Source organism: Vipera berus (assembly GCF_964194415.1).
Source record: "Vipera berus genome assembly, chromosome: 4".
NCBI lineage: Eukaryota > Metazoa > Chordata > Lepidosauria > Squamata > Viperidae > Vipera > Vipera berus.
This window is the reverse complement of record NC_138206.1, coordinates 18,942,003-19,014,091: the sequence shown is the minus strand read 5'-3', so window position 1 is coordinate 19,014,091 and position 72,089 is coordinate 18,942,003. Positions and strand designations below refer to the sequence as shown.

The window sequence follows — 72,089 nt, the reverse complement described above, 5'->3', positions numbered from 1 at the left end:
TCCTCGTGTTTTCCCTGACATTTAGTATTAGGGGCCTGGAAGTTTTTTTCCCCTGGGCGTAGGTAGGTTCGTACCTGCGGATGTCACCTCCAATTCGTGCAGGTTTTCTCGGCTCAGGCTACGGCATACGGGTTTGAGGTGACCTGTTTTGCCACAGCCGTGGCATTTGGCACTGCGGAAACGGCACGATGCTCTCGGGTGGTTCCCTCCGCAGCTGGCGCATTTTACTCTGCTGGGTTGATAGCTGGGGCTTTAGTTGTTGAAGGAACCCCCTCGGTTGTTGCGCTGGGACTTGAGCTTCTCGAATCTGCGTTGAACGGCATCGATGTCCGTGGAGACGTCGTCCTCCTCTGGGACACTGTAGGCACCATCCTCCTGGTGCACGGACCCGCTGGGTCCGCTATCAGGAGGTCGGGGGTTGTCGCTGTGACTATCTTCGTAGGCCACGACTTCGATGGCAACCTCTGCCAGCGTTAGAGTGGGTTTGGCTATTAGTTTTTTCCGAAGGCGCTCGTCCTTCAGCCCGATGAAAATCTGGTCACGGATCCGGTCCTCCAGGTCAGGGAAACGGCATCGACGTGCAGCATGCCTGACTCGTGTTATGAAGTCGTTGGCAGGTTCGTCGGGGAGTTGTACGCGCCGGGCGAAGTTCACTCGCCAAAACAGCTTGGACTTTGTCGGCATAAAATGTTTGCTCAGTCCCTCGGTGAGTTCCGCGTATGAGATGGTTGCGATGGGTTCCGGGCTGAATAGACCTACGGCTGCATCATATACGGCAGGCCCGCTGAGCCAGAGAAGCGCTGCTGCTTTGGCCCGGTCGTCGGTTATCTTCTTCACCACCAGGTACCCCTCCACCTGGCCTAAGTGTGACTCCCAGCACTCTGGGTGGCGAGTGTTAAATTCGCGGATGTGGCCGTGGTTCGTCATGCTGTCCGGTCGTGGGTTCTGCTCGCATTATAGAGGAAGCTGTGCTTCCAGTCAGTGACTTCAGCTAGTGACTTAGCTCGAGACCAAGGGAAAAAATCTCTTCTTCCCTTGGATGGTGACTTCAGCTACGCGAAGCAGAGAATCCCACCTTCGTCGCCAGTGCTTTAGAAGAAGCAGGCAGGACAGCAGGCTTAACAGAACTAACTTTATTCTGGAACCAGGCAAGGAACAAGTAAACAGAGCTTCTATTTATACTACAGCTGTCAGATAGTTAACCAATCGGGGCGATGCCGGTTTCCCGCTTGTTTAGTTTCAGCCAATCAGTGTCTGGCCGGTTTGACAGCTCGGAGCTGTCAAACTGGTGGCGCTTGCACGGTAGCCGGCAGCTTTGACAGCCGAGAGCTGTCAGCCTGCTCGCGCTTGCGTAGTTGTTCTCCGGCAGCTTTTGACAGCTGTCAAAAGCTGCCGCGGCTTTTACCTCAGCCCCGTTGAACTTATATTCATAACTTGTGTGTACAATAATAACATGTGAATACATAACAATAAATAAATAAGTAATTTGCCTGACATGTTTTAGCTGGATAATGTTCTTTGGCCTACTTAGTAATCCACTCCTAGAACTGCCTTATTGGAAGAGAAGTGGAGTCTTTTCTATGATAACTGCCCACAACTCCAAACACCTTTAAATATATTTGATATCCACATATACAACCCCATAATAACTGTAAAGCAATTCGTGTACAGCTTGGATTCTTTTGGGGCATTTAAATAGCCTTCCTCTCAATTAAAAGTGCAGGCAACATAATTCATTCTTATTTGCAAGGAGATACTACAATCCATGATTGTCAGTAAAGGAGAGAAAGAGGGACACTTATTCCCAGAAAAGTCAAAGTTTACCAATTGCCAATTGTCACTGAAAGATGCTAGTATCTAGTTCTTCCTGAAACTAAGATATCAGTCAAAAGAGGCTATGCCAGTTCAGCCCTGATCCTGTTCCTGTCAGCCAATTACTGAGTTTTCCTAGCAATGACTCATGAAGAGGCCTTGCTTGAAATACTCAGTAGACCAAGGAAATGCTGGACCATTAAAAAAGTGCTCTGAAGTAAGAATGAACAGTGTTTTCTTCCAGAAGTAAGAGATGAAAGTAAAAGCAAAATTTGCATGACTTTTAAATCAGGTCCTCTGTTTCAAAATTGTACCTTTTTCTGAGTTCCCAAGTTCCAATCACTGTAAAGTTCCTCTACTAATGCAAGCAAAATCCATTTGTGCACAGAAGTCAAATGTCGGTGATACGAAGCGATACAAATATGATGGCTAAATTTATTAATTTAAAATCACATAGAATAGCAATTTAAGAATTACATAGTTAAATATGCACCATCCCCAGCTATGTAGGAATGGACCAAAAATATTTTTGTCATGTTCTAGATCAGGTAAAACCTTCTTTGATTTATCCCACACCTTGAGAGCTAATACAGCTTAAAGTCAGAGTCTTGCAGTCACCACACACATTTGAATAGAATAGAATAGAATAGAATAGAATAGAATAGAATAGAATAGAATAGAATAGAATAGAATAGAATAGAATAGAATAGAATAGAATAGAATAGAATAGAATAGAATAGAATAGAATAGAATAGAATAGAGCTGGAGGGGACCTTGGAGGTCTTCTGGTCCATTCCCCTGCTCAAGCAGGAGAACCTATGCCATCTCAGACAGGTGAATGTCTAGTCTCTTCTTGAAAATCTCCAGTGAAGGGGCGCCCACGATTTCTGGAGGCAAGCTGTTCCACTGGTTGATTGTCCTCACTGTCAGAAAGTTTCTCCTTAATTCCAGGTTGCTTCTCTATTTGATCAGTTTCCAACCATTGTTTCTCGTCCTTCCCTCTGGTGCTCTGGAGAACAACCTGGCCCCCTCTTCCTTGTGGCAGCCCCTCAGATATTGAAACACTGCTATCATGTATCCCCTATTTCTTCTTTTCTTTAGACTGGCCAAACCCAAGTTCCGTAGCCGTTCTTTGTATGTTTTAGTCTTCTGGCCTTTGATCATCTTTGTTGCTCTTCTCTGAATTTTTTCCAAACTCTCAACATCTTTTTTGTGACATGGTGACCAAAATTGGCTGCAGTATTCCAGATGTGGACTTACTAGGGTTTTATAAAGCAGTACTAATATTTCGTATGATCTTGATTCTGTGCCTCTTTTTATACAATCCAGGATTGCATTAGCATTTTTGGTTACTGCTGCACACTGCTGGCTCATAGTCAAGTGATCGTCCACTAGGACTCCAAGGTCCCTATCATGGTTACTGTTTTTAAGCCAGGTCTCACCAAATCTGTATTTCTACCTTTGTTTTTTCCTGTCTAAATGTAACACTTTGCTTTTCTCCACATTGAAACTCATTTTGTTGGATAGGGCCCATTGTTCAAGTTTGTCAAGATCTTTTTAGATTCTGAGTTTGTCTTCTGGGGTGTTGGCTATTCCTGTTAGTTTGGTGTCATCTGGAAATTTGATGAGTTCCCCTTCAATTCCCTCATCTAAGTCATTTATGAAGATATTGAAGAGTGCTGGGCCTAAGACGGAACTTTGTGGTACCCCACTGCTTATTTCTCTCCATGTGGATGTAGTGCCATTGAGGACTACTCATTGTGTACAGTTTGTTAGCCAGGTACAGATCCATCTGGTGTTGTTGTTGTCTATTCCACCTTTTCCTAGCTTACCAAGGAGTAGGTTGTGGTCTACCTTGTCAAATGCCTTATTGAAATCTATGAAATCACAGTATGTCCACTGTGTTTCGCTGGTCTACTAGTTTAGTCACTTTATCGAAGAATGAGATGAGATTGGTTTGGCATGATCTGTTTTTAACGAACCCAAGCTGGCTACTAATTATGACTTTGTTTGCTTCTAGTTGTTGCAGATCTGTTTTTTAATCATCTTTTCTAGGATCTTCCCAGGTACTGATGTTAAACTGATTGGTTTATAGTTTCCTGGGTCCGTTTCTTTTCTTTTCTTGAAGATAGGGACCACATCAGCCCTTTTCCAATCCTCAGGTACTTCCCCAGTACTCCAGAATTTATGGAAGATGTGGTGCAATGGTTCTGAGATAACATCTGCCAGCTCTTTCAGAACTCTGGGATGTAGTCTGTCGGGTCCAGGTGATTTATATTTGTCAAGGTTGGATAGGTGTTCCCTTACCATTTTCTTGCTTATTTTAATTTTTGGTTCTAGTATGTCTTTTGCAGTGGTTTTTGGGCTATAGTTTCTTTTTGTGTGAAAACTGACGCAAAGTGTGAATTAAGCAGCTCTGCTTTCTCCCTGTTGCCTGCAATTTCCTTGCCATCTTCTCTCTTTAGTGGGCCTACAGTTTCCTTGATTTTTTTTCTTTTTGTTAATATGTTGGAAGAAACTTTTTAAATTATTCTTGATTTCTATTGCAAGTCTTGGTTCGTTCTGGGCCTTTGCTTTCCCGACTTCATCTTTGCATGTTCTGGCTGTCTGCTGATAATCAGCTTTAGTTATCTGCCCCTCTTTCCATTTTTTTGTATTTGAGTGCAGATAATTCTCTCCCCACCTGCATCTGTATCCCATTTACCTCATTCAAATGGATAGAAGCCCATGGTTTACACAGACCTTTCAGCAAGGCATACCAATATTTTCAAATTCTCTTGAACAAAACCTCCATCTTTGGGTGTTCAACTTCATGGGTGTTGCTTGTAGGAGCTTGGGAGGAATTGGTGCCACAGGACCTGGCAGCAGGGCGAATACTAAATACTAAAAATACTCAATGCAGGCCAATTGATGGTACCCACTTATGGTATTCTCTTGATGGGCCAAGGGCTGACTTGGGTGGTTTTGGCCCATGGGCCAAAGGATGGAGATATGCTTGCTGTGATAGTTTTGGACTCCTCCAAAACTCTCAGCCCAAAATTCCTCCCAAGACTTGCACAAAAATTAAAGGACAGAATGTTATATAAGCCATTAGGAACTCCTGAATGATAGAAGAAAAAAAAAGTAATTTGCATAGCTCCATTTAACTGGGTAAAAGGCAAAAAAAAACTTAGTCTACTTAGCAATCCATTTCTAGAATCTTCCCTATAAGTTACACAAAAGAGAAGTGGAGTCTGTTATGACTACTTACAGTTTCCATTAGATATATTTGATGTCTACTGATATGACCATGTAATAACTGTAAAAGTCATCAGTACACAGCTTGGATTCTCTTTAGGCATCTAACACAGTCTTCCTCTCAATTAAATGTTCAGGCAACAGAATTCATTTTTACTCTGCAAGTAAAGTCCATGATTGTCGGTAAAGGATGGAAAGAGGGATACTTATTCCTGGAAAAATCAAAGTTTCCCAATGGTCATTGAGAAATGCTAGTTTTGTCTCTCTAGTCTTCTTGAAACTAAGATATCAGTCAAAAGAGGTTGTGCCTATTCAGTTTTGCTCTTGCTTTTCAGTGCTGTCAGCCAATAAGTGAATTTTCCTAGCAATAACCCATGAAAAAGGCCTTGCTTAATATACTCAGTAGAGCAGGCTACTGAAATGGGAAGGAACAGCAATATTTTCTTTCAGAAGTCAGAAAAGCAAAAGTAAAAATAAAAGCAAAAATTTGCATGACTTCTAAATCAGATCCTCTTCTTCATAACTGACCATTTTTGAGTTCCAAATTTCCATTCACCTTAAAATTCCTCTATTAATGCTAGCAAAATTTAAAATCACATGGAATAGCAATTTAAGAACAAAGATATTCTCACATTAAAGATCAGGTAAAATATTCTCTGATTTATCCCAGACATTGAAAGCTAATAAGTAAGGATTCGCAGCTTAAAGTCAGAGTCTTGCAACCACCATGCATATTTTAAAAGGATCTGAGTGCAGACAAATCTTTTCTCTCTCTCCATTTGGTAGAGCAATGAATGTACCTGTTTACCTTATTCAAAGGAATAGAAGCCCATGGTTATCACAGAACTTCCAGCAAGGCATACCAGTATTTTTAACTTCTCTTGAACAAAACAGTGAGGACAATTAACTAGTGGAAATCGTGGACACTCCATCACTGCACATTTTTAAGAAGAGACTAGACAGTCACTTGTCTGAGATGGTATAGGTTCTCCTGCTTGAGCAGGGGGCTGGATTAGAAGACCTCCAATGTCCCTTCCAGCTCTATTATATTCTTTAAGCTGGGAGAGTTCAGACTGACAGTGGAAACTACAGGTATGGTCATTTTCCATGTCAAAAACCTCCATCTTTGGGCAGGCTAATTCTCATGGCAGTTGCTATAGCAGAGGTTCCCAACCTTTTGGCAGGTTTTTCCGTGGACCGGAAGGTGCATGGTTGTGGATGGGGCTTTGCATCTTGTGGGTGGGGCTTTGCTTATTTGTGTGGCCCAGTTGCTGGCATGCTACGGCCCAGTACTGGTCCACAGACTGGGGGTTGGGGACCCCTGGTTTTTAGGACTTGGGAGGAGTTGAAGCTAAAGGACCCAGAGTGCAAAACTTGAAATGACCACTACATGGCAGCAGAGAGATACAGCAAATACGAAATGAGGCCCAATTTAGAAGCTCCAATTTTCGGGCCTTGCACAAGTTGTCAAAAGGCCACATTGACTGGATTCTACTGCCTAGCTAACCACAGAGGAATCTCAGGCTGTGAGATGCGACTCCTTCAATGAAGAAATAACTGTACCCCCTTTCCTTCTCTGGACTGGTCAAAGGTGCTCTTTGTAGGTGTAAAATGTCAGCAAGGTTGATTTTGCCATCAGTGGTTCCTCATTCTTGATTTCTTTCTACTTTTCAAATAATTGGGGAAATTGTCTACTTGTGGGAAAAGTCAGCTGTCACTGAATACTAGAATAAACTGTTGATTTAACCAGTCAATAATTAAGTGTTTATTTAAGATAAGGATTATATTATAAATTGACGGGTTTCTCTGTTCTCACTGAGAATGTCACATGCTGGTGCGGTGTTTCTCAACCTTGGCAACTTGGAACTATGTTGAGCACAACTCCCAGAATTCCCCAGCCTTGCACAGACCTGATAAGTGCAATCAAATATTGCCTTTTTGCTGCTTGTATTGTGTTATCTGGTCAGATCTTCCTCCAGTTGTGCTATAAGTACTTCCTTTTCCACCACCTCTTTTGAGAATGAAGGAACTGCAATGCATGTACAGGATAGGACAAGTTGCTCACCTTCCTATTGAAGCAGTGACTAAGGACTGAACATCCTCAGATCTGAAACTGAACTTACAAACTGAGTCCCATCAGATCTATGGAAAACTCCCCAAGTAGTCTCTGAAATCCATCAGGTTCCAGACACATATTCTTCGTGAATGTTGCGCAGTATGCTTTAAGAAGTAGTACATTCAATTTAGATAAGGACTGAACCTTAATTAACCTTCTACGTTTTCCTGTTATTTATTGAGGCTATCCATGGAGAAGGTGAAAATACTAAAAACCTGAAAAGACTTGAACTTCTATCACAGCTTCAAGAACAAGAGTGCCCCGAGGGTTAGAGTTAGACCTGGGAATAGACTGAAGCTTTTGTACTGCAACTTTGCATTATTCTGGGTGAAATTGATTCCAATCATTCTCTGCAGGAATAGTAGTATTATGGATTAAAACTGATGATTGAGGTTCCATGGAACATAGTATAAAGATATTCTGTTGTCTAAAGTCTGAGTTTAGGTCAAGAGACAGATATGTGTTCAGGAATCATCTGAATGCCTGGTCAGTGGTATGGACCATCTCTGTGGTCAAACAATCTGTCATATAGATAATCTGAAAGAGGTTAAACCCTCCATTCCAAACATACATCAGCCCAATCTTTCCTACTATATGATAAAGCTGTCCCCCCCTCCCCCCGCCCTTAGCTCAGTGTCTTAATCTTGGCAACTTTAAGCTGGTAGACTCAACTCCCTGGCTGAGGAATGCTGGGAGTTGAACTCCATACAGCTTAAAGTTGCAAAGGTTGACAAACATTGCACTATCGTGTCATTCTGGGAGACAAAGAGAAATATACCAATTTCCAGCAAATTCTTTATCTTAAATAAATATTCTTAAATGTTGACTGGTTAAATCAACAGTTTATTCAACTACACAGTGAACACTGTACTAGAACAGTATTACACAGTTTATTGTAGTATACGAAATTGGGCCTCATTTAGTATTTGCTGTATCTCTCTGCTGCCACGTAATGGATTTTTGGAGTTCTGAAGTCCAGGTCCTGTAGCTTCAACTCCTCCTGAAGTCCTATATAAGCAACAACCATGAGATTTAGCCCCCACCCCACCCCCCAAGGATGCAGGTTTTGTTCCAGAGAAGTTTAAAACATTGGTATGCCTAGCTGGAAGTTCTGCAATAACCATAGGCTTCTATCCCCCTTTGAAGGGGTAAATGGGGTACATTTGTTGCTCTCTACTGGATGGAGAGGGGAAAAGAATTGTCTGGACTCAAATCCTTTTAAAATGTGTGTGGTGACTGCAAGACACCGATTTTAAGCTGCAAAGCTTTACTTATTATCTATGAATGTGTGGGATAAATCAAAGAAGCTTTTGCCCGATCTTCAACGTGAGAACACTGTCTCTGTTCTGTCCCTAGAGGGCTAGGGATGATGCATATTTAATTATTGAAGTAGCCGAAGGACCACTCGGGACGACAGGCTACTTAACTAAAGGTTTATTTAGAGCAAGACAAAAACAGAATAACTCGTCCGGCTTTTATAGCCGGCAGCTGTCAGTGAGGGCCAATCAGGAACGTTCATTTTGGCGCCGCGTCTATCCGGACCAATCCGCGTCGTCTGCTCTTGACAGCTCAGGCTTCCGCATGGTCCGGTATTTTGACAGCCGCGAGCTGTCAGTGGTTGCGCCTGCGCCGTGCGGGGAACTTTGACAGCTGTCAAAGTTCCCGCGTGTTCTCCTGTCAGATTTGTTTCCCCTCATTGAATAGCCGGAATGATTCGTTAACCTATATATACATGCTGTTACAGATATAATACACCCCTTACCCCTCCCCTGGAGCGTTTCCTCCCCCTTGGTCGTTGGAACCTGCCCATTGGTAGTCCTTTAGGTAGGCGGGGGCTCTTCGGTTCCGGTTGGAGCGACGTGGAAGTGGGGGGATGTCTGGTTCTGCCGGTAGTACGTTTCTTTGCCCCTCTTCCTCTTGGTTTGGTATTGGTAGCATTTCTGGGGGGGGGTTGCAGATCCTGTCCTTCTTGTTGGGGTTCTGGGTTGTGTGGTGGCTGTCTGGGTCTGAGTTGGTCGATATGGCGGCGTAGATTGCCGTGAGTTTGTGTGGATATTAGGTAGGAAATGGGTCCTGTTTGTTTTAGTACTGTCCCTTGGACCCATTTGTTTTTATCAGTGTATGACCGTGCCCATATCATTTGCCCTGGGTTGAGTGTTCGGTTTGGATGGGGTTGCTCTTTTTCTTCCGGGTATGTGTCAGGATGTAGTCTGTCGAGCCGCGTTATCAGCCTCCTCCCCCATCTTAGTTCCGCAGGGGATTTGCCCGTTGTTGTGCATGGAGTTGTGTGTTGTGACATTAGGAACTGGCTGAGTCGCCGCTGCCAGTTCCCCTTGACGAATTTTTTTAACGCCTCTTTTGTGGAACGTACCATAATTTCAGCCATCCCGTTCGTCGATGGGTGGAACGGCGCAGACGTGACCAGCCTAATACAATTCTTCATAGCGAACATCTGAAATTCACGAGAGGTGAATTGAGGTCCATTGTCTGAAACTATGGTGTCTGGAAGGCCGTGTGTGGCGAATATTTTCCTTAGGGCTTGTATAGTGGCTCCTGATGTTGTTTTTCTGAGGGGAGTGACTTCTAACCATTTAGAATAGCTGTCCACTACAATTAGGAAACTCTGTCCCTGGATAGGTCCTGCGACATCTAAATGTATGCGTGACCATGGGTTTTTTTGTAGTTTCCCATTTGTGAATTGGTGCTTGGGGTGGCTCGTTCCGTGTTGCTTGACAGGTGTAGCACCCTCCCACATATCTTTCTATCTCTTTATCTATGCCAGGCCACCAGACATAACTTCTGGCCATAGCTTTCATCTTGACAATGCCTGGATGTCCTTCGTGTAAGATGTCTAACGTTTGATGTATGTTCTTATCAGGTATTATGACTCGATTTCCCCATAGCAGGCATCCCCTATGAGTAGATATTTCATTTTTCCTGTTAAAATATGGCTGGAATAGGGAGTGTGGGTTTTGTGCTGGCCACCCTGTTGTAGCCCATCTGAGAATTCTGCTAAGTATTTTGTCCTTAGCTGAGTTGTTAGCTATAATCTTTGCAGACAGGGGACAGTCTGGAAGTTGAGAGATTGCTAGAATCAGTCCAGCTGGGGCTGGGTCTGAGTCCTTGCTTTGAATTGGCAGTCTGCTGAGGCAGTCAGCGTGTCCTAATTCCTTCCCAGGTTTATGTATTAACTGATAGGAATAGGCAGATAAGAATGTGGACCACCGTAGAATTCTCGGTGAGAGAATCTGTGGTGTTGTTTTGTTCCACGTGAATATTCCCAGTAGGGGTTTGTGATCTGTAAATATGGTAAAGGGTCTCCCATAGAGGTAGTCATGAAATTTTTTAACCCCTGCGACTATTGCTAGGGCTTCTCTGTCTATTTGTGCGTAATTCCTTTCTGCTTTTGACAGAGTGCGTGAATAAAAGGCTATGGGTCTTTGTGTGCCGTCCTTGTATAAATGACTTAACACTGCCCCGATTCCATAGGGAGAGGCATCGCAAGCGATGCATATTGGTGTGTCTTCTCTGAAAAGGGTGATCGTTGAACTGTTACAAATAATCTTTTTTAATGATTTGAAGCTATTTTCATGTATTTTGGTCCAGGACCAGGCAGTTCCCTTGTCCAGGAGCCTATGCAGAGGCTCTGCGATAGTGGCTTTATGGGGAAGGAAGGCATGATAAAAGTTTAATAATCCTAAAAAGGCTTGGAGTTCTTGTTTATTCCTTGGGCTTGGCGCTGTTTGAATAGCCCTTAGTTTTTCTGTGGTGGGGTGGATGCCTTGGTCGTCTATTCTGTACCCTAGGAATTCTGTGGATGTGACTCCAATGGAGCACTTTTCCCGTTTAAGTTTGAGACCGGCTTCTCTGAGCCGGCTCAGCACAGCTGACAGTGTGTCAGCTAAGTTTGTTTCATTTTCTCCGCCGATGAGAACATCGTCGAAATAGGGGCAGACCCCGGGTATTCCCTTCAGGGTTTTCTCCATGATACCCTGGAAGATACCCGGGGCTGCCGATATGCCGAATTGGAGCCTTTTTACTTTAAAGGCACCGCGGTGGGTGACAATTGTCTGGGCTTCCGCGGTGTCATTTGTGACAGGCAGTTGCAAATACGCCTGCGTAAGATCAAGTTTAGCAAAAATGGCGCCGGAGCGGATGGAAGCAAATACGTCCCTTACCGCTGGCACCGGGTAAGCGTGGGGGCTGAGAGCTAAGTTGAGGGTCGCCTTATAGTCCGCGCATAATCTTATTTCCCCGTTAGGTTTAATAGGGGTGACTATTGGGGTCTCCCAGCTTCCCCCCTCCGTAGGTTCGAGCACCCCGAGACCTACGAGGCGTTCAAGTTCATTTTCTATTTTTTCTTTAAGGGCAAAGGGTACTCTCCTAGCTCTTATCTTTATGGGTTGGATTGCAGGGTTTAATTGTAAAGAGATGGGGGGACCGGTGTATTTTCCTAACGTGCCATCGAAGACGTCTGCATACTTGTTGCAAACGGCTTCTAGGCTGGGTGATTGAACTGTATTTACCCCCATTATGGCGATCGCTAGAGGCCCGAACCAGTTCAGCCCTATCAGGTTGGTGCGGTTCCCTGGCGTTACTAGAACTTCTAAGGGACCCTTGAACTTTTTGTACTCCACGGCAACCTTAGCCCTCCCTTCCAGAGGAATAGGGGTTTTTTGGAAATCTGCTAGGTGGACCTGGGTTTGCCTCAGAGGAATTTTTCCCTTGCTTTGTCGGCAGATCTCCTGATACGTTCCAAATGAAATTAAAGAGACTGCTGACCCTGAATCCACCTCCATGAGGCAGGGCACTCCCTGAATTTTTACCCTGATCCTCACCTTTGAGCTTAGGCTGTGTACCCTGTCGATTGTTTCTACTAGGGCCCCTGGCGTCTTCCCTCTGTTGGCCCGGGTAGCTGGCCTACCTGGGGAATTGGTCTCCAGATCATTGATGTTGTCGTGGCCCCGGCTGCGGCACACCAGTTTGATGTGGCCGGTCTTCCCACAATTGTGGCACTTAGCGTTTCTGAACCGGCAGCTTCCTCGGGCATGATTGCCCCCACAGCTGGCGCAGGCGGCCCGCTGCTCGTAACGCGGCGGTGGCGGAGGGGGGTTCTTGGTTCTGCGGTGATCCGATGTGTCGCTTCTCCTCTGTTGTCTGCGTTCCATTTTTCGCTGGAGGGCTTCCCCGTCAGTGAAGTCCACCGACTCGTCGCTGTCGCTGAGCGTTGCGCTCTCTTGGTATACCGTCGCTGGGCTCTCAGGGGTCGTGGTGGTCGGTTTCTTCTTGTGGCTATACTCGTATGCCATGATTTCTCGGGTCAATTCTGCCAGGCTCATGTCGGGTTTGGATGTCAGCTTCTTCTGTAGCCTCTCATCCCTCAACCCGATCACCACCTGGTCTCTGATGCGGTCTTCTAGGTCGGGGAAGCAGCAGTTCCGCGCGGCGTGCCTGACCCCAGCGATGAACTCGTTGGCGGGTTCGTCTGGTCGCTGTTTCTTCTGGGCGAATTGTACCCGCCAGTACAGTTCTGAGCGGGCCGGCATATAATACTTATTCAGCTGGTCTACCAGGTCCGCGTAGGAGACCTCTGTGATGGGCACCGGGCTAAACAGCCCAACGGCAGCGTCGTATACTGGGGGTCCGCTGATGTACAGTAGAGCGGCGGCCTTTGCTCTGTCGTCGGTGATTTTGCTGACGAGGAGAAATCCCTCGACTTGCCGCAGGTGTGATTGCCATCTCTCGGGATGGCGGGTATCGAATTCCCTCACACGCCCGAAGTTTGCCATGTCGTCCGGTCCTGGGTCGCTCCTTGGGAAGTTAAAACTTCCAGTGACAGCTCTTGCCGGGAACTCTCTTCCTCGGCCATGACTTCAGCTCGGGGACTCTTCCTTGGCCGTGACTTCAGCTCAGGAGCGATCCCATGCTCGTCGCCAGTGAAGTAGCCGAAGGACCACTCGGGACGACAGGCTACTTAACTAAAGGTTTATTTAGAGCAAGACAAAAACAGAATAACTCGCCCGGCTTTTATAGCCGGCAGCTGTCAGTGAGGGCCAATCAGGAACGTTCATTTTGGCGCCGCGTCTATCCGGACCAATCCGCGTCGTCTGCTCTTGACAGCTCAGGCTTCCGCATGGTCCGGTATTTTGACAGCCGCGAGCTGTCAGTGGTTGCGCCTGCGCCGTGCGGGGAACTTTGACAGCTGTCAAAGTTCCCGCGTGTTCTCCTGTCAGATTTGTTTCCCCTCATTGAATAGCCGGAATGATTCGTTAACCTATATATACATGCTGTTACAGATATAATACACCCCTTACCCCTCCCCTGGAGCGTTTCCTCCCCCTTGGTCGTTGGAACCTGCCCATTGGTAGTCCTTTAGGTAGGCGGGGGCTCTTCGGTTCTGGTTGGAGCGACGTGGAAGTGGGGGGATGTCTGGTTCTGCCGGTAGTACGTTTCTTTGCTTCAACTCCTCCTGAAGTCCTATATAAGCAACAACCATGAGATTTAGCCCCCACCCCACCCCCCAAGGATGCAGGTTTTGTTCCAGAGAAGTTTAAAACATTGGTATGCCTAGCTGGAAGTTCTGCAATAACCATAGGCTTCTATCCCCCTTTGAAGGGGTAAATGGGGTACATTTGTTGCTCTCTACTGGATGGAGAGGGGAAAAGAATTGTCTGGACTCAAATCCTTTTAAAATGTGTGTGGTGACTGCAAGACACCGATTTTAAGCTGCAAAGCTTTACTTATTATCTATGAATGTGTGGGATAAATCAAAGAAGCTTTTGCCCGATCTTCAACGTGAGAACACTGTCTCTGTTCTGTCCCTAGAGGGCTAGGGATGATGCATATTTAATTATATAATTCTTAAAGTTTCCATTTAAAGTTTAAAGAAATGTTAAAAACCAGCTATCATATCGGCATCGCATCTTATGACTCACATTTGATATCTAGGCATGAATGCACAGGCACACATACAAATTGCATTCATCAAAAAACAAAAAAACAAAAAAACACAACCTTATCACAACCGGATGTGAAACTTTTTAAATAAACTACATATAAATAATTATTAATTAAAACATCACAATGATCCCCACATCAGGGAAGTAAAATGACATCATAGGACTGCTCCACAGGGCCCTGATCCCCCTCCCCTATATAGTCAGATGATTGTGGCATTTTGCATAGCCTCTTAGCTGCCATCCTGCTTCAGTAGCATGTCTGAAACAATGGTGGATTTTGCTTGCATTACCATAATAGAGCCTTGGTGGAGCTGTGGGCTAATGCCTCCTTAAGTAACACCAGCTGTCTGCAATTAGTGCAGGTTCGCATCCCACCAGGCTCAAGGTTGACTCAGCCTTCCATCCTTCCGAGGTAGGTAAAATGAGGACCCAGATTGTTGGGGGCAATTAAGCTGACTTTGTAATAATGCCGCTTGGGGTGTGTGTGAAAGCCCTAATAAGCAGGCATATACATAGAATGAAGGCTACTGCTAAGCTTGTAAGCCGCCCTGAGTCTTCGGAGAAGGGCGGGATATAAATGGAATTAAAATAAAATAAATAAAATAAATAAAAATAATAGAGGAACTTTAAAGAGGTTGGAATTTTGAAAAAAAGAGGTTCTGGTTTAGAAGTCATGCAAAGTCTTTATTTTTCTCTTCCATCTCATCTTTGGAAAAAAATACTGCAGTTCCTTCCTATTTCAGAGCACTTTTTAATGGTCCAGTGTTAGCCTGCTCTGCTGAACGTATTAAGCAAGGCCTTTTTTTCATGGGTTATTGCTAGGAAAACTCACTAATTGGCTGGCAGCTCTGAAAAGCAGGAGCAGAACTGAACAGGCACAGCCACTTTGGACTGATTTCTTAGTTTCAAAAAGACTAGAGACAAAAAAAAAGCCTTAGCATTTCTCAATGACCATTGAGAATTGGGAAACTTTGTTTTTTCTGGTAATAAGGGTCTATCCATCCTTTACTGTGTGGTGTCTCCTTGCAAGTAAGAATGAATTCTGCTGCCTGCACATTTAATTGAAAGGAAAACTATGCCAGATGCCTAAAGAAAATCCAAGCAGTTATAATGCGGCCACATAAGTGGACATCAAAAATATTTAATATATAACAGAAAAGACTCCACTTCTCTTTTGTGTGGCTTATAAGGCAGATCTTAGAAGTGGATTGCTAAGTAGGCCAAAGGGGCATTACCCAGTTAAATGTATCAGGCAAATCACTTATTTATTTCTACTCCTTCCATTCAGAAGCTCTTAATTCCTAATCTCACCTAATGCCCCCTTTCTCATGTTTTTTGCAACAATGTGTGTGTGTGTGTGTGTGTGTGATTTGGGCCTGCGAAGGACTAACTGGCTTAAAAATTACCCAGAGATTATATAATTACAGGTTTTTGGTATTACTTATTATGGTGTATATATCATTAATGTTATATTTTATGATATGTGAAATTCAATTTAAGTGTACTTGCTTTTATCTCTTATTCTAATGTGAGATTCTGCTGGTATCTAAAAGTCAACATCAAATTCTGAGCTGTTCAATCGCACAATTTTTGTTCCCCGTCATGTCTAAAATTGCCACTATATGCAGTGTAAGAAAGATAAACTAAAATGTATTCATTAAGACAAGAATGGAATCCATTTTTGGCTTGCAACAATTTCTTGCAACAAACCTGGGGTGCTGGGACTCTGCAGCTTGGCCCCGCTTGCCTGAGGGGACGATCAGCCATGATTGCCTCCTCCTCCGTGAGGCTGCTGCTGGTGTGCTCGCTCTCCTTGCCTGGTCTGGCTTCCTGGACTGGAGGGGTGCTGAGGGGCAGCAGGGCTCCTGATGGACAGGGTGGCTGCTGGTGCCACTGCTGCAAGGCAAGGCAAGGCAAGGCAAGACAGGTGACAGGGCAGTGTGTCCTGTCTTTGGGGACCTGAGGTGTGCGGGTGCGGGGTATGTGTAGCAGCTCCAGGACTGGGTTTGGGTAGGGCAGAGCAGAGAGGGGAGTCCTGGTTGCCTCTTGATGATGGAGGTTTCCCACCCTTCCCATTCCCTGGGAACGTTGTGGGTGCAGCAGCGGTTGGGTGGCTCATCCTGTGTGTGTGCCCAAGCAGGAGGATGAGGTTGGATGGTGAGGGCCAAGCACACAGGGGCCACGGCTTGGCACCATCCCTGCCCTGCTACCTGCCTTGCCTCACCTCGCCTCAACCCATGGTGGCGACACTGGAAGCAGGCAGAAGCAGAGGTGTGGGTGGGAGGCATGCAATCCAGTCCACTGGATGTGCTGGGCAGCTGCATGGCTGCCTGCCCTATCCTAGCTGCACAGCCACAGGCAAGCAAAGACAGATGGTGGGATGGAGCATTTGGGTGGGTGGCTGCCTGGCACATCTGGCAGGCCAGATCACATGCCTCCCCCTGAGCCTCTGCCTTTGCCTCCTGCTTGGAGAGCCAGCCCAGCAATCTCAGAGCTTGGACCCACTTGTGCTATGTGAGTTGCAGAACCCCGGAGTGTACTGGCTAAGGGTCTGGTGGGCTGTGGCTGCTGCCACACATTGTTGGCCCCACATTTGATAGTGGTTAAGACACCAGGCTGGAGACTGGCTGGTGCTCTACTCATTTCTTAGGTACAAAGCCAAAATGGGTGACCTTGGGCCAGTCCCGCTTTCTCAGCTCTAGGAAGAAGGAAGCTGTTGTGTAGCGGGTTCTTTGGCGCAGGAATGAAGATGAGGCAAGTGAGTATAGGAAAACTCATGGTTTATTGCTTGCAAGATCTTAACTGAGAATTGGGCTGTAACCAGCCACAATATATAGTCTAGCCCCTAGGCGGCAGCCAATAGGTTTGAAGCAACCATTGCCGCCTAGGGACAGCCAATAGCAGCATTGGAGACTTGTAGTCTGGGTTTCTGGAGAGCCGTTGCTGCTCCAGCAACCCACGTGGTATTACCATTGAGCCCAATACATAACAGAAGCAGTGCCAAACCACTTCTGAAATCTTGCCAAGAAAATTACAGGATATAGTCCAGGCAGTTTCCAGAAACTAAGGCTGATTCAAAAGTACACAACAAATGAATTGAAAAGCATGATTTCATGAGGGTGGTACTGCAGACACTTTATAAATGATTCCTGGTTTCTAGGAGGCTGCAAATTCTGAAGACATTTCTGATTCAAGAGGCAGACTGGTTTCCTTTCCCATGGATCTTTCTGCCAGCACCACTCTTCTCCTGACCATCTCCTGCTACCTGTGGAATACGGAAGCCCGAAATTACAGATATGTGCTCACTGTACCAAATGGGGGTCCCTGGGGTGCCTGGGGCTCAAGAGAGTTTTGCCCTTACGGTTATGCTCATGGCTTTGCCCTAAAGGTAAAAACTTACTTTTCAGATGCTCCTTTACTTCTGACTATTCCCTTGAAAATAGTTCTTCAGTTTTTCACTTTGACTTTTAAGAAAGGCAACAAGATGTCTCTTAATGCTTAACACTTCTTGGTTCTATCATCAACGAAAGGCATTGAGTGGCAGATCTAGTTTTGATCCAATTCATTGTCCCATATTGATGGGTAAATGTTGAAAATTCTCAAAATTGAAGACTAAAGCACCCCAAGGGGAGAAGGGGGTGATCTTGAACTTTATCAGTCTTATTTTCTTAGGTAGAATCATTTCAAAGGGAAGGTGACGATACAGCTCTGAATGGAATCCGCTTGTACTGTCCGAATGGCAGAACCATTGAGTCTAAAGTTGGACCGTCTTTCTTGCCATATTTTATTTTCTTGTCATCAAGAATGGGAGAGGAGAGGACTGATCCTTGGTTTACTGTAGAATGGGATATAGTAATGCTGACTTTCAGGCACTGTTGTTCAACAGTCTCTCTGAATCAGCAGCTGAGACGTGGATGGAGATTTATTCCTGAGAGGTCCAAAAATAGCTGCTAATATTTTGTGGGCCACCTTTGCTCTTTCCTGACATTCATTTATGCCCCAAACACCCCTCTGTTGTCTTTAAAAAGGTAAAGGTAAAGGTTCCCCCGCACATGCGTGCTAGTCGTTTCCGACTCTAGGGGCCGGTGCTCATCTCCGTTTCAAAGCTGAAGAGCCAGCGCTTGTCCGAGGACGTCTCCGTGGTCATGTGGCCGGCATGACTAGATGCCAAAGGCGCACGGAACGCTGTTACCTTCCACCGTAGTGGTCCCTATTTTTCTACTTGCATTTTTACGTGCTTTCGAACTGCTAGGTTAGCAGAAGCTGGGATGAGTAACAGGCGCTCACTCTGCTACGCGGCACTCGGGATTCGACCCGCCAAACTGCTGACCTTCTGATAACTTTTCTCATTATGCAATTCATGGATCCATGTGCCATTCTTATAATTCTCTTTGTGAGGAGACAGTCCTGAACTACATGTGCAATTACTGTTTATGAAGGTCAGAAATGTGATTACTTTTAATGTCATATACTTGAATTCTGGAGATAGGTCTTTAAAAATCAAATCCCAGTCAATTTAGTCACATGCTAGGGAGTATTTTTGCTATTGTATTAAAGGCTGAGGGTAAATCTCTATCGTTTATCCTTTTATGTATTTAGCAGATTATTTTAATCAGGTTCATTGCAAATGAAGTCTCAGCAATCAAAATGCCTCAATTCAGGATTAGGGCAGCATTGGGCCCATGAGATGTTGTTCCAATTTTATTTATTGCAAAATCCTCTTTCCCCAAATAAAACCATCGGGAAGGGCCACATGGCAGCCAGAGAGAGCAGTCTATTTTCTTGTGGAACACCATATTTAATGTAAACTGAGATAAAACCTTAGATTTTCAGTAAGAAAATGAGTGACAGAATTTCCACCAGGGACTCCCTAGCTGAATAAAAGTCACTTCTTCACTAGTGGGAAATTCATTCATTCAACTGTTATAGAAGGAAGAGGTCTTTTCAGGGGAAATGGTGCTTATAATAATGCAATTTCTGGAATAAGGAGTCTGTGCTCTAATGGCTTCTGAATGTGACACGGATTGGGCGTTGTCTTGGGAAAGCCGTCAAAGGAAGGTTGGGGATAAAAAGAAAAAAATATTCTTTATCCCATTTTTTCCTAGGAGCTTATGGCAGCAGCCACCAGATCCTCTTTCCTTGGATTTTTTTTTCTTATAACAGCCCAATGAAAGTCAATTATTGGCCCAGAGTTGGTGAATTTTAATAGTCAGACATAGAGTTCAACCGGTTCCTAGTCCAAGGTTTTAGCCATTATGCTTGATTCTAGTGGCCTGATGACAAGGGGTTCAACTAGACACCAAAGAGCTGCCTATCCATCTTTACCTTTTATTTTTTTTGGCAGGTGGGGAACCTGGACGGCACCACAGTACTGCCGCTCAGGCCACCTAGTTTCTTTTTCTCTGAGAGTGGAACGACCTCAAGGAGTTGGTGATGATACATCAGCTAACAACATCCAATTCACTTGCAGTTCAAGTCAAGTCCTGGTGGGCAATGGCCGGAGTTGGGGTGATTTTGGCCCATGGAGCGATCGCTGTTCCTCAGGTGGTGTATGTGGGATTCAAACAAAGGTGGAGGATTCACAGGGCTCTGGTGATGACACAACACTCAATAATGTGCATTTGTACTGCTGTTAATGGCTGATATATGTTTCCTCATCTATCAATATACTTTTGCAATGCATTTTCAAAGACTGTTAATTATAGTTTAATATTAACTTGAAAATAGAGGGTATGTCTGTGTATAATGTGGTAGTATAAGGTAACCACCCCCATGTGTGTCTTCAAATTGGTTCAGATTGGAGAGGGAAAAGGGTTGCAAATGATTGACTGTCTCTTCTCTGTCATTTTGATTCAAGTCACAGCACCAAACTGTAATACTGTATTACTGCTTGCTTGCATGCGTGGAAATAAAATTATGCTTCATCTTCAAAGTCATTGGTTTCTTTCAATGAACCAGGTTTGGGCTACACTAATACATATGTATTTCTTTGGGTTTATTTATTTTTGCACTCTGTATTTCACTTCGAAGAATACATAGACATTAAAGAAAATAAATGATAAGTGGGGCAGCACCGGTTAAGAAACAAAGAAAATTGATGATGTAGGTTTTGAGGGTTTTTTTTTAAAAAAAATGAGATGTAGATAATGAGCTAAAAGAGACTTTTCTTCTAAGACAAAGCCTACAAATAATCACTTATCCAATTAATCACTTTTCTGTTCTTTAAACACTTACAGAAAAAGATCTCTCTTCCAGTCCCATGCCTTCCATTTGCTCTGAATTTATTTGATTGATTTGATTTGTGCGTACAAATCAGTCAGAAATGATCTGTCCTTATCTTCTTCTTGGAGATAGCTGGAAGTTAATATAAGGTCAAGCAGTAGGCCTTTTCCTGAGGTCTAGAACTGAAAAGCAATCTCTCTGAGTGTCAGCTCCCTCGGCCTTTTCAAAACGGGGAAATATCTGCTCTTAACCCAACATGACCACAAGCCTGCTTCCTGTAGGGAAAGGTGTCCTCTTCTTAATTGATAGTAATACCAGACCAACTAAGAAGCGGTAAACAGTATCCCAAACAAGGAACTACCAACTCAGACAAACAATCTAGCCAGTAAGCAAAAGCCTGGTCTATAAACTACCCAGAAGAAAACTACACTCTCACCTTCAAACCAGTGTATATAAACAGAAATCAAACCCTATTCCCTTCTAGCACTGAAGGACTGTCTCTTAGTTGGCAATGAAACATCCGCAAAAGAATTGCAGTTTCTTGGCTTCTGGTGGCGGCGCGGCGCCGTAGACAGCCTTCCCGGGCTGCCCGCGGCTCAGCTGTTTGTTTTTTCGCCCGAAACAGCGCCGATCAGCTGTTCGGGCGAAATTGAAGCCCCCTCCTCGGGAGAAGAGGAGGGGGTGAGGCCCCAGGTAGGGGTAGAGTTCTCCAGGGCCGCCTGAGCTTGGAGCTTGGGCGGCTGAAGGATTGAACTCCCCCGAAGCCTGGGTTGCTCCCAGCTGGCCGGCGTCTCTGCTCTGAACTTCTTGGAGCAGAGCCAGGCGTCTGCGAACCATCCCTGCCTGCAGAAAGGACTATGATTTAAAGGAGCAGGCAGAGCGGTACAAGAGACAAAGGTGAAGAGATTTATTTTAATATACTCTCTAGCTTGTTGGACTTTGTAAACTTTTGAAAGTGCGTCATAATTGAGGACTAAAAGATGGCGGCGAAACCTCCCCCTAAAACTCTTCGGAGTGGTGGATCCTCGCCAGTGCAACAATCATCACTACAGGCATTGCACCCTCCTGAAGCGCTGACACCGAAGGATTTACGAGATGCTTTGGATAAACTTTTGGAATCAATCAATCAATCAATGGCAGATAAATTTGCGCAGATGGAGGAGAAACTGGAGAAACTGGAGGAGAGAATGGAAGAGAGGATGGAACAGAAGCTCAGCGTGATGAAGGTAGACATTTTGTCCTCAGTGCATAAAGTGGCGGAATGTGTGGAAGAATTAGATGAAAAAATGGATGATTTGGCTCAAAGAAATGCTATATTAGAAGTAAAGGCTCGAGAGAATGAAAATATAAGAGACAAAGTGGAAAAGGAGTTAAGCTTGGCCCAATATTACCAGATGCAGTTTGCTATCAGAATTAGAGGTTTAAAAGAGGATATTAAAGAAGATTTAAAGCAACTGATCTCTGAGGCTCTTGAAGGGGTATTAAACCAGCCAGCATCTGAAATAAGAGCAGCTATGGATAAAGTGTTCAGGGTGAATTCATGGATTGCTAGGCAGAGAAAGTTGCCTAGAGATGTGGTGGTTTATTTTGCAAAAAGAGAAATTAGAGACCAAGTTATACAAGCTGCCTATGATGTTAAAGTGGTGATTGCTGGACAAGAAGTTCTGGTTTTAAAAGAAATTCCTCCAAGGATCTTAAGGGGAAGGAAGGACTATGCATTTCTTGTGCAGGAGCTTAAGCAAAGAGATATAAGGTTCAGATGGGAGATCCCTGAGGGGCTGATGGTGATGCATGAAGGTAAAAGGTACCGGCTGATTACTGTGAAGCAAGCGCGTGATTTCTATAACAATGTCTTAAAAGCAGCCCCATTAACACTTCTGGAAGCTGGAAAGGGATCTGGAGAAGGAAAACATCAAGAGGATGGAACAGAGGAAAGTGGTGTTGGAGGAGATCAAGCTACAACTTCTTTGGATGATCCTAGAGAGCAAAGAGTAACGCGTGCTGCTTTAAAACGAGCAAAGAAAATAAAAGAACAAGATCAGCAAAAGTCTTCAGATTCTTCACAACGTACATATAGTCAAGCTGTGGGAGGAGCACGGCCTAAAGAAATTAGTCCTATCAAAGCTGTGGTCCAAGAGCTTTTGGAGGATATGCATGGCAACTAAATTTCTAACCTGGAATGTTAATGGATTAAATTCACCGCAGAAGAGGAAGAAAGTTTTTCAATACTTAAAACAATTTAAGATAGATGTTATATGTTTGCAAGAAACGCATATTAGAGTTTTGGATCAAAAGTATTTATTGAACTCGAGACTGGGTACGCAATTTGTTGCCTCTGCAGAGAATAAGAAAAATGGAGTGGTTGTTTATGTTAAAAGTGCCTTAACAGCAGACTTAATTGAAGCAGATAAGCATGGACGATATGTTATGATTGAGCTGTTGTTAGAAGGTAAAAAGACGCTTTTAGTTGGATTATATGCACCTAACCAACAACAAGCTGATTTTTTTAGCTTACTTCACACAAAGATTACCCAGTTGGATTATAAATCTTTTATTTTTATGGGAGATTGGAATGGTGTTTTGGATGTACAGCTGGATAAGGCTGGAGTTTTTAAGCGCATTCCAAGTCATGCAAGACTGCCTAAATCCTTTTTTGAAATGAAGGATGACTTGGAATTACGAGATATTTGGCGTGAGAGACACTTCCAAGAGAAGGATTATACCTTTTATTCTGACAGACACCAATCTTTTTCAAGGATTGATTTTATTTTGTTGACTAATGACCTTTTTCTGAGATCTAAAAAGGTGAAGATTTGTGCGAGAATTATCTCTGACCACAGCCCAGTTTGGTTGGAGATTGATGAGGAGAAAAGAGACAGACGCTCGTGGCGTGTAAATGAGAATTTGTTTAGAAATCAGAAAAATGTGGAAGAATGTAAACAGCGGATGAAGGATTTTTTTGAGATTAATATGAATAAGGGTACTTCTATGGACATGGTTTGGGATGCTAGCAAGGCCTATATGAGAGGGGTGTTGATATATATGAACAATAGACATAGACGTGCAGTGGAAATTAGAAGGAAACAACTGGAGAATGAAATAAAGGAAAAAGAAAAGGCTTTGATTTTGAATCTAGAGGATGTGAAGATTAAGGAGGCTATTAGATTGCTAAGAGGACAATTTGATAAATTAATGGCAGATCAAGTGGCAACTAATCTGCGGTTTGCTAGGCATAATACTTTTTGCAACGCTAATAAACCAGGCAGATGGTTAGCTTATAGACTGAGAAAAAAGCAAAGGGCCTCTAATATAGATAAGATTGAATATAAAGGAAGGGTTGTGTTTCAACAGAATCTTATTAAGGATGCTTTTCTGGATTTTTATTCGAAATTATATACTAAGGAGGAAATTAATATAAAAGATATTGATATATATTTGGAGAATGCTAGCATCCCGGTTCTTACGCAAGTACAAAAAGAGGGGATTAATCAACTGATTACAGAAGAGGAAATTTTTACAGCTATTAAGGAACTGAAGGTGGATAAAGCACCAGGCACTGATGGCTTGACTGCGGCCTATTATAAAAACTTGCAATTAGAGATGATAAAACCGTTAAAGGAACTGTTCCAGACAATCCAGAGGGGGGGAGAGGTGCCCCCGTCTTGGAGAACAGCTTTTATTTCTTTGATTCCGAAGGAAGACCAGGATGCTACTCAAGTTAAAAATTATAGACCGATATCGCTTTTAAATACAGACTATAAGATATTTGCTAAGGTCTTGGCTAATAGACTGATGAGGGTCCTGCAACAGGTGATTCACGGGGACCAAACGGGGTTTATTAGTGGTAGGCAAATGAAAAATAATGTGAGAAGGGCACAAGGCAAGGGTGTCCGTTATCGCCCTTGTTATTTGTGTTAACATTGGAGATACTATTGACCAAGATTCGGAATTCAGAAAAAATTAAGGGAATTCAAGTTGGAGATCAGGACTATAGATTGAGAGCATTTGCCGATGATCTGGTTGTTACAGTGACCCAGCCAGAGAACTCTGTTGTGGACCTGATGGAGATAATAACACAATATGGTAAAGTTTCTGGATTTAAAGTAAATATACAGAAAACTAAAATTTTGGCTAGAAATATGACAGTTTCACAGAAGGCTCTCTTAGAAGGATTAACTGGATTTGAGATTGTTAAAAGGGTTAAATATCTGGGGGTGATTTTGTCGCCCTCTAATACAAAGCTATATAAAAATAACTATGAAAAATTATGGGGAAAAATTCAAAAAGAATTGGAGAGTTGGCAAAAATTGCAATTGTCTTTGTTGGGACGGATTGCAGCAGTGAAAATGAATGTCCTGCCCAAATTTTTATTTTTATTTCAAATGATACCGATTCTTAAGAAAGATTCTAATTTGGAGGAATGGCAGCGTGGTATCAATAAATTTGTCTGGGCAGGGAAAAAGCCACGAGTTAAACTTAAGATTATGCAGGATACTCGTGAGAGAGGTGGCCTTAAGCTGCCCAATTTGAAATTATATTATGAAGCTGCTGCATTAGTAGGAATAAGCGATTGGATTAATTTGACGCAATTGAGGTTATTAAATCTTGAGGGCCATGATCTGTTGTTTGGCTGGCATGCATATTTGTTGTATGATAAGAAGGTAGATATTGTGTTCAGGATGCATATTTTAAGACAGGCATTGCTGAGAGTTTGGAAGAAGTATAGACATAAGTTAAGCAGCAAGATACCATTGTGGGCAATTCCAAAACACGCAATAGAAAATATACATGCTGGCTTTAAACATGATGTGACTACGTACAAGGAGATTTTAAGTTTGGAAAGGAATATTTGGTGCTTGAAAGCATATAGCCTGTTGCGAGAAGAGAAGGTTGTCCAAACTTGGTTTCAATATATTCAGTTACGGGCCAGGTGGAAAGAAGACCAGAAAAATGGATTTATAATGACTGATGAAAATTTGATAAAGCAAATTAGAAACCAGGGACCAGCACATATTAAACGGATATATCTTGCATTGCTGGAGATTGATTCAGAAACGGAGCTTGTTAAAGATTGCATGATAAAATGGGCCCAAAACATTCAGGAAGTTATTACAATGGACACCTGGGAGAAGATTTGGGTGAGGAATGTAAAATTTACTCAAGCTCAAAATTTAAGAGAGAACTTTTACAAAATGTTTTATAGATGGCATTTAGATCCCAAAAAGCTTGCAAGTATGTATCCGAAATACCAGCCTAAATGTTGGAGATGTGGTGATGAAGATGCAACATATTTTCATATATGGTGGACATGTAAGAAGGTTAAGGCTTTTTGGATAAAAGTCTGGTGGAATATGCAGAAGATTTTTAAACGGAGGATAAAGTTTTGTCCGCAATTTTTTTTGTTGGGAATAATTGTTGACGCTACAGTTGTGGACTCTAAGCTGATGTTGAACTTAGTTACGGCAGCAAGACTTTTGATAGGTCAATATTGGAAGAAAGAGGTACTGCCGACTATAGAAGAATGGACTTTAAAGGTTTCCGACCTGGCAGAGATGGCGAAGATTTCAGCCTATTTGAAAGATCATTCGCAAGAACGTTATATTATGGAATGGAGAAAATGGATTGAGTTTATCCAGAACAAGTATAGGGTTAAGAAGTTTTATGTAGCATTCGAATGAGTCTTCTTTCGTTTCTTTTTCTTTCTTTTATGCTAGTTTTTTTTTTATATACATTTATTATGGTTAAGGTGTGTTTTATCCTATATAAGCTAGAGAGTGATGGATTTTAGAATCTATAGTCTTTAGTATATGGTAGTTTATGATTGCTTTTTTACATACATATACCTTGTATTTAGCTCTGGGAAGTCGGGGGGGGGGAGGGGGGGTGGAGGGAGGAGGGGAGGGAGGGACGTTGGGGGGAGGTAGGGGGGGTAGAGGGAGGGGGAAGGGGTTTTTTTTTTTTTTTTTTTTCCTAATGGAAAACTGTATTTTAAAACTTTTCAATAAAAAAAAAAAAAAAAAAAGAATTGCAGTTTCTTACATCCAACTCAAGAGATTAGATAATTGTTTCCAAAAAGAAAACATGGGTCAGAGCTGTGTCGTCAATAAGGCTCCAGCCCATTGTTTTTAGTTAAGATAAGCAGGCTCTTGCTTGGGAAGGATCCACATTGACATTACTTGTTTTCTCAAACTACCGTGTGGTGTCTGTGTTCAGCTTCGGTATTCCTTGTTTGGTGTTTCCTAAGGCTGACATTCCACTGGTTCAACTGGAGGAGATTTTTCAAACACACAATCATCTGAGCATGGCATTTTGTAGTAGATGAAGCTTCTGTGTGGTTTTTAAAACCAGCTCCACCTAGAGTGGATTGCCGTGGTTATTATGAGGTTGAGTATTATCGACTTTTTCATTAGCCGTCCCAAGCTATCTGTTTTAGATCCAGAGAATAACTTCTTTATAGTAGTGGTTTTTAAAACCATTCCTCTAAAAGCATGATGAACTTTGAATCTAATCCATGGTTTCTGAAACGTTTAACAAAGTTAGATGATATTGTTGAATGTTTACATAGGGAGTATCAACACATCACACTGAGATTACGCTATGAAACAAAGCATTTACACCACAAGCATTTACACCAAGTCGCCACAAGCAAATTCTTCTACCGAATGGGAGGTCAGAACACTGGGTTTTTAATTTTAATTTTCTTTATTGTTCCCTATCTGCAAACAAAAATTCTGGCAAAAATTAAGTAATGTAAACAGCTAGGAAAGAAAAAAAACAGTAGATGAATAATCCTTATCTTAAATAAAGATTCTTCCTAAATATAGGCTGGATAAATAGAACAGTTTACTTTGGATAATATCAATCATTGGCTTTCCCCATAAGAAGACAATTTGTTTGTTAAAAGAGAGTTTATCTTTTCTTTCAGTTTTTAAAATTTGCACTGTAAACAATGATAGGAAGCTAATCAGAAATGTCCAATAATGTAAAAATATAACCATCTATGTTCAATGCAATAAAAATGAAATAATACACACATGGTTTTTAACATAATATATATCCTGGTCCAGTGGTGGGATTCAGCCGGTTTGCACCAGTTCAGCAGAACGGGTAGCTAACTTTTTGTTGCTCAGGCCCAGAATGGACTTCCGGAAGCGGCATCCACACAGAGAACCAGTTGTTCACATATTTGAATCCCACCACTGCCTGGTTGGTTGCATTCAGCAACTCACTGTGACTTTAGAAGAATTATTTTTTCCCCAAGAATGAGAAATGTGTATTTAAGATTGATATTGACATACTGACATTGTCACTCAGAATTATTGAGCATTGGCAGGAACTAATAGGGATATTTAGTCCTCTTCAATCAGCTCCGGATGGCTCCTGACCTTCGCTCTTTTCGCTGTGACCTGAAAACCTGGCTATTTGAACAGGCTGGCCTGGACTAAGGGTTTGGGGTTTACTTTTAACTTAATTTATTGGTTAGGGCTAATTATTTAATTTATTTTTAACTTTTGTATTTTATATTTTAATTGCCCTGTACACCGCCCTGAGTCCTTTGGGAGGAGGGCGGTATATAAATCTAATAATAATAATAATAATAATAATAATAATAATAATAATAATAATAATAATAATAATAATAATAATAATAATAATATGGAATATTAGGAGAGATGGTCATTTATGTACGGCTATGATCATACATTATGCTTAACCAAGTTGTTCATGCACTTGATGGCTGCACTTCAACATGCAAAGATTGGCGGCGATTGTGATGGTAGGTTGTGTGTGTGCAGCTTAATGTAATGTGACCTATTGGGTTATACTTTACACACATGATGTGATCAGAATCAATATTTAATTTTAGACTGACCATATTTTTTACTGAAATGCTGGACAGGTTTGTGATGAATTATAACACACATGATAAATATAAAAATAACTTTAGTGACCAATGAACTTCAATCATAAGTCAATATTTACTTACTGAAACAAATAAACAGAATAAACATAGGTGGGCAAAAAAGCGGTGGAATTGGAGCAACTTCCGATTTTCTGCAAGCTTCCCCATTGATTCTGCTTGTGGGAAGCTGGCAGGGAACATTGGCCATATACTGTAGATCAGACATGTCAAACACAAGGCCCGGGGGCCGGATCCGGCCCGCGAAATGGTTTCATGTGGCCCGCGAAGCCATCCTGGAAACAGTGAGGGAACGGCCCCCACTGCCTTGGCCCTGGCCCAGAGACCCTCCTTCTGCCAGAGACCCTCAGATCTGTCCCACTCCTGCCCAGGCCCCCATAGGCACCCTTGATGCAAACCATATAGAGCTGGCCACGCCCACCCAGTAGGCCATATGCACTCTGGCCACGCCCACCCAGTAGGCCACGCCCACCCTGGCCATACCCACCCGGCCCCCTGAGGGCAACCGCAATGCTGATGCGGCCCTCAATGAAATTGAGTTTGACACCCCTGCTGTAGATGATGCCATGGCCACAACCTTTTGAACAGTTAAATTCTGCATATCAATCAGGTTAACAGTTGTGCTTTCAGTTCAGTGGACCAACATCAGGCTACCTGTTGTGTAGTGAGTTTGTTGCGCAGGAATGAAGACAAGGCGAGTGAGTTCAGCAATGGTCATGTTTATTTGCTTGCAGGACCTGAACTGAGGAACTGAGCTGCAGCCTGCAGCAATTTATAGCTTGGCCCCTAGGCGGCAGCCAATAGGTTTAAAGCAACCCATTGCCGCCTAGGGGCAGCCAATAGCAGCACCGGAGACGGGGTGTCTGAGTTGCTGGGAGCCGTTAGCTAGCTCCAGCTACCACGTGGTGTTACACTTAAGCCTAATACATAACACTACCTTTGTTACATTATAGTGTTTAATCTTTGGGAATTGGTTTTCTTTAAAATATTGGGCTATCTCTTGCAAATTCATTACGTTCTTTATTGTGAAATTGTTTGTGTGTGTTGAAGAGGAATCTATTCTGTCAATCTGAGAGCTAGCTGTTTGACGGTCCTTGATGATATTGTCTGATTACCCAGATGTTGTAATTTTATGTGTTCAGGCCAGTCTTTGCTGCAGTTTTTCTGTATAACTTCTGCTTACCTCTTTTCTTGGACAGAGGGAGACTTATTATTTCTGAAAACTCCTGCCCTTATGACATCAAAGGCTTCTGAATACAAAAAAGTTTTGATGCAGTTTCTTTTTGGAAGATGGCAAGGATCAATCTTTTATGACCAAAGTTTGCATCCTAAAATTGACATAAAGTTTATACATTCTAAAAAAATACAGTTTAACACAGAAGCATTTAATTTTTTTTTAAATTACTCCAGCAATTATAGTTCAGAAAAATGTATTTTACAAAGAAAGCAATTTTTTAGTTTTATCAATTGTTTTCTTTCTGTGATAGGTCACATTTCTAACTAGCATCGATTTTTAATGGCAATGATAGTGTAGCTGAATCTTCATTTAAAGTACTGATAGCATCTTGAATTCTCTTCCATTTTGTTTTTGTTTTTATCAAGGTGAGATCATTCGTGGTTTTGGGGTGGGGTATCATCAGTATGCTGATGATACCCAGCTTTTTCTTTCCACCCCGAACCAACCCAGTGATGCCCTCGACGTGATGTCCCGTTGCCTGGAGGTGGTCCGGGTCTGGATGGGGAGAAACAGGCTTCGACTTAATCCCGCCAAGACTGAGTGGCTGTGCATACCGGCATCTCGGATTAACCAGTCTATTCCATTGTTAACTATGGGGGGTGAGGTGTTATCCCCTGTAGATAGGGCCCGCAACATGGGCATCCTCCTGGACTCACGGCTCAGTTTGGAAGATCATATAGGAGCCGTGGCCAGGGGGGCTTTTGCCCAGGTTCGCCTGGTGCTCCAGTTGCGGCCCTATCTGGACCGAGACACCCTACGTACAGTCACTCATGCGCTTGTGACCTCCCGGATAGACTACTGCAATGCTCTCTACATGGGGCTGCCCTTGAGGACCACTCGGAGGCTTCAGCTGGTGCAGAATGTGGCTGCACAAGTTGTGATGGGGGTTTCCCAATACTCCCATGTTACGCCTCTTCTCCGCGAGCTGCATTGGTTTCCAGTTGCCCTCCGGGTGAGATTCAAGGTGCTGGTGATGACCTATAGAGCCCTAAATGGCATGGGTCCGGACTATCTTCGGGAGCACCTGCTGCCAGCATCAACTTCCCATCTTCCTGTGCGCTCCCACAGGGGGGGGCCTCCTCAGGGTGCTGCCAGTCAGGGAGTGCCGGCTGGCGGCCCCCAAGGAGAGAGCGTTCTCGGTGGGCGCGCCTGCCCTTTGGAATCAGCTGCCTGTGGAACTCCGGATAGCCCCCGACCTTTGCTCGTTTCGCCGGGACCTAAAAACTTGGCTATTCAAGCTTGCCGGCCTGGACTGAGGGTTTTTGGGTTAAGGTTTTAATTTTTAATTATTATGGGGCTACTAGAGGGAAGGATGAGAAACAATGGTTGGAAACTGATCAAAGAGAAAAGCAACCTGGAATTAAGGAGAAACCTCCTGACAGTAAGGACAATCAACCAGTGGAACAGCTTGCCTCCAGAAATCATGGGTTCTCCATCACTGGAGATTTTAAAGAAGAGACTAGACAATCACCTGTCTGAGATGGCATAGGTTCTCCTGCTTGAGTAGGGGGCTAGACTAGAAGACCTCCAAGGTCCCTTCCAGCTCTATTCTATTCTATTCTATTCTATTCTATTCTATTCTATTCTATTCTATTCTATTCTATTCTATTCTATTCTATTCTATTCTATTCTATTCTATTCTATTCTATTCTATTCTATTCTATTCTATTCTATTCTATTATAAATTTATCAGATTGGAAATCAAGGTATTCAAATTGTCACTCCTTTTCTTCTCAGATTGATGTAATTGGATTTGATAATCTGACAAGCTGATCAGAGCCATCATTTTTGAACTTTCAAAGAGAAGACCTGGAAAAGTGAAGTCTGTTTTTGTACATTACATAGATTTAATTTATCCCATTATTTCAGTTCCCCTTTTTCTCCCATTCTGTATTCTGTCTTAAGCCCTAGAGCACAGGTCTGCAACCCGCAGCTCCGGAGCCGCATGGGGCTCTTTCAGCCGTCTCCTGCGGCTCCCAGTCCTCTGCCATGTGCAGTCCAAAAAAAAAAAGTGGGACTAAAAAAGTTCAACCAATCAATTCAAATATGCAGGGTAGGTGCATATCTTGCCTTGGCTCCACTCTTCAGTCAAACCCTGTTCTGCGCATGCACGCATGTACGCGCATGTGCACACATTTTTTTGCGGCTCCCAGTTTTTCCTTTTGTGAGGGAACCAGTTCTGAGTGGCTATTTCACTGTTTCAGGTTGCTGACCCCTGCCCTAGAGCGATATGTGAAGCGGACCACTGTGGTTTAAAAACTATATTTTAAAACTTAATGAATATTAATCTAGATAATTCCACTTATTTGACTAACTGTGGTAAATGAAGCCATGGCTAAATACCATCTGTGAATACTCCCAGTGCTGGTCCAAAGTGAGCTTTGTGACTAAAAGGCTGTAGATCTTGTCCTCACTTTAACCTTCTCTGATATAAGCAGGATTAAATCCCTTCTGACAGGTGTTCTCAGATCATCCTCCTGCCACGGCTATAAAGTTATGTCAGGGGGAGACCACAGCACCATGGGAATTGTCCAATGGGGAGATATTAATCCTGACCACTTCACTTGTCTACTTAAAAGGATCCTTTGCAGTCATAAACTTCCAAACGCCTTTTAATGTGCAATAAATATAAATTTTCTACTCATCTGTACAGAGATGACCTATAGTAAATGTGAAAGCAAGAAAGCATAAGAAAGAAGCTGAAAACTGCCCAGCTTTAATTCTCTTGGTTTAAGGAGAGGGAAAATGCTGCTGAGCTCTCAAAATTCTGTTACTATAAAAAGGTAAAGGTTCCCCCGCACATGCGTGCTAGTTGTTTCCGACTCTAGGGGCCGGTGCTCATCTCCGTTTCAAAGTCGAAGAGCCAGCGCTTCTCTGAGGACGTCTCCGTGGTCATGTGGCCGGCATGACTAGACGCCAAAGGTGCACGGAACGCTGTTACCTTCCCACTGTAGTGGTCCCTATTTTTCTACTTGCATATTTACGTGCTTTCGAACTGCTAGGTTGGCAGAAGCTGGGATGAGTAACAGGCACTCGCTCTGCTACGCGGCACTCGGGATTCAACCCGCCAAACTGCCGACCTTCTGATTGACAAGCTCAGCATCCTAACCCACTATATCGAATTCTGGTGGTGCCTGCTTCCTGATCTGGTTTCCCTTTAAAGGCTGACACCTGTCCAACTAATTTGCAAGGAGAATTTGACAGGAAGTATCCAGACAGCTGCTTCCTGAATCTGGAAAATGATTGTTTTGATAGCTTTTTTCTGAACAACTAGGGCAGTGATGGTGAACCTTTTAGAGACCGAGTGCCCAAACTGCAACCCAAAACCCACTTATGTATTGTTGGGGGCTGGGTGGGTGTGGCCCATTGGGTAGGTGTGGCCCATTGCATAGGCATGGCCCATTGTGTGGGCATGGCTGTGGTTGTAATGGCAGACTGGGTGGGACTAAAATGTTCCATCAATCAATTCCAACTTTGCAAGATTTTTTTCCCCACGAGAAGTTGAAATTGATTGATTGATTGAACTTTTTATTTTATTTGCACATGGCGGCGGAGGTCTAAAGCGAAAAGGTTTTATAAAACCCAGCTGAAGGCCTGGGACTGGGGCGACGGCACGCGTGTCCACAGAGAGGGCTCTGCGTGCCACCTGTTGCACCCGTGCCATAGGTTCGCCACCAAGGAAATAGGGTAAAGTTCAGGTGGATTGGTATTTTCATTCAAGGTATTAAAACTAATGATTAAACTATAAACCCAAAGATTTCCCCACATATACCTAATTGGGCCATTGATTCCAATGGATAAATACAAGGGAGAAAACATTTTGATGGGCTTCCTGATGCCTAAATGTTTTAAACAGATCCAGTCTGGTTCTACCACTTCTACCTCATTAATGTTATTTTCCTCCTTAATTGAAACATCCACTTGATTCCTCTTTCTCTTATGTATGTTTATAGCCTTTTCTAAAACATTTCTTTTTTTTAATCTAAAGTACTCATGGGTAAGATATTCTGTATCAAATAATGATAAATGAATAAGAAGCATCATGTTTAAATTTCATTATAGGAAACACTCTTCTCAGGTGCCATGAAGCAATGGGAAACTGACGTCTGGGGTAGTGACTATATTGTCTATCCATCAGTTAGGTTACTGGCCTTCCTGAGAAATGTGGGGAGAATAATGACACCTTGATTGAATTTGCTGCACAAAGAATTTGACAATAAGAACAGATTTTTGCCACAGAAGTCAATGGTCCTAAAAATAGGCTATAGGATGAACATGAAATAATGAAATATTCCAGCTGGTGTTCTCATTATTCACTGACCAGGTACCTGTCCAGAAACACACATGATCTGGTTATCTTGAATGCCGGAACATTGTGGCCCTTAAATTTTTGTCGAGTTTTAAAAGTCAGTCAAAATGGATTTTTCTTCTCCTCAAAGTAATGGTGTTAGAAAAGTAGTAAGATGCTACCAATTCTTGCTGCTGCAAATGGTGATTCCAATCGTCTGACATGTACTTGAAGATTCTGATTGAATTGTCATAATCTATTCTTTCCATTTCAATTTCCATTTCACCTTATCCTCTTGCATTTTAACTTTATGCAGAAAAAAGCAACCAGAATGGCTGGGGAGTTAAAGAAGCTCCACTACAAGGAAGGCCTAAAACATCTGGTGCTTTTTATCTTAAGCAAAGGGAGTGAGATGCAAGGGAATAAAAGAGAAGTATACGATATCAGCTTTTCTTCCACTTCCATGAGCAAGTAATTTATCGAATCTAAATGCAGTTTTTTATTTAAAAAAACCAATGCATTTAAACAAATAGCATACAATGCAATTAGATGTGGTTATGGATGACAATTTAGATCAGAGGTGTCAAACTGTTCTGTACCAGCCTGCTACCGGCCCTGCAGAAAAGGCAGGGACAACCCCTTTTACAAGAAGGCAAGAGGCTGGAATTAAGCCTGCCAAATTTATGAATACAAAAACAAACAGAACAAGACACGAACCAAGAAACAGGAGCTTTTCAAGCGGTTGCCTTCAGCAAACCAGCCCTCCCACGCATTCCCCTTTTATACAGTTCAGGGCGTGGCTTCTCTCTGCCTCCTTCCGAGGTGCCCCATTGCCTTCCTCTGTTTACTCCTGATTGACTGCCTCCTGCGTCGGGCATCCTTGAACAGGGCCAGCTGTGGGTCATCTTCATCCACGCTGTCAGGCTCACACAGCTGGGTCTCCATCGTGACCAGGTCTGGCTGAGGGCCTGGCTGAGGGCCTGGCTGAGGGCTCTGCGGAGCCTCAAGGCCATCATCAGCAAGCTCTTCAACACCCCCTCCTCCTCCTCTGAGTCATCCATTCCAACTGCTGAACCCACAGGCTGACCCTGAATCACAACACAAACTGTCAGCCCGTGGGCTGGATGCGTCATGCAGAAGCCGCGCCCACCCCATTGCCGGCAATGGCAAAACAGTCCTGATACGCTGCGCAACATCATGTGATGTCACGGTACTGACATGTCTGATTTAGAAGATTACCACTGTTGTATACTAACTCTTGAAGCACAAGAACCCCTCCTTAAATTCTTTCTTGGGGATAGCCACCCATGCTTTGATTACCATTAGCAATAGCAATAGACTTATATAATGCTTCACAGTGCTGTGCAGCCCTAAGCAAAAAAACAAAAAATATAACAAGAGTATTAATCCCCTCATAGTCTGTACATCCTGACTGGGACACCACAATGATGAGCCCTGGGCTGTTTATTATTTTAACAATGACTTGAATGAAAAGCTGAAAGGAAAGCTTAGCATATTTAACATAATGTTGGAAGAAATAGCTTTAGGAGGCTCATAGTGGCCCATAGACTGGGTCTGGCTAGTTGAATTCAAGATTTGTTTTTTCAAATTATGATTTTATTAAGCATTTTTGAAAAAGAGAAGAAAAAGGTAAGCAAACAAAAAAAGAGAAAGAAAATTAAAACATAAAACAAACAATTTACAAGTATCAGGTAAAAGATTAAGTTAAAGGTTTCACTAATTATTTTTTACATAATTTAATGTATTACAGTTTTTCAAACTACAGGTCATTGTTGTTAAAGTTCAGACAATTTATAAATGTCAGTAGGACTATGCTATGTAAATCATAAAAAAGATTAAAATTAACACTAAATTCCAGCCAAACTACCAAATATTTATTCTGATTTAACAGATCCATTAAATCCATTGAACTCAAGCTGATATGTGACCATCAATATTGGAGGAAGAAGAAAATGTGGTACGTAAATAATGTTCTAATAGGCATGTATGCCATATTGTCAGGTTTTTAGTATTTATTAAACAGTGTAAGATGTATGGATTATTCTAGGTTATCATCGTAAAATATATTAATTGTACCATTTAAAATTTAATGACTTTCCTTTTTTATTGGTTTTTATTATCTAATCATCTCATTCTCCACAGAAAGTCATCAGAATTGGAGGTGTCTTATATCAAGGTATGGATATAAAATAAATGTATTAAAGATAGACAAACAAACAAATCCTACCTTAACACTACTTGCAACCCAGTGCCAAAGAGGGAAAACAGTTTATAGTGTAGGAGTCTTCTGATTAAAAGCACAGACTTTGCAGTTGTAATTATTCTTCATTATAAATCAGATCCGGAAAACAATATAATAGAGTCAAGAGAGAGGCAGTTTGTTGTAGTGGTTAAAGCATCAGGCTAGAAACCAGGATTCTGTGAGTTCTCTCCTAGTTAGGAAGCTAGTAGGTGATCTTGAGCCAGTTTTTCTCTTTCAGCCCTAGGAAGGAGGCAATGGCAAGCCACCTCCAAAACCTTGCCAGGAATACTGCAAGGCAGTTGGCAGGAGTCAAAAACTGATTTAAAGACACACACAAAGAAACTTAAAAAAATAGCAATTTGGGTGAAAGCATCTCAAATTAAGTTTCATTTATTGTTCAGCTCCTTCCGGCGTGATCTAAAAACTTATCTATTCGAACAAGCCGGCCTGGCCTGATGGATTTGGGTTTTAATATTATTTTAACTAATGTATTCTTATTTTTATTGCCCTGTACACCGCCCTGAGTCCTTCAGGAGAAGGGCGGTATATAAATCAAATAAATAAATAAATAAATAAACATTTTACTAGAAATGGAAATTGAAATGAAATTGAAATGGGCTGGTGATGGTTTTTTGGATCAAACCATAGCTAATTTCAGCTAAGTTCAGGGAGATGTTTCCATCAATGAATATTTGGGTTTTCTTCTTCTTCTTCTTTCTCTTACATTTTTATTTTTGAAAGGTCCTGACTACTCAACTACTTATAGCATTTGTAAATAGTTTCTAAATGGCCAATATAATTTTTCCACTTTCAATATAGTGTGTTCTGTAAGCATGCTGGTATATCAGGAATAAGAAATGACAGTTCTTATTCCTCCAAAGAATAACTGAAATATCTTTACAATCTGAAATTAGAGTGGCGGAAGCCATTCTCTTTATTGAATTAAGTTGGAATTATTTCCTTTCTGACTGCAACTTCTTAAAGTTTCAGAAAGTTCTTGCACAGAGGCATATGAAATTGTGGAATGTCTAGGTTAGGAAAAAGAATGGATGCATTGTCCTGATTTTTTTGGAGCACAGAATATATTGTTGCAAAATAGCTGTGCTTTTTTGATGTAGATACAAATTCACATTTGTGTCACAATAATGTATATATAGAAGGGACGCGGTGGCTCAGTGGGTTAGGACGCTGAGCTTGTCGATCAGAAGGTCGGCAGTTTGGCGGGTCAAATCCCGAGTGCCGCGTAACAGAGTGAGCGCCTGTTACTCGTCCCAGCTTCTGCCCACCTAGCAGTTCGAAAGCACGTAAAAATACAAGTAGAAAAATAGGGACCACTACGGTGGGAAGGTAACAGCGTTCCGTGCGCCTTTGGCGTCTAGTCATGCCGGCCACATGACCACGGAGACGTCCTCGGACAAACGCTGGCTCTTCGGCTATGAAACGGAGATGAGCACCGGCCCCTAGAGTCGGAAACGACTAGCACGCATGTGCGGGGGAACCTTTACCTTTACCTAATGTATATATGATTCCACAAAAAAAAAGATTCATTCTTGAAATAGCCTGGTTGTAGGACTACCATTAGTATCAGATGTGTCAGAAATTTCCATTGACATTTCCCTTTTTCCAACAGATGCAACCACCCCAAAGAATAAGAGGTAATGATACAGTAGGTCTCAGCAGCAGCATTCGTCCTGACTGTATTGATGGGACAATCGTTGAAACTAAGAGTGGATGGCAGATTGGATTTGCTTCATTTCTTTGTTGATTTTGTTTTCCTGAAAATTGATAGGAAGAGAAGAGAAGGAAATCAGCTTCGCTGATTGAAAAGCAAATAATGCTAGTTCCAAATCTTTCTGATTGCTTTTGAAAGACTGGAGTCGACCTATGGTTATTTTATAGAGTTTAGGTTTTCACTTGCCTTCGGAAGTTGTGGGTGATCTTAAGTTTTTAAGAAGAGACTAGACAGTCACTTATCTGAAATGGTTTAAGTTCTCCTGCTTGAGCAGGGGGCTGGACTAGGAAACCTCCAAGGTCCCTTCCAGCTCTATTGTATTGTATTGTATTGTATTGTATTGTATTGTATTGTATTGTATTGTATTGTATTGTATTGTATTGTATTGTATTGCATTGCATTGCATTGCATTCTATTCTATTCTATTCTATTCTATTCTATTCTATTCTATTCTATTCTATTCTATTCTATTCTATTCTATTCTATTCTATTCTATTCTATTCTATTCTATTCTATTCTATTCTATTCTTTTTGAATTTTGTTATTGTATCTCCTCTCACTCTTCTTTTCTGCAAGGTAAGCGTACAGTATTTTCTGTTCCTGTCATCGGTATTTGACCACTCCTGATTCCAATAATGGTTTCCAGCTACTTTTCTTCTCTTACCACTCATTTGCAAATGACACCACAATATTTTCCTTAAAACCAATCCTCCCTGTATAAATTTCTCTGGCTGAATATGACTGCAATCCCCCCTAGTCAAGCGTTTTGTGCAATCTAGATTGTCGCAAATCTTTCCTATCAATTTAAGGTTAGGATATACAGAGGCAAGACTCAACATGCCTCTTGCTGTCTTCATTATTTTTTTTATTTTTTCTTTTCTTTTTTGTTTTTGCAGATATCTGAAGAACACTAAGAGACTCAGCCAAAGTTCAGAAAGATCAAAAAGGTGCTTATTTATTGCTTGGCATATTCCTTTATTTACTTTCTGTTTTATTTTATTATGTTGGTGAGTACTCCAAGTAGTAATAAAATTTGAAGAGTGCAATAGAGTATGCATTGATTTGTAAATGTAGTAGTAAAATCAATCAACTATTAAAAGCCTAAGAAGCTTTACAGTGAGATGCCTGCATTCCATAAATGTGTCACCAATGCAGGAGATTATCTCCCCTTTATTGCCAAAAACGGAGGTCCTACAGACCTGATTAGCTGGACAAATTGCAAGTCATGTCCCTTCGATAGCCAAAACTCTTTAGGTTAACAATGAACTCTGTATTAAGCCTGGAATCATGCAGTGGCCAATCGGTGCATATTTTCTTGCACTAATGTCTATCTCTTTGAACCACGTGACTATATAGGCTATCTGCTGCATTTAGCAACGAATACAATTTCCAGATACATTTCAATGGTAGTCACACATACAGCACTTTGTAAAAGTCAGTGTGATATTATCTAAATATGGAATTCTCATCAGAAAGACTGGAAGAAATCATCTGGTGTACTAGGCATAACTGCATAGAACTGCCACTTTGTACCAACTGTCTCTTGGGGATTTGGTGATAATAAAGATCAGTGAATGAATCAATGAAGGTTACAGTCTCAGACCCTAAGCCTATTCTTTCAGAGGGAGTCCAAAACCAGTTTAACAGGCTGGACTTTAGTACCAAATGTATTTCCCTATATACCTTTGCCTTTCTAGATTTAATTACAGCTTGCTTTCTCTCATCCAATTCATTATCAGGTTTAAAAAATATTCACCAGTAGCTAGTCAACTGTTAACGCTACATCCTACAGCTCCAGATAACTGTAATATATGTTTGTTTAAAAGTCATTGTAATGGTTACAATAGAAGATCGTATGTTTGACAGTTCTTTGACAGCTGACAGCTCCACACACGGCTACTGCTGACAGCTACCGATAACAGCAGTGAGCTGACAGCTACACACGCGGTCGCCCGGGATTGGCCAAGAACGAAAGCGGCAGGAAAATCTGTGGACTGGGATTGGCCAGGAGCTCGCCAGCGGGACTATATAAGGGGGTTTTAAAACGTGTTTTGCCGTTCCTGCTGAGATGAATAAACAGCTGTTAGTACCCAAGTCTGCTGTCCTCTTTTGATGGGAACCCGCCGTAAGACACTACATCTGGCGACGAAGGTGGTACTGCTTCACGGAGCCAAGATACGGAGTGAAGTCACGAGCTGACCGTCACTGAGCTGGAGTTACTGGGGAAAATAACCCCACAGGACCCGTGAAGCAGTAGTCACCAGGACAGCATGACATCGTTGGGACAGATAAGAGAATTTGACATCAAATACCCCGAGCGATAGGAATCGCTTTCGGGGCAGATAGAAGGGTACCTTCTATTCAACAAAATAACTGAAGACCGTCTAAAGGTCGCAGCGTTACTATGCCTCAGCGGACCTGCTGTCTACGACATCGCCACCAGCCTCTGTAATCCAGACCCAGTCAACACCGTCCCTAATGCGGTCCTGACTGACATGCTAAACACGCATTTCATACCTGCTCGCTCAGAGCTATATTGGCGACTGCAGTTCGCCCAGCGGACTCAATGGCCAGGAGAAGCTGCAACAGACTTCATTGCGGCTGTAAGACACACCGCTCGCTGGTGCCACTTCCTGAACCTGGAAGACAGGATACAGGACCAGATCATCTTGGGACTTCTCGACAAGTGGCTTCAAAGAAAAATAGTCGCCAAACCGACCATGAGCCTCACCGAGGTCATCAGTGAGATCCAGGCGTACGGAATGACTCACGAGGAAACCTAAGACCAACCTACCAATGGACCCAACAGGTCAATCCACCATAATACTTCAGCGGACAACAAAGAAGAAATTGCAAACCCCGACATCGGAGTTGATGTGATCCAACCAAACTACAGGAAACCCTTGGCACAGCGCGTTGCCGCAAAGGGAGCAAACAAACCTCAGACGTCTTCCTATCAAAACCCCCGCATGGCAAACACCAGTCTGAGATGTGCCAGCTGCAGAGCAGCCCACCCACGGGCATCCTGCAAGTTCAGGAATGCCAAATGCCACGAATGCGGCAAGACCGGGCAAATCCGCACCGTCTGTCGCAGCCGGAACCGAGGGAACATCAATGACCTGGATTCAGCCCTACCAGGTACGATGAACCCCTATAACCCATGCACAGAGCCCCCCTGGCCCTTAGTACAGACTACGAACTGGCGGGGAAAACCAGATAGCCATTTAAATGTTCACCAGCTGCTGAGGCCCAAAATAAGAATCAAAGTCCATTTGCAGGGAATCCCCTGCGAAATGGAGGTGGATTCAGGCTCCTCGGTCTCCATAATTTCTACAATACAATCTGCGGCCTCAGCAAACAGAGAATTCCCCTTAAACCCTCTCAAATGAGATTAGCTGACTTCCAACAGGCCCCAATTAAGCTTAAAGGAATAGCTACCTTAAACGTTTGTTTCAGGGATTCCAGGGCCCACTGGAAGTTTTAGTCACCCAGGGGAAGGGGGCCAGCTTAGTGGGACTTAACTGGTTCAAGGCCTTGGGTATTTGGATAGGGGGAGTCCATCTTACCCAGGCCAAAAGCCTTGAATCCGTCTGCAATTTGCAGACGTATTCGATGGCTCCCTGGGAAGGTACACAGGGCCCCCAATCTCCCTAAAATTAAAACCTGATGTCCTCCCGGTAAGAATTAAGGCCAGAAGAGTTCCGTTCACCCTCAAACAAAAAATTGAGGACAAACTGGAATGCTTAGTAAAACTAGGGGTGCTAGAACCCGTGGAGGGAGGAACCTGGGAGACCCCCTATTGTCACCCCCGTGAAACCTAACGGTGAGGTGCGCATTTGCACTGACTATAAGGCCACCCTTAACTGCACCCTGAACCCCCACGCTTACCCTGTTCCTTTGGTGAAGCACGTCCTCTCGGCCATTCAGTCCGGTGCCATCTTCTCCAAGCTAGATCTCACGCATGCTTACTTGCAGCTCCCTGTTACCAGGGAGACGGCTGACGCGCAAACAATAGTTACACACCACACTACAATAACCTCCATAAATGATCTCATGAAGATGTAAAATAGCATGTAGAATAGATTGGAACCCTGTGGTTACTATACAGGTAGTCCTCAACCTATGACCACAAATGGGAGAACATCTGTCACTAAGCAATCGGGTTGCTAAGTGAATCATAACCAATTTTGCTACTCTTCTTGGTTAATACCATTGTTGGGCTGTTCTCTGCAGAAATTGATGCAATCCAAATTTGGAACAAGACATTAGGGTATGTTCTCTTTCAGGCCATAAGTTACACTAAGCACGGCACATTGACTAAAACTGATTTAAAAAATATTCCATGAGTTTATTATTTCACCATGTGATAGTACAGCAATTCGTTCTGACTGTTAATTTTCAGACATCATGTCAGCAATTAGTTTCAGCAATTAGTTTGAAAAACATACTTTGAGCATTTAGCTTCAGCATTTGCTTTAGATCAACCTAAATAATTTCAAACCTTAAAGACAGTAAATGTAGAGTCAGTAGAATTTCTTGGTTAATTCCTCTGGACAAAAAGACCTGTATAGACATATTGTTATGCAAAGATGTATAGGCAAAAATTAACGGGCTAAGGGAATTTGTATTTTTGAAAATATGCAAGTTTTCCAGAGCATTTTGCACACTTTTTTGTTTAAAAAAACCTTTCTGGCAAAAAATTCCCCACAGTCACAGCTTTTGAGTCTGCTGCATCTCTGCAGCAGTCCTTGGAATGACCATGCAATAGTGTGATTAGCATGGACACATGATTAATAATTTTGTCTTCTCTACAACACACGCAAAACTGTGTGTTTTTACTGGGTTTAGTAAAAAGAAGGAAATTTATTCTTTCTAGTGGCTGCATTCATACATGTTGTAATCCATAATATGGTCTGTTTGAGTTAGTGCTATGTGAACCTCTGTTTTGCTGCACAAACTATGGTTTATTGGGGAAGTAGGCCACTTACACAAATTAGTATCTTAACTGCTTGTTACTTCAAGGATGGGAATATGTAAAATCTCTCTGTGCGATTATCTTATGTACAATTTAGTCAGTGAAATTAATAGTCTGAGTTCTCACAATATACCAATCTACAAACATCTAGAATAGACAACCTTTAAAAAAAATACCCCAAGGTCCCCTTTCACAAATAATGTCCTCAATCCTACTCACTTTGCTTCAATATCCTCATCATCACCATCATCATCACCAACACTACTTAATATGGGGCTCGTCTTCCCCCCATCAGCTCAGCATTCAGTGGACTAAAGGAAAATGCAAATAAACTAGACCTTATTTTCAGATAGCAAGCACAATTAGTTTTTATTTCCTGGCTCCATCCAGTGAAGGCAGCAGAAGGTGCTCAGGTTTCATGACCCTGCCCTTACGTCTGTCCTGCCTACACAAAGGTCTCCAGTTAAAGTCTTTCCCATTCTGGCTGTAGGAAAATTAACTGCAGGAAGACGGTAAGTGGAGCTGCAGAGGGCTGCAGAGGGCAGGGAAGGGAGACCAGGGGTTGTGATTGAGTCAGAATTACCCACATCTAGTTGTTTGGGAAAGTATGAGTGGCTCTTGTGGAATGTGGATAACTGTTCTTTGCTCTAAGTATTAGAGCATAAAAGTGAGAGATGCCTTTCTTGTTTCAGAAGGAGGGAGAGACTGAGCAATTAAGGCAAACAAAAAGAAAAAGCTAAAGAGTCTGTGGAAGGTTAAATAGAAAAGCTAGAGAGTAAGAAAGGAGAAAATAAACACACATTCAGGGAGCAACAGATAATCTTTTGTCACATGGGCCAATTTGGAATGCTGAAAACATGTGATGGACACACTTGCAAAATGGCCGGCTTGGCAATCTCCCCTATGTGCAAAGTGATGGCCTTGTGGGCAAGACTAATCCCAATACAACCCATGTGTCAGATGGGGCAGTCCCTCTGTCTCAGCTCTATGCAGAAGGAGGCAGTGACAAGCCAGTTCTGAAATTTTACCAGGAAAACTACAAGGAGATTTCATGGGGATGCTTTGTAAATAATTCCTGGTTTCTAGGATGCTGCAATTTCTGAAGAAATTTCTCTTTCAAGAAGCAGACTGGCTTCCATGGATCTCTCTGCCAGGACCGCTCTTTTCTTGACCATCTTGTGCTGCCTGTGGAATGCCGAAGCCCGAAAGATTGCAGATGTGCTCCGTGTGACAAATGGGGGTACTTGGGGTGACTGGGGCCCAAATGCATTTTGCGATAAAGGCTATGCTCATGGCTTCTCCCTGAAGGTAAAAGTTTACTTTTCAGATGCTCCCTTGCTTCTGAATATTCTTCAGTTTTCCATTGTCTTTCAAGAACGGCAATCAAGAAGTAATTGTGTGGATGCTTAACCCTTTTTGATTCTATAATTAAAGTAAGGCATTGAGTTTGGTCTGGAATATTGTGTGGCAGACCTAATCTTGATCCAAGATTGATCCATCGTCCAATATTTATGGACAAATGTTGATATTTCTGAGAATTCAAGTCTGAAAGACAGCAAGGGGAGAACGGCTGATCTAGAACTTTATCAGGGTCATATTTTCTTAGGTGGAAGAAAAGCAAGGGGCAGGTGATGATACAGCTCTGAATGGAATTCGCTTGTACTGTACCGATGGCACAATAATTGAGTCTAAAGTTGGACCGTGAGTAACTGACTTTCTGATCATATTTCATTTTCTTGTCATGAAGAATGGGAGAGGAGATGACTGGTGCTTAGTTCACTGCTACCCAGCCCTGAATGTCACCTTTGCTGATTTCAGAAGGGGAAGGCACTGAAAGTGTTGCTTAAGATTTTTGTGTTCCTGAGTGGTGCAGTGGTGTGTTCCTGAGTGGTGCAGTTTGTGTTCCTGAGTGGTGTAGTAGCTATGAATGAATGAACCTTTTATTGTCAAAGTACAACCATGTATACATTGAGATTAGCTGAGCCTCCTTTCGTGCCCCCCCCCACAACTCACAGTGACAACAAACCCACCGTCTTGTTACACCATGTGACACACCGGCCTTGCAGGTCAATCCTACATAAAATTATAAAATTATTTCCCGTTCAAGAGTCTGACAGCCCATGGATAAAAGCTGTTCTTCAGCCTGTTGATATGGCTGGCTATACTCCTGTATCTCCTACCCGATGGTAGGAGAGTAAAGAGGTACTGACCAGGGTGTGAGTCATCCCTGAGAATTTTTCTCACTCTTCCAAGGCAGCGAGCCCTGGCGATATCATCCAGTGGTGTCAGCTAATAGTTTGTGGGCCATAGTAAGTGTATCTCTTTTGCCCCCTTCACTTGTTCTTCCTGACATTCACTCCATCAAGAGCCCTTCTGGACTTCAGTCTTCCACACAATTCTCCAATTGTGCAGTTTATGAATCTGTCTGCTGTTCTTATAACTCTCCTTGTGAGGCGATATGGATTGCAGTGCTGAGTTACATCTACAAAGACAGAAATGTGGCTGCTATTAATGTCATACAATGGAATCTTCAAAATCAAATCCCAGGCAATTCAGTCACTGTGCTAGGGAATATTTTAGTTACTGTGTTAAAGAATGATGGTAACCATGTATTATTCGCAATACCTTTTACCTATTTATCAGGGTGTTTAATTAGGTACGTTGTGAATGAGAGTCTTAGCAATCAAAATGCCTCAAATCAGGATTAGGGTATCATTGGGCCTGTGGAATGTTGCTCCAATTTTGTTTACTGCAAAATCCTCTTTCCCCAAATAAATCACGGGGATGGGCCATATGGCAGTTAGAGGGGGCACTCAATCTTCCTGTGGAAGTCTAGGTTTAATGTAAACAGGGAAACTGAGATAGAACTTCAGACTTCCAGTAAGAAAACAAGGCACTGAATTTCCATAGAGGACTTTAGAGGACTTGCTATCTGAATAATGACTCACCTCTTCACTAGTGGGGGAATAAATTCATTCAAGGGTATAAAGTCTATAAAGCAAAAGTCTTCTTTTCAGGGGAAAGGGTGCCTCAATATTGCAAGACAATTTGTAGAATAAGAAGCTCCTGATATAATGGATTCTGAACATGACATGGATTAGGAGAAGTCTTGGGAAAGAGATATAGTATTCTTTATCCCATTTTTCCTAGGGGTTTAAGCCAGCAGCCACAAGACTCCTTGATTCCAATTTCCCCCCCTACAATAGCCTAAAGAGTTAGGTTGAATGTCAACTATTATTGACAGAATTATTTAATGAATGTTGATAGGCAAAAATAGACTTTAAGTTGATTCCTAGCCCCAAATTTTAGCCATTATGTCTGAACTCCTGGACTGATTACAGGTGTTTAATTTAGACAGTAAAGAGATGCTTATCCATCTTTGTCTTTTCCGGCAGGTGGGGAACCTGGACAAAACGCCAGGTGTGCCCCAAAGGCAACCTGGTTTCTTTTTCTCTGAGAGTGGAAGCGCCACAAGCAGAGGGTGATGATACAGCAGCTAACAACATCCAGTTCACCTGCACTGATGGTAATGGCCTGATTGGTCAAAGCCCCACAACATGGGGTGAATTTGGCCCATGGAGCCATCGCTGCATCTCATGTGGCATATGTGGGATGAGAACAAGGGTGGAGGATGCACAGGGCATTGGTGATGACACAGCACTAAATGATGTGAATTTTTACTGCTGTTAATGGTCGATACATGTTTCGTCATCTATAAATATACTTTTGCTATGTATTTTCAAAGACTGTTAATTATAGTTAAATATTAACTTGACAATAAAGGGTGTGTTTGGGCATAATATGGTAGTACAAGGTAACTACCCCCCAGGTGTTACCTCTTCAAACAGTCCCAATTGGGGAGGCCTAAGTGAGGTGGCAGAAACCTCAAGCATTGCAAATGATTGACTGTCTTCCCTCTCATCATTTTGATCCAAGTCAGAGTACCAAACTGCCATATCATGTTATTGCTTGCTTTCATGGAAATAAAATTATGTTGCATCTTCAAAGACTTTGGTTTCCTTCAATGAGCCATGTTTGGTCCACAACAATGCATATCTATTTCTTTGGGTTTATTTATTCTTCTATTCTGCATTTCACTGTAAAGAATACAAAAATATTAGAGAAAATATAACTGGCCCAGGATTGGTTAAGAACCAAAGAAAATTGATGCTAAAATGTTTTTTTAAAGATGTAGATAATGAGCTACAAGAGGGTTTTCTTCTTAGGCAAAGACTACAAATAATCACTTAACCCAAATATCACTTTTCTATTCTTTAATCACATAAAAGAATGTCTCTTCCAATCCCATGTCTTTCATTTGTTTAGAATTTTTTATTTATGTATTTATTGATTTGATTTCTACCTCATCCCAATCTAATCAGGCTCTTGGTCACCTGCAAACAAAAACATCATTTGTGATAAAGAAAAATGTAGCTAAACTTCCTAAACATAAATAACAAAATGATGTGTTGCACTGACCCAAACACGGTCCAGAAATGGTCTGTCCTGAGTTTCTTCTTGAAGATAGCTGGGAGTTGATATCATCTCAAACAGCTGGCCTTTCCAGGGGTCTGGTAGTGAAAGGCAATCAGCCCCCTTGATTTTCTGAAAATGGGGAACCATCAGCTGCTGATCTCAAGATGGCCGCAAGGCTCATTCCAGTAGGGAGATGTGTCATTGGCTAATTGGTATTAATAGCAGGCCAGCAATGAAGAAGTAAGGAACATCACACAATCAATGAACTACCAAGAAGAAAACTACACTCCCACCAAACATCTATGGAGATTCTTAATCATACAGGTTATGGTTGTCCCAAAAGTGCTTTTTGATCTCGTCAACCATGTTGTGAAAAAACAGCTGATGAATTTAGGACAGGTTTAAGAACTATTCAACAGTAGCTAGTCAACTATTAATACTACACCCTACAGCTGTAGAAAAGCTCTGTAAATGATTTCATCAAGACATAAAACAGCATATGGGATTGATTGGAACTTTGTGACATACTATATAAGTAGTCCTTGACTTATGATCACAAATGGGAGGACATCTGTCACTAAGCAATGGGGTTTTTAAGTGAATCCTAAGCGATTTCTTGCTGTGGTTGGAGTTTGCTTGTTAAAAGCCCACTAAGAAGGGTCACAAGTGACCCCAAAGTACTGAAATTTTCTTAAATACTTACCAGTTGGTTATTCACTAAAAGTTGCTAATTAAGGACTATCTGTAAAACTTAGTGCCAAACTGCAAAACATTATGTAACTCTTGCAGTAACATCCTTCCTTCATTCTTACATCATCCACCAAGGCTGTCAAAGTTTCAGCACCATATACCAACTGTTTGAAAGGGATAAAATAATCAACACAATACAGATGTATCAGCATGTTACTCAGTGGTTGAACAGTGTTAATGTGGGAGAACGTTGATTCCTTGAATAATAAATAAATAAATAAATAAATCTACATGTAGAGTTTTGTGTTCCTTTCAAGTTAACAGTTTGTTTTCTTTGTACTGGAATGCCAAAGGATATATGTGAACATGAATTGGGTGAATAAATAAAGTGCTGAAACAAGAAGAGGGAACGATTCTCATCTGGAATATTTGCTCACTCATCTTTCTAAAAAACATTCCCTATATCTATTTTCAACTGAAAAAGATATAAAAATATTAAAAAATAAAATACTTCCTACCTCTGGACCTATAATGGGAAAAACATACACCATACAAAATAGATTGGGAGGAAAAGCATGACAACTAGTTCCTAGTTCTAATATCAATATTTCCACCTTGGTTTGTCTTTCATTTTCATTTATATTTACTTTGGTAACTTAAAATACCACTGAGAATGGCAGTAGATGCATTCCTCCTTCACATATAGGCCTCTTGCCTTCACATGTGCAGTTATACCCAGAAAAGCTTACATACACTCTGATCATTAAATTGAAAATGAAACTATTGGATCCATATTTTCAGCCAAATCTTTGAAGCTGAACTTCAGAACGGTTATGTTGTGCATTGTTAAACCCTAGAGATTAGTAAGAATTGAACTACATGTTACTCATGCTATTTCTGCTTCTTGATGATTTACAGATTCTTGATCTGAACTCACTTTGAAATTAAAAATGTCTTTTTTGAAAAGATGTGAAAACTGGGCAGAATTTCAAGAATGCCCCAGAGGCAACTTCATTTCGTTTGGTCTCAACATAGTAGAACATAAAGAAGAACAACACTTCATGAAAGAGCAGCTAAAATGATACACTTGTAAAACAATTGAAAAGCCTTGGACTGGGTCAAGATCAGAAGTCATAATCCCTCTTTATGGTCTGTTGGTTCTGGCCACTCCAAGAGTATTACATTCAGTTCTGAGCACTTCATTTTTGGAAGCACATTGATGAACTGAATGTACAGAAGAAAGCAATTACCATGTTAACAGACTTCATGGAAATAGATATGAGGAATGGTTGGAGTCTCTGAATATGTTTAGTTTACAAAAGAGAAAATTATGGGACAACATGATAATTGCCCTGAGGTATTTGAACGGCTGAAATACAGAAAAGGGGGAAGGCTTGTGGGTTTCATTAAACCAGGTGATACTAGAAATAATGAATTTAAGCTAAGTTATGAAGAAGATTTTCCTAGTGTCAAATGAAACAGTAATGGGCCACTTTGCTTGAGAGAGTGTAGACTCTTTCACTTAAACAGAGTTTGAATGGCCAACTGCCCTAGGTACTATGTTGACGCAGGCTTGGAACTGAATTAGATGCCCTGCAAGGGCCCTTCTAAGTTTTTAGATAGTCAGGCTACTCTTGAATAAGGCTTAAGTTCCAAGGTCTATTTGTCAATGCTAGGAGAGAACTATTTCCTGAGTTGTTCCTAAGCTATGAATGAAAAGACTCTTCAGCACCTTTCCAGTTTTCAGGAAACGTCTGGGCTATCTATTTAATCAAGGCTTTACTGTGGTAATGAATTCATTTACAAGTAGTAGAAAGGCTCTTAACCAGCTTTTAATTGCTTGTTATAAGAAGCTCAAGCATCCATAAGGTATACAGTATGAGCAATATATAAAAGCAAACCAACGCAGTGGCAGTATTTGATTTTATGTTGTTACCTCTAGGAGACATTGCATATTCCAAGGTCTGCTTTCAAGTGGAACAAACACCATAATGAAGCCACTGAAGTATTTGGCGTTTTTTAGAAGACTTTTACCTATAGTAGATTAAAAATAGACAGATATTTAGAATTTTTGTGTGTGATCGTGGTAGCAGTAATCTTAGAACTTATAATGTCTGTCACTACTAAGGCAACTGATATCTTTATGATTGACACAAAGACAAAACATTGATGTAGCAATTACTTAAATATTTTCTCTGTTCTGCTGTTTGCGAAAAGTGGGGATTCTCAGTTAACATCGGTTATATTTAAAACCTATATTACACTGTTTTTGCTAGTCCTTATAATTAACAGTTCATGGTTGTTTCACTGTTATATATCACAATTCACTTAGGAGCCTCTGGAGAGTGCCTCACCATGTGAACCTAGGCTCTTCATGTGAACACTTGGGTCTCAAGAGGTTCATGTTTAAATGTCAGGAGCAACATTTTAAACTCGGCCTACAAACAAATTATGAAGCAACGGCATAACAAAGACAGATCATCTAAACCCTGTTCCATAGTCTCAGAATTTATTTTGAAACCATTTCTGGGTTCTGGGAGCAACCTTTGAGAATTCCAGTCAGAACTATGGAAAATCAGTAGTTTCTGCCATTTTTGAGGACAAAAATTCATGAAAAGTATAAAATAAAGAAAGAAAAAAGAAGGAAATAAGAAAAAAAGAGGAAGGGAATGAAAACAGGTCACTCCATTTTTTTTAAAAATAATCTGACCAACCCAGAGTTCTGGAGAGACTTTAGATGAGCACCTTTTTAAATTTGGGGGGAATTGTTGGGTATGTCTAATTTAATGAAAAGAAGAAGGAGGGGTGACATGATAGCAGCGTTCCAGTATCTCAGGGGCTGCCACAAAGAAGAGGGAATTAAGCTATTCTCCAAAGTGCCTCAAGGCAGGACAAGAAGCAACGGATGGAATCTAATCAAGAAGAGAAGCAACCTAGATCTAAGGAGAAACTTCCAGACTGTTAGAACAATTAACCACTGCAACAACCTGCCTCCAGAAGCAGTGAATGTTCCAACATGGGAGGTTTTTAAGAAGAGATTGGACAGCCATTTGTCTGAAATGGTATAGGGTTTCCTGCCTGAGCAGGGGTTTGGACAAGATGACCTCCAAGATCCCTTCCAACTTTATTATTATTATTATTATTATTATTATTATTATTATTATTATTATTATTATTATTATTATTATTATTATTATTATTATTATTATTATTATTATTATTATATCATCATCATCATCATCTGATAAAAACAGGTGGATAAAAATTGACATTTGAGTCTTGAGAAGGAGGAGATAATATTGAGAGCATGGCTGAGGAAACTAAAATATGTACTCCAATGACTGACTTTTGATCTAAATAAAGCATGCAGAAAGAAGATTGATTTGCACATTAATTACTCTTGTCGACTCAAATAATTTCCAAACACATAGTAGAAAAAATATAAAATAATGGAAACAGAATGCCTTTGTTTTCCTGCATGATAAATAAAAAATTTCTTAATCCTTTCCGTTCCTTGTTAACAAAATAACAGCAGTCACTCCTGGTCCCACCTGTTTTGCACCCTCCTCACTTGCCATCAGAATGTTTTGGTGATTATCTATTCTTATTGATAAATACCATTGCTAGGCTGTTTCTTGCAGAAGTTGATGTAATCCAAACAAAATATTTCTCAGAAGAAGACGTTAGTGCATGTTCTCTTGAATTTGAATTTTATTGAATTTATATACCGCCCTTTCCCGTAGGACTCAGGGCGGTTTACAAGGTACTTAAAACATCAATACAAAAATTAAAAAAACAATTAAAAAGATTAAATTAAATCCCTGAAAGAATATAAAAACCCCCAATTAAAACTCTCAGCCTGGGCCGGAAAGCTCGAAGAGCCAGGTCTTCAGGTCCCGGCGAAATGAACAAAGGTCGGGGGCAGTCCTAAGCTCCATGGGCAGCTGGTTCCAAAGGGCAGGCGCACCCACAGAGAAGGCCCTCTTCAAATCATAAGTTACACTAAATATGGCAGATTGACTGAAGATTAAAAAAGTTCCATGAGATTACTATTTCACCATGATATAGTTCATCAATTCATTCTGGCAGTTAATTTTTAGACATCATGTCAGCAATTAGTTTCATGTTTAGCTTAAAAAATATACTTTGAGCATTTAGCTTCAGCATTTGTTTTACATCCACCTAAACAATCCATTTCATAACTTTCATAAGATAGTAAATGTAGAGTCAGTAGAATTTCTTGGTTATTTCTTCTGAAGAAAAAGACCTGTATGGACATTATTGTTATGCAAATTGTTGAACTGAATGGCTATGGTGGCAAGACTATATGAGAGAAGTAGAAAACAAAATTAAATAAATAAATGTGTACATTTTCAAAATTAAGAACTTAATGGGATAAAGGAGTCCTTAGTTTTGAAAATATGCCAATTTTCCAGGGCATTTTATAGACTTTTTTTTTCATTTCTAGCAAAAACAATCTGCATAGTCACAGTTGTTGAGTCTGCTGCATCTCTGCAGCAGTCCTTGGAATGACCATGCAATAGTGTGATTAGCATGGACACATGATTAATAATTTTGTCTTCTCTATAACACACACAAAACTGTGTGTTTTTACTGGGTTTAGTAAAAAGAAGGAAATCTATTTTTTCTAATGGCTGCATTCATACATGGTGTAATCCATAATACGATTTATTTGAGTTAGTGCTTTGTGAACCTCTGTTGTGTTGCACAAAGTATGGTTTATTGCAGAAGTAGACAACTTATACAAATTAGTACTTTAACTGCTTGTTATTTCAAGAATGGAATATGTAAAATCTCTCTGTGTGATTATCTTATGCACAATTTAGTCAGTGAAATTAATAGTCTGAGTTCTCACAATATGCCACTCTATAAACATCTAGAATAGACAACCTTAAAAAAAAATACTCCAAGGTCCCCTTTCACAAATAATGGCCTCAATCCTACTCACTTTGCTTCATCATCATCACCATCATCATAAACCAATACTACTTAATACGGAGCTCGTCTTCCCCCCATCAGCTCAGCATTCAGTGGACTAAAGGAAAATGCAAATAAACTAGACCTTATTTTCAGATAGCAAGCACAATTAGTTTTGTTGTTAGCTGTGAAGTCGTGTCTGACCCATCACGACCCTATGGACAACGCTCCTCCAGGCCTTCCTGTCCTCTACCATTGTCCATTTAAGCTCAGGCCTACTGCTTCAGTGACTCCATCCAGCCACCTCATTCTCTGTCGTCCCGTTCTTCTCTTGCCCTCAACCTTTCCCAGCATTAAGCTTTTCTCCAGTGAGTCCTTCCTTCTCATTAGGTGGCCAAAGTATTTGAGTTTCATCTTCAGGATCTGGCCTTCTAAAGAGCAGCCAGGGTTGATCTCCTCTAGGACTGACCGGTTTGATTGCCGTGCAGTCCAAGGGACTCGCAGGAGTCTTCTCCAGCACCATAGTTCAAAGGCCTCAATTCTTTGGCACTCAGCCTTTTTTATGGTCCAACTTTCACTGCCATACCAACTCTCACAATATACCAAGATATAAACATCTAGAATAGACAACATTTAAAAAAAATACCCCAAGGTGCCGTTTCACAAATAATGGCCTCAATCCTACTCACTTTGCTTCATCATCATCACCATCATCATCACCAACACTACTTAATATGGGGCTCATCTTCCCCCCATTAGCTCAGCATTTAGTGGACTAAAGGAAAATGCAAATAAACTAGATCTTATTTTCATATAGCAAGCACAATTAGTTTTTTATTTTGTGTCACAATCCAGTGAAGGCAGCAGAACGTGCTCAGGTTTCATGACCTTACTTCTGTCCTGCCTACACAAAGGTCTTCATTTAAAGTCTTTCCCATTCTGGCTGTAGGAAAATTAACTGCAGGAAGACGGTAAGTGGAGCTGCAGAGGGCTGCAGAGGGCAGGGAAGGGAGACCAGGGGTTGTGATTGAGTCAGAATTACCCACATCTAGTTGTTTGGGAGAGTAGAAAGTATGAGTGGCTCTTGTGGAATATGGATAACTGTTTTTGCTCTAGGTATTAGAGCATAAAAGTGAGATATGCCTTTCTTTTTTCAGAAGGAGGGAGAGATTGAGCAAACAAGGCAAAGAAAAAGAAAAGGCTAAAGAGTATATGGAATGTTAAATAGAAAAGCTAGAGAGTAAGAAAGGAGAAAATAAACACACATTAAGGTAACAAAAGACAATCTTTTGTCACATGGGCCAATTTGGAATGTTGAAAACATGTGATGGACACACTTGCAAAATGGCCGGCTTGGCAATCTCCCCTATGTACAAAGTGATGGCCTTGTGGGCAAGACTAATCCCAATACAACCCATGTGTCAGAAGGCAAAACTGGCCTTCTAGGATTTCTAGGCATTTTCATAGAGTCCAAAAGCAGTATTTACTCAGTTTGATGGGCCTGGCATATTACTTATTTATCTATTTCCACTCTTTCCATTCAGGAACTCCTAATGGCTTAACTAATATCCTCATTTTTTTAACAGTCTGGGCAGGAATCTTGAGGTGAGAGGGGCTAACTGGCTGAAAACCACCCATATTTACTACTTTTTTTAATTATAGTGGTGTTTATTATTAATGCTATATTTTGTTATATGATACATGTTATAAGTTAATATTATATATAGATTCCCTCCTTAAAGACCAGTCTGCTTTCATCTCTCATTCCAAAGTCATATTCTGTTTGTATCTATAAGTCAAATACCAAATTTGAATCTGTTCTGTTACACATTATTGTTACTCTTGGTGTATGAAATTTTCACACACACACACACACACACACACACACACACACACACACACACACACACACACACACACACACATATATATATATATATATATATATATATATATATATATATATATATATATATATATATATATATGACTGACTGATGAGAACATAAAGAGTTCGAAATGATCATATCAGCCTCCCAAAATTCTTTATTAGCAATTTGAATAATTTACACAAATAATGAGCTGTCATAAGTTGACTATATCCTGTGGATAAGCCTTGAGTCAGGCCAAAACAGGAATGAAAGAGTTAATTAGCAAGGTGCATTCAAAAAGCCTTGACAAATACTTAACACACATTTGCCTTGCCTTCTAGCTAATAAAAGAGAGAAAGAACCTGTGGCTCAGGAAGTTAAAACAGCCGCCTAATATATAATCAGCCCAGGTTCGAATCTCAGATAAAGGGTATGACTGACTGATGAGAACATAAAGAGTTCGAAATGATCATATCAGCCTCCCAAAATTCTTTATTAGCAATTTGAATAATTTACATATATTCCATATATATATATATATAAAGAATTGAAATGAGGGTGGTAATGTGGATACTTTATAAATGATTCTTGGTTTCTAGGATGCTGCAATTTCTGAAGACATTTCTGTTTCAAGAATCCAACTGATTTCCATGGATCTCTCTGCCAGGACCACTCTTCTCTTTACCATCTCATGCTGCCTGTGGAATATCGAAGCCCGAGAGTATACACTTGCTCTCAGTGTGCCAAATGGGGGTAACTGGGGTGACTGGGGCCAAAGTAGATTTTGCGAGAAAGGCTATGCTCATGGCTTCTCCCTGAAGGTAAAAGTTTATTTTTCAGATGCTCCCTTGCTTCTGAATATTCCTTTGAAATTAGTCCTTCAGCTTTTTATTATCTTTCAAGAAGAGCAATCAAGAAGTAATTGCATTGATGCTTAGTCCTCTTTGATTCTATAATTAAAAAAAGGCATTGAGTTTGGTCTGGAATATTGTGTGGAAGATCTAATCTTGCCCCAAGATTGATCCATTGTCCAATATTTATGGGTAAATGTTGAGATTTCTGAGAGTTGAAGTCTGAAAGACAGCAAGTAGAGAACAGCTGATCTAGAACTTTATCAGAGTCATATTTTCTTAGGTGGAAGAAAAGCAAGGGGTAGGTGATGATACAGCTCTGAATGGAATTCGCTTGTTCTGTACCGATGGCACAGTAATTGAGTCTAAAGTTGGAACGTGAGTAACTGACTTTGTGATCATATTTTATTTTCTTGTCATGAAGAATGGGAGAGGAGATGACTGGTACTTAGTTCACTGCTACCCAGCCCTGAAAGTCAACTTTGAATAATGACTCACCTCTTCACTTTTGGGGAATTAATTCATTCAAGGGTAATAAAAGAAGAGGTCTTCTTTTCAGGGGGAATAGTGCTTACAATATTGGAAGACAATTTGTGGAATGAGTAGCCCATGTTGTAATGGATTCTGAACATGACATGGATTAGGAGAAGTCTTGGGAAAGAGATAAATTATTCTTTATTCCATTTTTCCTAGGGGTTTATGCCAGCAGCCACAAGACCCCTTTCCTCCAATTACTTTTTCTACAATAGTCTAAAGAGTTTGTTTGAATGTCAAGTATTATTGACAGAATTACTTAATGAACTTTGATAACCAAATGTAAATTTTAACTTGATTCCAAGCCCAGGATTTTACCCATTATGCCTCAATCTCTTGGACTGATGTCAAGTGTTTTAATTTAGACACTTATCCATCTTTTTTGGTAGGTGGGGAACCTGGACCAAACAACAATACTGCTACACAGGCTACCTGATTTCTTTTTCTCTGAGAGTGGAACCACCACAAGGAGACGGTGATGATACAGCAGCTAACAACATCCAGTTCACCTGCAGTGATGGTGCTACCCTGATTGGCCTAGGCACAACATGGGGTGAATATGGCCCATGGAGCCAGCGCTGCGTCAGAGGCATATGTGGGATGAGAACAAGGGTGGAGGATTCACAGGGCATTGGTGATGACACAGCACTAAATGATGTGCATTTTTTCTGCTGTTAACAGTTGATACATGTTTTCTTATCTATCAATATTCTTTTGCTATGTATTGTTAAAGACTGTTAATTATAGTTAAATATTAACTTGAAAATAAAGAGTGTGTTTGGGCAAAACGTGGTCATGCAAGGTAACCACCCCCAGGTGTTACCTCTTCAGACAGTCCAGATTGGAGAGGGCTAAAGAAGGTAGCAGAAACCTCAAACATTGACTGTTTCCCTTCTCATGATACTGTAATATCATGTTTCTGATTGCTTGTATGCAAATAAAATTATGTTGCATCTTCAAAGTCATTGGTTTCCTTCAATGAGCCAGGTATGGACCACAATAATACATATGTATTTCTTTCAGTTTATTTATTCTTGAACTCTGCATTTCATTACAAAGAATACAGAAATATTAGAGAAAATAAACTATAACTAGGCCAGGATTGATTAAGAACCAAAGAGAATTGATGCTAAGAAGGTTTTTGATTTTTTTTATAAGATATTGAAGATGAGCTACAAGAGAGTTTTCTTCTTAGGTGAAGCCTACAAATAATCATTTAAACCAAATATCACAGAATGTGGCTTTTAAATCCGTGATATGCTGGCACTTAGAACAGCCAGGGGCTAATATGAAAAACACCATAAAAAAGCAAAGCAAGCCTGTTGTCAGAAAGTTCAGAACATTTTTCAGGACCCAACAAACACCAGGTGGATGTGGCAAGGAATCCAGGCCATCACAGTGTCTCTATCGAAATGCAAGGGCTGCACAGACTTCTTAAATGAGCTGAACACATTTTTTTGGAAGATTTGAGGTATCAAAGCTGTGCGCCATCCTGATGAGCAAATGCTTAGCTTTGATGTTGCCTCTGTCTGGAAAACATTGTGGAAAATTAACATGGTTGTTTCACTATTATATATCACAATTCACTTAGGAGCCTCTGGAGAGTGCCTCACCATGTGAACCTAGGCTCTTCATGTAAACACTTGGGTCTCAAGAGGTTCATGTTTAAATGTCAGGAGCAACATTTTAAACTCGGCCTACAAACAAATTATGAAGCAACGGCATAACAAAGACAGATCATCTAAACCCTGTTCCATAGTCTCAGAATTTATTTTGAAACTATTTCTGGGTTCTGGGAGCAACCTTTGAGAATTCCAGTCAGAACTATGGAAAATCAGTAGTTTCTGCCATTTTTGAGGGGGAAAAAATCATAAAAGATCTAACATAAAGAAAGAAAAAATAAAAATGAGGAAGGGGAGAAAACCTTGTGTCTTGATTGTTTTAAAGAAAAACTCTGATCATCCCACAGCTCTGGAACAGCTTTTTTAAATTTGGGGGAATTGTTGAGAATCTACTGTTAAAAAAAAAGTTGGATAAAAAGTATTTTTGAGTCTGGAGAAAGAGGAGACAATACTGAGAGTGTCAACGTTGCTAACATTGAATGTTCTTGCTTTGACAAAAGATGAAGAAGCAGCTATTTCATATGTTAAACTTGTGTGTTACTGTTAAAGCTAGAATTAGTTATTGCTGGGAGGGAGGAGGAAGAATGTCTCTCAAGGCCGTTATGAAATAAGAGAAGATAAGAATTTGGCGGGTTGTCTAACAGAAGGGAAAACTGACCCTTCAAATTAATTGGAGAATGTGGTTTATGACAGCAATGAAAAGGAGGAGAATTTTGGTTAACATATTGTGCTAAGGGGAGTGGAATTCAGACTCCAGCTTCTCTTAGTAAGCTTTGTCGCTGTTATAGGGCTAATATAAGACTTTTAAGGTAAACAATGCCTCAGAGTCCTTTGAAAAGCTCATTCCGTTGGAAACTTGACATGTCTGAGGAAACATCTGGTGATGCCTAGAGTTTATGAACTAAGATAGGTACTCCAATGACTGACTTTTGATCTAAAATAAAGGATGCAGAAAGATGAAGAGCTTCAGGAAGATCCAAGAGGATTGGGTTGCACATTAATTACTCTTGTCAATTCAACTAGTTTCCAAACAAATAGAAAAATATAAAGCAATAGAAGCAGAATGCCTTTGTTTTTCTGCATCATAAAGAAAATACTTCTCAATCCTTCCCCTTCCCATTCCTTGTTAACTGAATAACAGCAGTCACTCCTCACTTGCCATCAAAATGTTCTTGATAAATACCATTGCTAGGCTTTTTCAGAGGTCCATACAATCCAAACAAAATGTTTCTTGGAACAAGATCTTAGGGCATGTTCTCTTCAGGTCATAAGTTACACTAAATATGGCAGATTGACTAAAACTGATTTTAAAAAGTTTCCAGAGATTATTATTTCACCATGAGATAGTTCAGCAATTCGTTCTGACAGTTAATTTTCAGACATCATGTCAGCAATTAGTTTCAGCAATTAGTTTAAAAAATATACTTTGAGCAGTTAGCTTCAGCATTTGTTTTAGATCCACCTGAATAATCCATTGTCATGGTTCCGACAGACAGAGATGAGTAAAGCAGAACTCCGAGGCTTGAAAATTCTTCAAAGAACATGTTTATTAGTTACAAAGTATCAGCACGGTCAAAAGTGAAACCAAGTCTGAATACACAAGTAACAATTACCCAATTACAAAATATAATGTCCCATCCCACAAATCTATGCAAGCAACTACATCTGCCAATATTTTCATTTGGCGGGCTTTTTTATGCAACACCCAGTCCCTGGTCGCAGGAGGAGTAGATGACCTTGGTTACCACGGGATGAAAGATTATTTTGACCAACAAAGCACCTGGGCAACCCCCCTCCCTCTGTTCTATGTGGCAGCCTAGAATGAGAAGAAAAAATGGCTGCAGCCATGCTCATTATAGAGTTGATATCCATTTCAAAACTTAAAGACAGTAAATGTACATTCAGTAGAATTTCTTGGTTAATTCTTCTGGAGAAAAAGATCTATATTGTCATGCAAAGAGATATATATGAGATAAATATAAAAAATATTAAATCAATAAAAATGTGTACATTTTCAAAACTAAGAACTTAATGGGCATTTTACACACTTTTAAAAAATCTTTTCTAGCAAAAAACATTCTGCACAGTCACAGTTGTTGAGTCTGCTGCATCTCTGCAACAGTTCTTGGAATTACTATGCAATAATATGATTAGCATGGACACATGATTAATAATTTTGTCTTCCCTCAAATACCACACACAATACTGTGTGTTTTACTGGGTTTAGTAAAAAGAAAGAAATCTATTCTTTCTAATGGCAGAATACATACATGGTGGTAAGCCATGATATGGTTTGTTTGAGTTAGTCCTATGAGGACTACTGTTGTGGTGCTCAAACTATGACTTATTTCAGAATTAAGCAATTTGTGCCCCCTCCCCCCATCATTTATGGGATTCCCGAACCTCTTCTGACTGTAATTATTAAAAATTAGCACTTTGACTTCCTGTTATTTCAAGGGTAGAAATATATAAAATCTCTCTGCACAATTTAGTGAGTGAAATTCTCTAAGTTCTCACAATATACCTAATGTAATATACCAATACTATAAAAAAATACCACTAAGCTTGCCATAAATAATGGTCTCAATCCTACTCTGCATCATCATCATCATCATCATCATCATCATCATCATCACCACCACCACCACCACCACCACCACCACCATACCTAACATGGGACTCTCCCCTCCCCTGCCAGATGTTAAATGTGGTTCACAGCTCATACCTTGTTTGTATGGTTCAGTATCTTTAATAAATGTAATTAATTTAAAATATAATTAAACCAAGCATCAGCTAAGCATTCAGTGGACTAAAGCAAAATGCAAATAAACTAGACCTTATTTTCAGATAGCAAGCACAATTAGTTTTTTATTTCCTGGCTCCATCCAGTGAAGGCAGCAGAAGGTGCTCAGGTTTCATGATCCTGCCCTTACTTCTGTCCTGTCTACACAAAGGTCTCCAGTTAAAGTCTTTCCCATTCTGGCTGTAGGAAAATTAACTGCAGGAAGACGGTAAGTGGAGCTGCAGAGGGCTGCAGAGGGCAGGGAAGGGAGAACAGGAGTTGTGATTGAATCAGAATTACCCACATCTAGTTGCTTGGAACAGTAGAAAGTACAAGTGGCTCTAGTGGAATATGGATAACTGTTCTTATTCTAAGTATTAGAGCATAAAAGTGAGAGATGCCTTTCATGTTTCAGAAGGAGGGAGAGACTGAGCAAATAAGGCAAAGAAAAAGAAAAGGCTAAAGAGTCTATAGCAGGGGCCTTCAAACTTGGCCCTTTTATGACTTGTGGACTTCAATCCCCAGCAATTCCTCAGGTGGATCTAAAACAAAGTCATAAAAGGGCCAGGTTTGAAGACCCCTGGTCTATAGAATGTGAAATAGAAAAGCTGCAAAGTAAGAAAGGAGAAAACAACATAAAGATAGCAAAATACAATCTTTTGTCACACGGGCCAATTTTGAATGCTGAAACATGTGTGGAAAATGAAAATATTGGCTATTGTTTTTCTATGCAAGGTTTAAGCCCAGGTGAACTAAATCAGGCCTCATGAAAAAAGTATTGAACCAAATGTTTGTGCTATGCTCAGTTTTACAATCCGAAAGAGATATTTGTAATCCCAATTGCAACTGTACTTTACTTAATATGATTTTGCTAAGCTTGCTTGTTTTAAATATATTTAGAACATAAGGACGGGAACTGTGAGAAATAGGGAGCTGAAAGTAGCTGATGGATGTGAGTTCCAATGTACGTAATGTGGAAAGTTATGTTCAACAGAGGATCAGCAGAAAGTGTAAGATTGCTGTCTGCAGTTTTAGGATGGGGAAGGGTATAAGAGATTGAGACCAGAGCTATTGCCATTGCCATTGGCCAATAGCTGTCCTTGCTAATGTAAGTGATGTTGTGATGTTTGTCTATGTTCCAAATTATTGCTGAAAGAAACCTCTGAATCTTAAAGTAAGAATTATCGTTTTGCGTTTTTCATTGGGTTTTTCCATGACATATGTGATGGACACACTTGCAAAATGGCCGGCTTGGCAATCTCCTCTATGTACAAAGTGATGGCCTTGTGGGCAAGACTAGTCCCAATAGAACCCATGGGTCAGAAGGTAAAACTGGCCTTTTAGGATTTCTAGGCACTTACATAGAGTCCAAAAGCAGTATTTACTCAGTTCGATGGGCCAGTCATATTACTTATTTAGTTATTTCCACTCTTTCCATTCAGGAACTCCTAATGGCTCAACTAATAGCTTTTTCCTCATTTTTTCCAACAGTTTTGGCAGGAACCTTGAGATGTGAGGGACTAACTGGCTCAACATCACACAGTGATTATATATTTACTAATTTTTGGTTTTACTTATTGTGTGGTGTCAAAGATCAAATTTGGATCCATTCTATTACCGGTTTTTTTACTCTTACTGTGTTGAAATTTGTACTAAAAGGCAATGTAGAGGAGATAAGCAGAAATGAGTCCATTAATGCAAGGATAGAAGGCATTTTGACTTGCAACAAATTGTTTAAATTATAGAAATTATGCAAACAGGTTCTTGACATATCTTTCTCAGTATCAGCTCAGCACCTCAGACTGATTTTGTAGAAATTAAAGTTGCAGCAAGATTCAGAAAATTATTTATTTGAATTTATTGTTAACCTCACTTTCTGGTTTCTTGCTATGAGCCATAAATCCTCTAAGATGCTAATTGTAGAGGCCAGTTTAGTATATTGGTTAACACACCAGACTGGGGACTGACTGGTGCTCTAGTCACAGTGCTTTTTTTGTAAAAGAAAAAGGTGCCGGAACTCACTCATGTCATACAACCCGTCTTGCCTACCCTACAAGGTTCCATCCAAAAAAGGTGCCGGAACTCCGTTCTGAGCGTTCTATGAGAAAAAAAGCCCTGTCTAGTCATGTCTTGGGTACAAAGCCAACTGGGCCAGTCCCTCTATCTCAGCTCTAGGAGAAGGAGACAGTGACAAACCATTTCTGAAATCTTACCTAGGAAACTGCAGGCTCAAATCCAGGCAGTTCCCTGGAATTAAGACTGATGCAAAGGTACAAAACAAAAGAATTTAAAAGCATGATTTCATGAGGGTGGTACTGTGGATACTTTATAAATGATTCCTGTTTCTAGGATGCTGTAATTTCTGAAGACATTTCTGTTTCAAGAATCCGATTGGTTTCCATGGATCTTTCTGCTAGCACTGCTCTTCTCTTGACCATCTCATGCTGCCTGTGGAATACTGAAGCCCGAATGTTTTCAGATGTGCTTTCTGTGCCAAATGGGGGTTGTTGGGGTGACTGGGGCCGAAAAATGGTTTGCCCTCAGGGCTATGCTCATGGCTTCTCCCTGAAGGTAAAAGTTTACTTTTCTGATGCTCCTTTATTTCTAAATATTCTCTTGAAATTAGTTCTTCAGCTTTTCATTATTTTTTAAAGAGGCAATCAAGAAGTAATTGTGTGGGTGCTTTACACTTTTGATTCTATAATTAAAGAAAGGTATTGAGTTCGGCCAGTGGTGGGATTCAAATATGTGAACAACCGGTTCTCTGTGTGGAAGCCACTTCTGGAAGTCCATTCTGGGCCTGGGCAACAAAAAATTAGCTACCGGATTGGCCGAACTCATGCGAACTGGCTGAATCGCACCACTGAGTTTGGTGTGGAGTATTATTGTGTGGCAGATTTCATCTGGATCCAATTCATTCTCCAATATTTACAGGTTAATGTTGGAATTTCTGAGAATTGAAATCTGAAGGACAGCAAGGGGAAAAAGGCTGATCTAGAACTTTATCAGGATCATATTTTCTTAGGTGGAACAAAATCAAGGGGCAGGTGACGATACAGCTCTGAATGGAATCCGCTTGTACTGTAACGATGGCAATACAACAGTTGAGTCTAAAGTTGGACCGTGAGTAACTGACTTTCAGATCATATTTCATTTTCTTGTCATAAAAAATGGGAGAGATGATTGATGCTTAGTTCACTGCTACCCAATCCTGAAAGTTAACTTTGTTGGTTTCAGAAGGGGAAGCTCATTCTCTGAATGAACAGCTGATGCTGAAACTGGGACTAGAAATTTTTGTGTTCCTGAGTGGTGCAGTGGTGTAGCTAATAGTTTGTGGGCCATAATAAGTGTATCTCTTTCCTTCCCTTCCATTCTTCTTCCCTGACATGCATTCACTTCATCAAGAGATCTTATGGACTTTAGTCTTCCACACAACTCTCCCACTGTACAGTCTATGAATCTGTCTGCTGTTGTTATGACTCTCCTTGTCAGGCGATATGGGCTGCAGTGCTGTGCTGTTTCTGAAGGACAGAAGTGTGGCTGTTATTAATGTCATATGTGAAATTAGGGCAGCATTGGACATACAGTATGGGATATTATTGCAAACTCCTTTCTCCCCATGGGGAAGGGCCACATGGCAGCCAGAGGGGGCACTCAATCTTTGTGTGGCATGCCATGTTTAATGTAACCAGGGAAAATGAGATAGACTTCCAGTAAGAAAACGAGGCACTGAATTTCCACAGAGACCTTGCTAGCTGAATAATGACTCACCTCTTCACTAGGGGGGGAATTAATTCATTCAAGCGTAATAGAAGGCAAGAGTCTTCTTTTCAGGGGAAAGGGTGCCTCAATATTGCAAGACAATTTGTAGAATGAGAAGCCCCTGATGTAATGGATTCTGAACATGACATGGATTAGAAGTCTTGGGAAAGAGATATAGTATTCTTTATCCCATTTTTCCTAGGAGTTTATGCCAGCAGCCACAAGACCCCTTGATTCCAATTTTTCCCCCTACAATAGCCCAAAGAGTTAGGTTGAATGTCAACTATTATTGATAGAATTATTTAATGAATGTTGATAACCAAATATAGACTTTAACTTGATTCCTAGCCCAATATTTTAGCCATTATGCCTGAATCTGTTTGTCGTTTTTGATAGGTGGGGAACCTGGACCAAAAAACAATACTGCTCCACAGGCTACCTGATTTCTTTTTCTCTGAGAGTGGAACCACGTCAAGGAATTCATGATGATACAGCAGCTAACAACATCCAGTTCAAATGCAGTGATGGTACTAGGCCGATAGGCTATGGCACGATGTGGGGTAAATTTGGCCCATGGAGTGATTGCTGCGTCTCAGGTGGCATATGTGGGATAAGAACAAGGGTGGAGGATTCACAGGGTTCTGGTGATGACACAGCACTCAATGATGTGAATTTTTACTGCTGTTAATGTTTCCTCATCTATAAATGTACTTTTGCTATGCATTTTCAAGGACTGTTAATTATAGTTAAATATTAACTTGAGAGGGACACAGTGGCTCAGTGGGTTAGGACACTGAACCTGTCGATCAGAAGGTTGGCAGTTTGGTGGGTCGAATCCCGAGTGCCGCGTAACAGAGTGAGCGCCTGTTACTCGTCCCAGTTTCTGCCAACCTAGCAGTTCAAAAGCACGTAAAAATGCAAGTAGAAAAAAATAGGGACCACTACAGTGGGAAGGTAACAGCGTTCCGTGCGCCTTTGGCATCTAGTCATGCTGGCCACATGACCATGGAGACATCCTTGGACAAGCGCTGGCTCTTCGGCTTTGAAACGGAGATGAACACCGGCCCCTAGAGTTGGAAAAAACTAGCACGCATGTGCAGGGGAACCTTTACCTTTACCTTTATTAACTTGAGAATAAAGGGTGTGTTTGGGCATAATGTGGTAGTACAAGGTAACACCCCCCCCAGGTGTTACCTCTTCAAACAGTCCAGATTGGGGAGGCCTAAGGGAGGTAGCAGAAACCTTAAGCATCGCAAGTGATTGACTATCTCCCCTCTCATCTTGGTTTTGATCCAAGTCACAGCACCAAACTGTAACATCATGTTTCTGATTGCTTGCATGGAAATAAAATTATGTTGCATCTTCAAAGGCATTTCTTTCTTTAAATAGCCAGGTTTGAGCCACAGCAATACATATGTATTTCTTTGGGTTTATTTATTCTTTTCCTAAACGAAGCCTACAAATAATCACTTATCCCAAATATCCCTTTTCTGTTCTTTAAACAATTACATAAAATAATCTCTCTTCCAATCCCATGCCTTTCATTTGCTTTGATTTTTTTATTTATGTATTTATTGATTTTATTTCTACATCATGCCAACATAATCAGACTCTTGGTTGCCTACAAATAGACAAAAATCCAGTTTGTAATAAAAAAATGTAGCTAAAATGCCTAAATATAAATAACAAAAGAATGTGTTGCACTGATCCAAACATTCTCTATAAATTGTCTGTCCTGAGCTTCTTCTTGAAGATAGCTAGGAGTTGATTTGATCTCAAAGAGCTGGCCTTTCTAGGGGTCTGGAAGTGAAAGACAATCAGCCCCCTTGATTTTCTGAAAATGGGGAACCATCAGCTGCTTATTCCAACATGACCTCAAGGCTGATTCCACTAGGGCAGTCGTGTCAAACTGCTGGCCCATGAGCCGGATGCGTCATGCTGAAACTGCGCCCATCCCATTGTTGGCAATGGAAAAAAAGTCACGATACGTCATGACACGTCACGTGATGTTGCGAGTTTGACACCCCTGCACTAGGGAGATGTATCCTTTTGTTAACTGGTATTAATACTAGACCAACAATGAACCAGTAAGCAATAATACTAGACCAACAATGAATCAGCAAGCAAGGAACTACCAAATCAGACAAGCATTAAGCAAAAGCTTGATCAATAAACTTCCAAGAGGAAAACTACACCTCCACCATCAAACCCATTCCCTTCTAGCACTGAAGATGTCCCCTAGTTGGTAATGAAACATCTGCATTTTTTTCCATCAAACTCAAGAGATCAGAAAATTGTTTCCAATAAGAAAATATGGGTCAGCTGTCTCTTCAATAAGGCCCAGTTCAATTATTTTCAGTTAAGACATGCATGGAGTTGCTTTTGAAGGACCTTTGTTGAGGTCTTTGCTGTTTCTCTCGTCCAAGGGCTTGGAGGTTCTGTTGCATCAATTTGCTTAACTAAGTTGTTGATTTAATTTAATTTATTTTAATTTATTAATATTTCTATACCGCCCTTCTCCCGAAGGACTCAGGGCGGTGAACAGGGCAAGAATAAAAAACAGAATTACAAAAGTTAAAAAATAATTAAATAAATGCCCACTAAAAACAATTAATACATAGTTAAAAAAGACCCCAATGAAATACAATAAAAACCCCACCAATCCCCCATTAGGCCAGGCCGGCTTGTTCGAACAAATATGTTTTTAGATCGCGGCGAAAGGAGCGAAGATCGGGCGCCATCCGGAGCTCAACCGGTAACTGATTCCATAGCACCGGGGCGCCCACAGAGAAGGATCTCCCCCTGGGGGCCACCAATCGGCATTCTCTGACCGGTGGCACCCTGAGGAGGCCCTCTCTGTGGGAACGCACAGGGCGGAGGGAAGTTGATGCCGGCAGCCGGTACTGCCGTAGTTAATCCAGACCCATGCCATGTAGGGCTTTATAGGTCATTACCAGGCCTGTACTGAGAGTAAGTTCACACAGTATTCCTAGCTGAGTTTGTGTTAGCTATTTGGTGTAAAATGGCACAGGAACTGTTGTCAGGCAGCTCCTGGATAACCCGGTTGGATGGGACAAACTATGTTTCCTGGTCCACGAAATGCTGCTTGCTTTTGCGCAAGGAAGGACTATGGGCTGTTGTAAATAACCCACCAGATACTACTGCTTGGGATCCAGATGATGAAGAGGATGCAAAGAAGTTAGACGACTTTAAACGAAGCAACGAGAAAGCTCTTTGCATTATTGGACTAACACTGAATGACCAGCAGCTTGTCCATATTCGTGGTGAGGAGTCTGCTGCTAGGTGTTGGGATGTTTTGCGAAGGCTTTATGTTCGTGACAGTGTGGGTGCACATATACACCTTACACGTAAGCTGTTTAGGGCTCGTCTGCAGAAGAATGGAGATATGCTGACCCATTTAAATTACATGAAGGCAACTTTTCAAGAGCTTCATGAAAAGGAGCTGATTTTTTCAGAGTTGCATCAGGTCTACATTATTCTGTCATCTTTGGATGAGAGTTATGATGAGTATGTTTTTTCTTTGGAAGTCCTGACCAGAGAGGAACTGACATTGACTAACATTACTGGGAGACTGCTGGAAGAGTCCAGAAGAAGGCGTGACAGAGACCAGCTGAGAGAGACACAGCCACGAGAGGAGCAGCCATTTACCACTGTTTACAACGTCAAGAAATGTTATTCTTGTGGGGCTATAGGGCATATAGCCAAATTCTGTAGAAAGGGTAAAAAACAGAATGTAAATAGCAGTGGGAAGGCTAAGAAGTGCATTGGTTTGGCTATTTCTGGTGAACCAACATCCAGAAATAATGAATTGTGGGTTGTTGATAGTGGGGCTTCACAATGCATTACCAAAGTGAAAAAGAGGTTTGTTAATATGAAAAACAGCAACCAATATGTTTCACTAGCAAACGGTTGGAGGATGAAGGCCTCTGGTGAAGGTAATTCCTATTGTCCATGCATTGATGAACAGTTACCTATGTTATATATACCTAAACTAAGATTCAACCTGTTATCTGTAAGGGAATTGGTTAAAGTTGGGTTTGTGGTAACATTCAGAGGGGAGCAATGCACTATTGAGAGGAATGGAACCTGTGTAACTGCAAATTTGAAAAATGGTTTATTCGTTCTCACAAGTAACCAGGTTAGTACAGTTAAAGCTAACTCGATATGTGAGAACAAGAAGCCACATGATGAGTGTATACATTTATTGCATAGGCGGTTAGGGCATGTAAACTTTAACTCACTACGTAAAACAGTGGAATTAGTAGAAGGAATTAAACTGAAGCCATGTAGTAAGTATTTGAATTGCAATGCTTGTAGTCAGGAAAAGAGCAAGGCAACTCCTGCAAACAGGATAAACAGCTTCAAAACAACTGTACCTTTGGAGGTTGTGTTTGCTGATTTAATTGGACCCATGAAACAAAGTTTAGGAGGGTCATGTTATATTTTAAGTATCCTTGACCACTACTCTCGTTATGGATTTTGTTATCTGCTTAAGTCAAAGGCAGACACTTTCCAACAATTTGCAAACTGGCTGAGGTTTGTGGAGAGAAAAACAAAGAGAAAGGTACAGTGCATAATTACTGATAATGGTACTGAATTTACAAACAAGCGCTTTGTTGATATGCTACAATCAGCTGGCATTGAGCATAAACATTCAGCCCCTTATAGGCCTCAACATAATGCTTTTGTTGAGAGACGTGGGCAAACGTTACAAGCCATGATGAGAACTATGTTAAGAGATTCAGGCTTAACAGATAGACTGTGGGGGGAGGCAGCAAAATGTGCAAACCATGTTCTGAATATAGTTGTTAATACTTCTACTGGTAAAATACCATATACTATATGGCATGGTAGAAGACCAAACCTTGATTACCTGCACACATTTGGCACCCCAGCTTGGGTCCACATTCCTGCACAACTCAGGAGTAAAGGCCAACATAGGGCTAGGCAATTATACTTCGTAGGTTACGAAGCTAACCACAGATCCTATCGTTTCTGGGAACGAGGCACAACTAATGTATATAACAGTGCTAGTGCAAAATTCCTTGAGCACGTTGGTTGGGATAGGTTAGAGCAAGAAACTGTTAATACTGATCCTCTAGTGTTTGAGGACTCCTCTGATAACGTAACTAGTAATGATAATACATCTCCTGTAAATATAAAAGATGAAGAGGAGATAGGGGAGATAAAAGATGAATCAGAGGAAGGAAAGGAGACAGAAATTCAAAGCCCTGTAATTCCTTGGCGTTCAATGCGTATCAGACATCCACCTGATCGCTATGAAGCTAGTATAGTATGTCAAGTTAGTGTAGAGCCATCTAACTATGATGAGATCAGGATGTATCCTGAAAAGGAACAGGCATCATGGAAAGCTGCAATGAACAGGGAGTTGAAGTCTTTGCAGAATCTTAAGGTTTATCAGAAAGCAAAACTGCCACATGGTGAGCAAGCTATAGGTTGTAAATGGATATATAAGATAAAGAAAGGAGTAGATGGAACTATAACCCATAAGGCACGTTTGGTTGCACAAGGTTTTGCCCAAACTACTGAGGATTATGACGAAGTGTTTGCACCCAGTCTAAGGGCAACTACTTTAAGAGCAGCTTTAGTATGGGCGGCTAAAAACCAATATATGGTTAATCATGTAGATGTTGAAACTGCATATCTACATGCTCCATTGCAACATACTATTTATTTAAGAATACCACCAGGATTGACCAGTGATAGAGACCATGATTGTTGGGAATTAAAGAAAAGCCTCTATGGATTGAAACAATCAGGCTATGAGTGGAACAAATGTATAGTTAATGAGTTGAGTGCATTAGGTTTTGTAGCCAGTAATGCTGATCCTTGTTTGTTTAGAAGAGAACACAACAGAGCATTATCTTTTATTTTATTATTCACAGATGATATTGCAATAATAACAAAAACTGAGTTAGAAGCACAAACTATCATTTCAAGATTGCAAAATAAATTCACAATTAGAAATCTTGGAGAAATTAGCCACTATTTGGGGTTAGATATTGTGAAAACAAATAGGGGTTTTAAGGTGTCACAAGCCAGTAAAATATCTCAGTTATTAAAGAGATACAACATGGAAATGTGTAAACCAGCAAAAACTCCGATGGCTATGGATTTTAAGGACACTAATGTGGAGAGTCCTGTATTTGATAAGACTATGTACCAATCTTTGATAGGAAGTCTTATGTATCTGAGTAATTGGACTAGACCTGATATTTCTTACTGTGTAAATCAATTAGCTAGGTACAACAATAATCCAACTGTTAGACACTGGCAATCAGCTAAACGGGTATTAAGGTATTTGAAGCAAACTATTCACTACTCGTTATATCTAGAGCCAAATCGTGAGTTAATCCTTACTGCATATGCAGATGCGAGTTTTGCCTCTGATACAAACACTCGTAAATCTACTTCAGGGTTGGCTGTAATGTTGGGTGATTCTTTGATTGGATGGAAGTCTATTAGACAAAAACACATAAGCTTATCTACAATGGAGGCTGAATTTTCATGTTTATCAGTGTTATGTACAGAACTGCTAGTGTACAAACAATTATTGTTAGATATGGGTTTAAATGTAAATGATCCATTTATTGTATATGAGGACAATCAAGCTGCAATAAAGATGGCTAATAATGCTGCAGTAAGAACAAGATCTAAACATACTGATCTTCGTTATTTAAATGTCAGACAATGTGTCAAAGATAAATTAATACAGTTAGAGTATTGTCCATCTGATGTAAATATTGCAGACCATTTTACGAAGGTACAAAGTGCTGTGAAACACAATGCTAATTGTGAAAGAATGTGCATAAGATTGTAAGAGTTATATATTATTCTACCCAAAGGGGAGAATGTTAGGCATATGGTGCTAGCCTACAATGTTGGGTTGAAAATATATTAACCATAATGCTATGTCTTTAAGTTGTTAATTGGCCAATGGGTGTGTAAGTGTTCTCATGGCCATAAGAGGAAGCTAGGAACGTAGCTTCTCTCTCTCTCTGAATTCACTGATCTCTACTATTACTGTTTTTGCTCTGCTGTTGGTTTACTACTGTTGTAAGCTGAACTGTGTATTTGACCTCTGGACTGGTAAGAAGACTTTGTAGTTTGGATTGCTACTTGGACTGTTGCTATTGTTTATGACCTGGACTGTTTATTTTTTGACTGTGCATTTTTGTTCTTACACCACCTCAAAAGTAAACTACTTTTTGTTTTTATAACTCAGTGTATTCTTGTGTGACTTTTACTGCTCTCAGTGCCCTTCCTTGTCTGTGCAACTCTTTGGTAGCACAAGGAGACCTCTGCACAATAAATTCCTTAACAGAGGTCACGAGCGCGTGAGTGACCGTGCATAAATCATCCCGGCTTAGATAGGGCCGCAACTGGCACACCAGGCGAACCTGGGCGAAAGCCCCCCTAGTCACAGCCACTATGTGATCTTCCAAGGTGAGCCGTGAATCTAGGAGGACTCCCAAGTTGCGAGCCCTATCTACGGGGGGGGGGTAATAGTTCACCCCCCATAGAAAGAGATGGAATATCCGAATAAACCTGGGATGAAGGTATGCAGAGCCACTCAGTCTTGTCGGGGTTGAGTTGAAGTCTGTTCCTCCCCATCCAGATGCACCTGATGGTTGCACTTTGAGAGGCAAAGATTGGTAATGGTCGTAATGGTGGGTTATGTGTGTTTGCAGCTTAGTGTAAGCAACCTTGTGACCCATTGGACCATTTTTCGAGAAAATGGAGTCAGTCTAATGCAGGG

The 72,089-nt window shown here is 41.2% G+C and overlaps 3 protein-coding genes across 3 annotated transcripts; all 3 read left to right on the top strand.

Annotated features, from left to right (window-relative positions):
* Positions 1–17,341: 17,341 nt before the first annotated feature.
* LOC308668273 (vitelline membrane outer layer protein 1-like) lies at positions 17,342–46,452 on the top strand (the record flags this gene model as incomplete). The annotated part of the gene is made up of 3 exons (XM_081328054.1): positions 17,342–17,512; positions 44,369–44,463; positions 46,158–46,452. The coding sequence occupies 3 exons, from the start codon at positions 17,342–17,344 to the stop codon at positions 46,450–46,452; spliced, it is 561 nt and encodes a 186-aa protein (XP_081184180.1).
* Positions 46,453–55,387: 8,935 nt separating this feature from the next.
* On the top strand, positions 55,388–56,800 carry LOC308668055 (vitelline membrane outer layer protein 1-like; the record flags this gene model as incomplete). Its single annotated transcript, XM_081327715.1, has 3 exons — positions 55,388–55,558; positions 55,872–55,966; positions 56,512–56,800. The coding sequence occupies 3 exons, from the start codon at positions 55,388–55,390 to the stop codon at positions 56,798–56,800; spliced, it is 555 nt and encodes a 184-aa protein (XP_081183841.1).
* A 6,126-nt stretch (positions 56,801–62,926) lies between these two features.
* On the top strand, positions 62,927–64,976 carry LOC308668095 (vitelline membrane outer layer protein 1-like; the record flags this gene model as incomplete). The annotated part of the gene is made up of 3 exons (XM_081327752.1): positions 62,927–63,097; positions 63,552–63,649; positions 64,685–64,976. 3 exons carry the CDS (start codon positions 62,927–62,929, stop codon positions 64,974–64,976), a joined length of 561 nt encoding a protein of 186 aa, XP_081183878.1.
* Positions 64,977–72,089: the final 7,113 nt, after the last annotated feature.